Source organism: Equus przewalskii, chromosome 23, assembly GCF_037783145.1.
Source record: "Equus przewalskii isolate Varuska chromosome 23, EquPr2, whole genome shotgun sequence".
Lineage (NCBI taxonomy): Eukaryota > Metazoa > Chordata > Mammalia > Perissodactyla > Equidae > Equus > Equus przewalskii.
The window spans coordinates 940,859-993,997 of NC_091853.1; the positions used below are offsets into that span (position 1 = coordinate 940,859).

The 53,139-nt window shown below is 57.9% G+C and overlaps 1 protein-coding gene across 9 annotated transcripts; it reads left to right on the plus strand.

Moving 5' to 3' along the window:
• Positions 1-17,826: 17,826 nt before the first annotated feature.
• CDK18 (cyclin dependent kinase 18) lies at positions 17,827-43,606 on the plus strand. Of its 9 annotated transcripts, XM_070591786.1 has the most exons (17): positions 17,852-18,131; positions 19,098-19,285; positions 34,248-34,398; positions 34,634-34,710; positions 35,284-35,409; positions 36,213-36,269; positions 37,080-37,194; positions 37,383-37,477; positions 37,719-37,781; positions 38,248-38,371; positions 38,475-38,595; positions 39,583-39,680; positions 39,864-39,969; positions 40,084-40,126; positions 40,782-40,872; positions 41,236-41,313; positions 41,978-43,606. In XM_070591786.1, the coding sequence occupies exons 3-17, from the start codon at positions 34,275-34,277 to the stop codon at positions 42,010-42,012; spliced, it is 1,353 nt and encodes a 450-aa protein (XP_070447887.1). In that variant the 5' UTR covers positions 17,852-18,131; positions 19,098-19,285; positions 34,248-34,274; the 3' UTR covers positions 42,013-43,606. The 9 variants fall into 9 exon arrangements, with proteins under 9 accessions (XP_070447882.1, XP_070447883.1, XP_070447886.1 ...); XM_070591781.1 differs by lacking the exon at positions 19,098-19,285 and having other exon boundaries at positions 17,827-18,131; positions 34,571-34,710; positions 37,065-37,194; XM_070591782.1 differs by lacking the exon at positions 19,098-19,285 and having other exon boundaries at positions 17,827-18,131; positions 34,571-34,710.
• The last annotated feature ends 9,533 nt before the right edge of the window (positions 43,607-53,139 follow it).

Consider the following 53,139-nt stretch of genomic DNA (forward strand, 5'->3'; position numbering starts at 1 on the left):
GAGGGTGGGCGGGTCAGACACCAGGAGGAGTGTCCAGTGTTGGGGTGGTTGAAAAAGCAGCAACAGGGTCTCACTTTATCTAAAGAGCTTGAAAAATATGAGAGATTTTCTTGCCTGAGGCAGAAGAGAGATGAGTGGAGGTTTGGCATCAGGGGAGGGAGAAGGCCCCTAAGACTCTAGAACTTTCTAGAAAGGAGTTGAGCAGGGGCTGGGGGGACTACACCAAAGGATGGGTGAGGAAGACCCCCAGGGATAGCCCCCCAAGACACAGCTGCCCTTTCCCCCTTGAGGGAATGAATTTCACTGTGAATCCTGGGTCCTAGTGGTGGGTCTGACTATAGGAACCTCTCTGACCCACTGTTTCCTCTTCTTTTCTTTTCTTTTCTTTTTTTTTTTTTTTGAGGAAGATTAGCCCTGAGCTGACATCTGCCACCAATCCTCCTCTTTTTGCTGAGGAAGACTGACCCTGAGCTAAAATCCATGCCCATCTTCCTCTACCTTATATGTGGGACGCCTACCACAGCATGGCTTTTGCCAAGCAGTGCCACGTCTGCACTCGGGATCGAAGTAGAACGTGCAAACTTAACCGCTGCGCCACTGGGCCCCTCTTTTCTACGTCTTGAGCCCTGACTCTCTCCCAGTATCGCCCCCGCCCCGTATCTCGATGTTTGCACACAACATTTCTACCTGATATCCTCAAATTCACCCTCACAGAGAAAGAATTAATCGCCTTTCCCCACCACATCCCTGCTCACACGTACCCACGCTGCCGGACTCTCTGGTTAGCCCCAATTTGTCCTCCTTCGCCCTCCCGTGTCGCGTTAGGCTTGACACCCAGAACCCATCCCCTCTCCGTGGTGTCTACAGTCACCGTAAGCCTGGACCTTAGAAACATTCTCCCCTGCTTCCTTCGCAATGAGCCCAGTCTCCTCATCAGTTTCACGTCAGCCTTCCTGAAACACCACTGTCTCCTGTCACACCCTCCCACAACAGCCTTCTATGTCTCCCCATTGCCCCCGTGATCAAATCCACCTCCCTTAGCCTCATATTCGAGGCTCCTTGCAAGGTGGCCTCCCCTAGCTTCACGGGCTCCCGTTTTGCCCTCCTCTCTGCCGTCTGCTACAGACTCGTCTGGTCCACTGCACGCTCTGAAAGATCAGGGGCGTCCCTGCCTCCTCACTCTCCTCCTGCAGCTCCCCCAAGGCCCTCCTCCCGGCAGCTTCCCTGACCACCCCCAGCCCCACACAACCTCTCCGTCATTGTCCGCCGCCAAGCCTCACATCTGTGTGTGAATGTGTCCATCGGCCCGTGTGTTCCCAACTGCAGCAAAAGCCCCTGGACAGAGCAGTCGCTGCCCTCACATCCCTGGGCAGCCTGCTCTCGGTGGAAGTTGGGCTGGGGCGGGGGCAGGGGCGGGGGGGGGGGTGGTATTTCACCAACCAGGAGGGCAGAGGCGGGAACTGCAGCAGGTGGAGCCTCAGGGGGAGTATGGTCATTACAGCGCCTGCTGACCGGGAGAGAGCCAGCCCTGCCAGCCCAGCCACCCTGCTAACGAGCTGTGGGAACCTGGGCATGTCTCAACCTCTCTGAGCTTAGGTCCCTTGCTGGGACCAGGGGCGTTTTCCCACCTGCTCTGCCTGCGTCCACGGTCTTTGGAGGATGACATGCAAATAGACTGGAGAAGGAGCATTGACTCAGTGACCTGGCCTCAGTTCTGGGGACACAGAAAGGGCAAGCAGGAAGTCTGGCCCGCCCCTGGCGGGAGGCTCTGTACCAGTCTGTCCCTCAGCAGGCTGCGGGGAGAACAGGAGCTGATCAAAGGCCAGGGCTGTGAACAGCGGGGCCGGCACCTCTCCCCAGGCGGGGAGCCTGCAGACGGCTCCATCTGACACCCTCCCAGCCGCCAGCAGGGCCTTCCTGCCCTCTGGTGGACGCGTCAGGCGGTGCGCCCACCTCCTTAGCCAAGCGGCAGGCAGAGCGCCTGCTCTCACCAACAACAGGGTCTGTGGATCTCAGGATGCCACTGAGCACAAGATCTGTGCCATGAACTTTGCCTTACAGAATTCTCAACAGTCCTGCAGGGTCTGCGTCATCATCCCATTTTCCAGATGGAGATCCTAAGGCTTGGAGGTACTGGAATTGCTCAAGCCCACACAGGCCATAATGGTGGGGCTGGGGTCTCAGGCCAGAGGGGACGTGGCAGAGTCTGCATCCCTTTAGATACCCCCCGGGGAGCCGGCTAGGGGCTGGGAAGATGCAGGGTCATTGTTGGGGGGTTCTGTTGTGGGGAAATCAATGCAGGTGCTCAGGCCAAGGCCTCCCAAGGCCCACCCTGTCCCGCTCCTTTGTCACCCTTGTCCCCACGTCTGCAGTCTGAACGTCCCCCACAGGCTGCCTCCCCTCCAACCCGGGACAGGTCCTGTGGCCCAGGGCCCTTTCCTCTAAGCTAGGGGTCCCCAAACGTTCCTGTGAAGGACCAGATAGTAAATATGTTAAGCTCTGTGGGCGTGTGGTCTCTGTGGCCACTGCTGGCCTCGGCCGTTGCAGCACAGAGCCAAGAGCAGGAGGAGGAGGCAGTCCCAGACAATGCACAGTCGACGCGTGGCTGGGTCCCCACAAAGCTTTATCTGCAGACACTGAGACTCGGATTTCATATAATTTTCAGAGGTCATGAAATATTCTTCTTTTGAATTTTTCAACCATTTAAAAACGTAAAAACCCTTCTTAGTTTGCAGGCGGTACAAAAGCAGGCGGGCGGTGGGCTGTAATTTCCAGCCCCTGCGCCAAGACGCGGGAATCTGTCTGCGCTTCGACTCCTTGATCCGACTGCTTGCTCCTTCTTTGTCCCTTGTTCTGGTTCTTCTTCCGGTCCCCTCAGTGAAGCCAGAACGCAAGGTCCACCCTCAGCCCTCTGTTCTCGTCACCTTCTCTGCCCGCGGCACTCGTTCTTTCCGTGTCCTTAGTCTGGGGCAGGGAGCCCCGTATCCAGCACCTTCCGCATCCTCAGCCACAAAGCCTTTGCCCAGACACCCCAGCCGGCTCGCCAGCCCTTCAGCTTGGGTAACACTTCCTCATTCCCTTCTCCAAACCCCCAGGAGGGGCAGGCCTGTCCTAGGAAGCACACTGGTGTTGCTGCCTCTCTGGCTGGGGTCTGAATCCTGACTCTGGCGCCCGCCAGCATGGAGTCCCTCTCTTGTCCTCCTCCGGGTACTGGTTTTTTCCCTGTCCTGTGCCGCATTCTGAGAACTGAGTCAGGAGCCAGGATGCCAGGGTCTGGGCCCAGCTCTGCACCGAGGGGAGTTGCAGGCACTGCGGTGTCAGAGCCATTTGCATCGAGACACACAGACCTGGGGCTCAGAAGAGATCAAGATTTGGGCGGAGAGTAGATCTTAAATATTCTCACCACAAAAGAAAGAACAAGGTAACTTCATGAGGTGAGGAATGTTAACTAAACTTCCTGTGGTAATCACTTCAAATCACCGCGTCGTACGGCTTAAACTCACGCAGCATCATGTGTGGATTATATCACAACAAGGCGAGGAGAGAAACCTGGAGTAACAAGAAATATATACATCTGGGAGTCAACAGCATGTGGATGATCACCCAGCCCTGGGAGAGGACGACATCCCTGAAAGAGAGAATGGAGAGAAGGAGGGACCCTGAAACATCCATAGAGCCGGCCTTGGCCCTCAGTGGCCAGGAGGTGGCAGCATAGGCCATTCAGGGGTGTTCTCAGGGGAAGGAAAGAAGGGCCAGGAGAGAGAGCTGGGCCCCCTAAACTTTCCATTTACCTCCTGGTTGGGCAACAGTGCCCAGCACGCAGGCACGGGAGGGGCGGGGAACTGTATCAGAGGGGATATATATGGGAAGAAATAGATAGCTTTTTCCAACTAAAAACTGGGTGAGGATCAAGCAGGTGTTATTGACAAGACCACAGAGCTAGGAGCCCAAAGGGGTGGCACTCATTTGGGAAGGAGTGGAGGAGCACAGCCTACACACTCCCAGGCTGCCTAGGTTGATGACCCAGCTCTATTGTTTACTAGCTGTGTGACCTTGGGCAAGTTACTTAACCTCTCTGTGTTTCAGTTCCTTTAACTATTAAATAGGGACAATGATAGTGTCTATCTCCATAGGGCTATGTATTAGATGAGTTGATACATAAAAAGCTTTTAGGGGCCAGCCCAGTGGTACAGCAGTTAAGTTCACACGTTTGGCTTCTGTGGCCCAGGGTTTGCCGGTTCGGATCCCGGGTGTGGACATGGCACCACTTGTCAAGCCACGCTGTGGCAGGCATCCCACATATAAAGTAGAGGAAGATGGGCACGGATGTTAGCTCAGAGCCAGTCTTCCTCAGCAAAAAGAGGAGGATTGGCAGATGTTAGCTCAGGGCTAATCTTCCTCAATCAATCAATCAATCAATAAATAAAAGCTCTTAGAACAGTGGTTGGTGCATAGAAAGTGCTTAATAAATCTTAGCAAGTAATGTTATCTTTAAGATCCCACACTGAAGGTGAAACCCTCCGGGTCCCTCTCCCCGCGAGGAGGCCCAGGATCTCAGGTGGAACTCAAGAAGGCAGGAGGAGGTCAGGCCCTGGGAGAGAATCCTGACAGAAGCATGTGCATCCTGCCACCCCAAGAGCCTCTGGCTTCAGAGGCCATGCCGATGGGGGTCAGAGGGCACATCCCTTGTCCCCTGCTGCCCTTTTTGCCGGGGTCTGGCACCTCCCTTCACCAGTCTCCAGGAGGAGTCAGAGCCAGAATAGGGCCAAATGTGCGTGCGTCCATACAGAAGCAGGTGTGTCGGGGGAGGAGACCGTCTCGCTTTCCCTCACCACCCCACTATCCCAGTTTGTCTCTGATCTTCAAGGCAAATGAGGAGATGCAAAGACCTCTGGGCTGAGCATTAGGTAACCCAGGTTCCAGTCCTGGCTGTGTGACTTTGGGTGACTTACTTTCCCTCTCTGACCTCGGTTTCTCAAAGGCCCTTCTGGCTCTGATATTCCATGGGCTTTTGGGGGGCTTATCATTCCTCTCCCCTAGTCCTGCGGTTCCACCGCAGACTCCGCTTCCGCTGTCGGCTCCCTCATCCTCCCACACCCTACTCCAGCATCTTGTAAAAGGCTGCTAACCTGCAGTTGGGTTAAGTCTGGGCGCAAAGGAGAGAAGACAGCCAGGCTCCCGCCTATCAGTCTCCACTTCCGCCGCAGCGCTGCTTCTCAGGGTGGACCCAGGCTGCGTGTGTCGCAAATAGCTGGGCCCCTGGGAACGGGAGGCTAAAAACAGCTACAGGGCAGACACTGGGAGGTCAGATGCCTCAGAGCAGTCTGCACTGGAGGGGGCCTTCGGTTGGCCTTGGGTTCCAGTTCTGGGCCTCTGGAGCGCCTGCCCTGGCTGTCATTTCCTGACCTCATTGCTCAGAGCTCTGTTTCGGCTCAGACTCTGGGGGGTGGGGTGAGGGTCGCGACACTGCTGGGTCCCAAGGGAGGAAGCGAGGTGGGGGAGTTGGAGGCACCCAACCTTGGGGGCATTTAATATCTGATGGGGCTGCTGACATCATGGAGACAGCCCTCAACTGCCAGGAGCCAGGGCTCCTGGTTCCCCCAAAGTCCCTCTCCCCAGAACCAGGAGGCACTGGAAGCCGAAGGGGAGCCGTCTTTCTGTCTGGCTCTCTCTGATTTCTCATAAGCAACAGCAAGAGGTGTGGAGGATGGGCAGAAACATTTCCGGGCATGGAAAATCGTGGAAAGATAAAATGCGGCCTATCTGAGGGTGGGGCACAGTTAGTCCTTCTGGATTCAGGGACAGGAACCCACACTATCAAGCATCATGGGCTAGGTAATCTGCGGGACCCAACGCAAAGAGAAAAGGCAGGCTCCTTGTTCACAGAGGATTAAGGATTTCAAGAAGACAACAGCAGAGCAAGTGTTAAACCAAACCTGGGCCTCCTGGTGTGGGGCCCTTCTGAACACAGGGCCCTGTGCGACCACATGACCGCGTGCCCATGAAGCCAGCCCTGCCAAGAATGATTGTGTATTAAGCGCCTGCTGTGTACCAGACACTTTACACGCATTATCTCATTTAATCCTCGAACAGCTCTATGAAGTAGACATGATAAGGTTCTCTTTAGGGAGGAGCAAACTCAGAGAAGTTAAGCAGCTTGCCCAAGGTCACATATGCTAGTGAGTGGCCTCTGAATCCAGATTCCCAGCAGCCAGAAAGTGTGTTCTTCTGTTGCGTGGTGCTGCCTGTGCCCCGCAGTCTCTGGGGGCTGCGGGGATCAGGCATGTGAGCTCAGGCACTCTGTGGGCGTGGCAGAGACCCCCTGTCCCAGTGTGACCTGCCCAGTGGTGGGCACTGGGCTGCGGGCTTCCAGAGGGCTGGGAGCCCCACTCGCTCAAGCACCGGGGCATTGCAGGAAAGACCTGTGCTCTGGGCTCAGGCAGGCCCGCGTGTGTCCATCCACTCTGCCTCTCATGAAGTGACTGGGAAAGTCGCTTAACCCCCACGAGCTTCAGCTTCCTCATCGGTACAACGGGAGAGCAATATCTGCTTCCCGTTGTCGTGGGGATTGACGGTGCTCTGTCTGAAGGGCTGGCACATCACAGGGCCCGGGAAAGTCAATTCTCATCGGGAAAACACACCGGCTGCCACCACCCACCCCACCCCTTTTCTCTCTCTTCAGCAAGCCCCACTCTCCACCTGCTCTCTGCCCTTCTTCTTTTGTTTTTTTATTTTACTATTATTATTTTTTAAATTTTTCCTTCTCCCCAAAGCCTCCTAGAACATACTTGTGTATTTTAGTTGTGGGTCCTTCTAGTTGTGGCATGTGGGACACTGCCTCAGCATGGCCTGATGAGCGGTGCTAGGTCCACGCCCAGGATCCCAACCAGGAAACTGGGCCGTCCAAGTGGAGTGCAGGAACTTAACCACTTGGCCACAGGGCTGGCCCCTCTGCCCTTCTTTAAGAAGCCCAGATTTGCTCCATCCCAGGGCTTCTTCTCCAGGCCAGCCCGTGAGGGACAGCCGTCCACTGCTTCTCCCTTAACTGACCTACAGGGTACATAGAGTTTCAAGGTTTGTTGCTAATCATGCCAGGGAGAATTAAAATGCCAAATGTGGGGAAATTACCAGGTTTCTGGGTTCTTACAGAGTCGCGGTGGGTCCGCGTCCTTCCTGAGGTGGCAGCCACTGGACCTAATGCCCATGCACTGCTTGCTTCCATGCCTTAGTGGGGTCTCAGCCCCTTTCCTCCCTGGCCCTTTTCAGGGAAGAGGAGGCTGACCCCTTCCTGAGGAAGGCCTCCTCCCCCTGGAAGCCTCCCGCTGGGGCACCTGGGCATGGCTTGGCTGCTTTCTTGTCTCAAGGGAGGGGTTTGGGATGCTGACAACTCCTGGCTGAGGTCCCTCATCTGCTCGACTTTCAGTCCTTTCAGGAACACTTCCCTGGGGACAAAGTCCCCTACCAGTCCTCCCGGCCCATCCAGGAAGAGGAGGTAGATGGTTGGGTCGTGGGATACCTGAGGTCTGAGAAATCTTCTAGCACCTGAGAAAAGAGAGCAAATTCTCCCTTCCTCTCCTCTCCCCCCGTCCGGAACCCAGCCAACGGCAGCTTCAGGCTGCCTGGGCGACGCCTGCCCCTCGCCCTCTCTCCAGGAGTAAATATTGGATCAGGTTCAGTCACCAGCTGTTTACCAAGAGCGAAGTCGTGGGTTCATGAATGCCGGGGATCCTGGGGAAGAAATGCTGAGCGGTATTAATGCCCTGGAGGGACCGTGGACAAGCTCTCATGTCTGGAGCAAGTCCCCCTGAGTCTGGCCCTGGGGGGTCCAGACTGTTCACAAATCTCTTTCTTTCCCTGGCTGCACCAGGCCCTGCCAGATGCGGACCTGTGAAGCTGGCTGGACACCTGGTGTAGCTGGGCCCTGCAGTGGGTTTTTCTTGCAGTCCATTTGGCGCTCTGGTCTGACTTGGGGCAGCCTGGTGTATTCAGGTATGGTACCTGGTCACACCAGTTCACTCTGGTAGACTTACCCCCAGTGCCTGGCCGCTCAGGTGCATTTTCACCTGGTCGTACCTGACACATTTGGATATATTTTGATTGGACACACCTGTTTAGTGGGGTGTAGGGTCCCTGGACCTAGCTGATCCTGCAGGTGTGTCCCAAGCTGAGCAGGCCCAGTATCTGCTCCATCACCTAGACAGGTGTGTCCCTGGGAGGCCCTGGTAGTCCACACCACTCTGGTCACAGGCTTACCTCAGAGAAAAAGGGATTGTGAGTATAGCCTCTACCTCTTCCTCACTCCTCCAGATAGGCCCCCCACCCTGGCCCTGTCCAGAGTGCTCCTGGTTCCTGACCCCTGTCCTGACCCCTCCCATCTGCCAGGCACCATTCCCATCCCACAGGCCACACCTGGCTGCTCGGGGGCCCCAGCCCCTCCTAGGCTGCAGGAAAAGGGGAAGCTGGTAAGGGAGGAGCCCCCAGGGAAATCAGCTGTGACTCCAGGGAACAATGGTCCCAGGGCTAGGTTCATAAGGTGTGGTGACCAAGGGCGCCCTGCTGGTCCCAGCAGGCCACAGGTTGGGCTGGGAAATCGGTTCCTCCAGGCTGAGGTGGGAGTGGGACAGCTGTTCCCTCTGCCCTGGGCACATGCCTCAAGCCTGACCAAGGGCTCCTGAAGAGCTGAGCTTTTGAGAGAGGGTGAGAGGAGCACAGCCTGCCCAGGCGTTTCTCTGGGCTGTGCGACCTCAGAGGCCAGCACTGTGAGTCACCACCCCAAGGCTGGCCTCACCCTCCTTCCCTCCACCAGATTGGGGGAGGCAGGGTGGGTGGCAGGGTTGGCCTGGGGCCAGTCAGAGCAGGATAAGCACCAGGGGAGAGGGGGCAGGGCCAGGGGCGTTTTCTGCACTTTTCTGACCCTGTCAGCAGAGGTGGTTCCCTGGGCTGTAGCTGGGCACTGGCCGCCAATCCAGCCGCTTGGTTTTAATATAAAATGCCTTGCAAATGTCTGCCAAGCAGCATCCACATCTTTTGTCCACGCCCGGGTTTCAGAGGCTCTGGCCTCTGGGTCTCCCTGTCTCTGTCCCCAGTGAACTCGCCTCTTGCCTGTGCAGAACGATTTTCTCTGTGACTGTCCTTCTCCACCAGGATCCAACTGCTGGAGCTGGAGCTTGGAGCTTAGGGCATCGCATCAGCCAGGCCCAAGTCACTCAGGCAGAGGGCCCGGCGCACTCCGGAGGAGTGTGGGTGCTCCCTCCCCAGGCCCCAGGCCGCTGCCTTCTCTCCCGTCGCCTCTCTCCTCCTGCTCCGTCCTCACGTCCTCACGCTGGGCCCTGGGCAGCTGCAGTGGGGTAGGATACAGAAGCCCTGGGGTCTTCTCTACCCTCCAGCTAGTGGTCATGGTTGGCTGGAGACACGTGAGCGTCCAGGGCAGGCCCATCACTTGGCACCTCCTCATCAGGATATCTTTTCAATATTTGTGCAAAGTGGATTTAGAAGAGCAGCCAAGGGCTTGGTGGGGGTGGGCAGAGAACTGCTGGGCCAGCCTCAGCCCCTCTTGCCTCTCAACTGGTTTAAGTTCCCCACTGAGTAAAGCAAAAGCTCTGCTGGTTAGCCAACCCCACCGTCTGGTTGCACCAGTCTTGACCATGAGGGCAACTTGCTCCTACCCTAAGAGGCTTGTCAAATGATTTCTGCTACACACACCTCGGTACATTTCCAGGGCTGTCCCGTGCACCTGCCAGCTAGCCCACTCCATACTCCAATTCTGGTGACAAAGACCTCTGAGGCCATCTTGTACAGCTTCCTGACTGCTCCCCCTGCCCCGTGCCCAGTGACCGTCAGCCCCCATCTGGTTGCAAACCAACGGAGTGTGTGTGTGCGGGGGGTGCTTAGATATTCTCAGACAAACCTGGAGCAAAGACTTCATGCCCCGCCTCTTTCTAGGACCTGACCTCCTAAAGTCCCACTCAGAACCTCCCGTAGAAGCCAGTGCAGCTCACTGCTCTGGGTAGGTGGGTGCTGGGCGGCCAGGGAGGCAGAAGGCGGGCCCCCCTCTCATTCGAAGCCGTTTCACTTCCTCTCCCTGAGGACTTCCCAAATCTCCTCCCAAGGTCATGGGAGGGGCCCGGGGCTCCCCACTCACAACACACCCCTCTATTTCCCTCCCCGAGCAGGGCCTGGGGCAAGGCCTCACCCACACTCCGCCCTCCCCACTGCCTCCCTGTCCCCCAGCAGGGCTGGCGGGTGTCTGGAAGAGACAGAGACGGGGCTTTTGTGTTTAATTATGGAGCCGGCGCTCGGCAGTGAGGCGGCTCCCGCAGGGCGGGCAGCGTGCTCCGCACCCTGGCTAATGAGCCGGTGCCAGCGGCCGACAGAGGCGGGCTCTGTAATTTACGGGCCCTAATTGCTGTGGAGGCTATTGCTTTTTAATGCGATCAAGAGCAAAGGCCTTCTTTTTTTAATCCGTCCAACGGGGAGAAATGGAGTTCTGGTCTCTCCTGACTTGTCGTTCCAACCTGGCCGCGCTTCTCAGTGCCGCCAGGGGCCCATTCAAATGTCTTTCCTCGTGAGCGACTGTTCGGAGCCGGGTCCTGAGGAGGAGCAGACAGGAACTCAAGGTGTCCCGACCACATCTCAGACCCGTTCCCCTTCAGCCCCCATCAGCCAGCACATAGTTGTCCCGCCACAGCCCGCAGGCCCCTAGGCCTTCCTGGATCATAGAACCATTGAGAGGCTCACAGAAGCTCCTCTCCCGGCGAATAGCGGCTAACATCAATCGTCCTCTCGCTACGTCCCACGCACTGTGCAGAGTCACTCACCTCTGTGTCCCATCCACGCCTCACCAGGCCCTGTGAGAGAGGTGCTCTATCCCCATTCTGCAGACTAGGAAACGGAGGCACCAAGTGGGGAACCCTTTGCCCAGATCACACAGACAGGACTTGAATCAGCATCTTGACTCCACTTGACCATGGTCATCTGTAGCGACTCTCTCTCTAGAAACATGGCGTCTCTGTCTACACACACACACACACACACACACACACGCAGAGTCAGTCTTGGCACATGACGTTATGGGTTTTCACAGACTCGCTGAAGCCCTGCATGGACTCCCACCCGCTGCTCAGGGGTGTAAATTCCTCACATTTGGGAGGCCTGAACCCAGACGGGCAATACCTGAGGGCGGGGACTCTGTCCCCTGGAGGAGCAGGACTTAATTAGTGTTTGCTGGAGGAGGGAAAGGGGGACGCGAGGGAAGCCGGGAGGGAGGGCGCGAACCCTGCCTTCAACAAGCGCGGAACCTCATTAGTTGGACAAGATACACAAACTAAAAGGAGACTTTTAAATAACAGCTCAAAAGAAGAGAGGAGCCGCCAGCAGGCCAAGGATCCATGGTGCCTCCTGGACAAAATACCCAGACGCAGGGGCCAGAGGGCCGCCGGCACTCGGCGATGAGTGTCGGGGAGGACCAGTCAGCGACAGAGGCGACAGGCCCAGAGCCTTTCAGGAAGAAGTTGCCAAGGTGGACAGGGTGTTCCTCACACCAGCCTTGTTTACTCTCCAGGGCGGCGGGGGCAGGACAGATGGCCTGGGAGCTGCTGGGATCCTCAGGTCCTGCCTGCTCTCCCTCCTCCTGGCACAGCCACTAGTACCCCCAGTCTCCCTTTCCCACCTTCCACTCATCCCTCAGCCCCCCATATTCAGGCTTCTGTCCCACCTCCCACTTCCAGAACTGCCCTTGTTAAGGTCAGCAGTCCAGGGGGACTGCTCATCTGCATTTGCCCAGGATGCTCAATTCTAGAACTGGGAGAGTCCCGGGCAAACTGGGACAGTTGGTCCCCCTACCAATGGCTTCCTCGTCGCCAGACGCCATGATGCCTCTCAGTCCTTAACCATCTTGACCCCCAGGCTCCTCCTGATGCCTCTTTCCTTCTTGTCACCGTCTCCTCTCCTGGCGCCTGTCCTAACTTCCAGCCTGCTCGTTCTCGTCTTCCTCTATCAGCTCCGTTTCCTCTGCTAGTTTGGTTCTGCCATTTTGCTCTCCAGCCCTATTTTATGCTAGGTACTGAGGATCCAAAACCTAAAGATGTGGTCTCTGGCCTCAGGAAACTCACAGCCCAGGAAAGAAGACAGACACGGAGCCCCCGTGTATCAGGAGACCTGCAACGAGAGAAGTAGCAGACAGAACAGAAGTGCTGCAGACTGCGGAGTGATCACAGCTGCCTGGACAGCAGTGAGGACCCTGTCAAGGAGGTGGTGACTCCTGAACTGGGCTTTAAGAACGAATAAGCATTCAGTAGGTAACAGGTGAAGGGGGAAGCCTCTCTCGTGGAGGGAACAACACATGCTAAGTCATTGAAGCCGTGAAATACAGTGGTGTGTGCAAGGGAAGACAATGTAGCTTGATGTGCCCAGCCATGTACGAGTGGGGGGCAGGCAGAGGCCAGGTGACGAGGGGCCTCATTTGCCATGGCTCCCCGAGCAGGTCCATGGATGAGCTGAAAGAGGCCCGTTGCTCCCCAAATGGATGGAACACGCTGCACATGTGTGTTTTCGATTCTAGAAAGGGAGCTCCTTAGCTTTCCTCAGGATCTGAAGGAGACTCACAGGCCCACTGGTGGGGAGCACGAGAAGTAGCCGGGCCGAGGAGCCTGTTGGTAGATTTTTGTTGTTAGTGAAGATCTCTCTGGTAGCTGACCGAAGGGAGGACAATGACCTATGGAAGCTGGAAGCCAGGCTACCAGTAGGGCCCTTAGGGTCTGAGCCTCAGCCCTCTTTCTTGGCCCTGAGCAGACTGCCATCCCTACGGCACCTGCCTCGAGCCCCACCCACAGGTCTCCTGGACGCCGACACGTCTGCCCGCCCACAGCTGAAGTCAGCGTCTGTGCCTGGCACACATCAGGAAACATTTTCCAGTTGAATCAAGGTCCAACTCTACAATGAACTCATGAGCTCGATTTTAGGGTGGGATTTTAGGTCTTTCTGGGGCTCGATCAGCTTTTACCCAGAAGTCTCAAAATTCTTAAGGTTTTCTGAAAAAGAATCTATAGTTCCTATGCTTATTTATTAGTTGAAAAGTAATTGCATGCTCTGAGCACATATAAGCAAACTGAGGCTCAGGGCTAAAAAATGGACCCAGAAAGCCCAGGTGAACCAGTTCCCTCTCTTCCCTCCCACCCAGCATGGGGCCCTTGCAGTGACCTGACCTCAGCAACGATGCCTGCATCCCCACCCCAGTGACTGCTCCAGTCTGTTCTCACGGGTGGGCCACTTCCCATTTTCTCTGCTCTGTGGTGGTTTTGTTGCTGTGGCAATGCAGCAACCTGAAGGTTGTGTGTGTGTGTGTGCATGTGTGTGCGTGTGTGTGTTTATGTGTGTGTGCTGGCGTGTGTGTGTGTGTGCATGTGTGTGCGTGTGTGTGTTTATGTGTGTGTGTGTGCATGTGTGTGCGTGTGTGTTTATGTGTGTGTGTGTGTGCGTGTGTGTTTATGTGTGTGCTGGCGTGTGTGTGCATGTGTGCGCGTGTGTGTGTTTGTGTGTGTGTGCATGTGTGTGCGTGTGTGTGTTTATGTGTGTGTGCTGGCGTGTGTGTGTGTGCATGTGTGTGCGTGTGTGTGTGTGTTTATGTGTGTGTGTGTGTGTGCATGTGTGTGCGTGTGTGTGTTTATGTGTGTGTGTGTGTGTGTGTGTGGTGTTTGGGAGGCACTGCTGGATGCAGGGGTGGGGTTCTAATTGGTTTGATGGTTGCCAGGGTCAACAGGGCTGTGATTGGCTGACTCTGTTTCTGTGCCCTCTCTGTCCTAGAAGCCTCTGGGGATGCAGCTGTTGCCCCAACTGAAGTCTGGAGTGGTCGTGCATAGTGTGTATGTGTGTGTGCACGCATCTGCGTGCACACACACACGCACAAGTGCACGCACGCCTGTACAGTGAGCACAGTGAGGAGAGGATGCGATGCCTGGTGTAGTGATAAAGCGGAAACTCCTGTCTTTCTCCTGGAATCGCGCTGGAACCAGGTAAATGACATTTGTCTCACAATCATCCCCACTCTTCATGAATCACTGGGTGTATTCAGAGGAGGAGTAAGAACTGGCTGAGTCCAGCCAAGTCCTCGGTTCCCACTGACCAGTATACTTCCTCTTTTTTTTTTTTTTTTTTTTTTGAGGAAGATTAGCCCTGAGCTAACTACTGCCAGTCCTCCTCTTTTTTTGCTGAGGAAGCCTGGCTCTGAGCTAACATCCATGCCCATCTTCCTCCACTTTGTATGTGGGACGCCTACCACAGCATGGCGTGCCAAGCGGTACCATGTCCACACCCTGGATCCGAACTGGTGAACCCCAGGCCGCCGAGAAGTGGAACATGCGCACTTAACTGCTGCACCACCGGGCCGTCCCCAAGACTGGCACACTTCTAAGGAGCTAGGCCACAGGCGGTCAGTCCCTGGGCTCAGGTCTCTGCTGCCATTCTCCCTCTTCCCTGCCAAGGACACACAGGCTCTTGGGGAGAGCTCCTCTCTGTTCTTAGTTTCCCATTTCTCCTGTCTCCACTTGTCTCCCAGAACCCTAAGAAGGGCCCTCTGGCCCAACCCCAATGATCTCATGCACAAACAGGTCTCTGTGCAGTTCACCAAGCAATTTCACATCACACTCGTTGAATCCTCCTGGGAGGCAGGCATTCACATTATGCCCATTCTGCAGAGGAGGAAAATTGAGGCCTGGATGAACAAAATGCCTCCTGCACCTTGGGGGCAGAGTCAGGCCTCCGGGCCTCCCAGGTGTCCCCGCAGTGCTTTCGGAGACTGTGCCTGCGTGAGTGGCTGCATGAGGGCCAGAAGGGAGGAGAGCCTGTGGCAGTGTGCAGAAAGGAGATTCTCTGTTGGCTGAACTCTCCCTGTCTGGATGCTGCGCCTCCCAGGGGAAAGTGGGGCGGGCTTGAACTTTGGTTTTTCAGAAGCTATTTGAATGCACTGCCCACACAGTCTGTGAGGGAGAGCTGTTTCCAGCCTCCCCACTCAGCCCTCAGGCGCCCAGGGATGGCTGTCCTATCTGCAGAGCAGTGGCGTGTCCCCAGCAGCAGGGAGGAGAGACAGGATCAGAGTGGAGAGTGGGCTGGGTTGCTGCTGGGGACCACCATTGTCATGCTGCCCTGGCCTGCCCGCATGCAGTGCTAGGGCCACCAGGGCCTCCCAGGAATGCCACAGACCCTGTAGGCTACAGAGGGGAGGGGCCTGCAGGGCCTACAGAGGAGGGACCCAAGGAACGGGGTGCCAGGGGAAACCCCTCCGCCAAGAGCCTCTTGTCTGACCCCCTGCAAGGAGACAGTTACTGGCTGCAGAGAAGGAAACAAGCATTGACTGGGGGCCACGTGCACATCTCACTGAAAGCTCGCAACAGCCCCATGAGGGAGGGACCATTACTATCTCCACATTACAGACGGGAAAACCAGAGATGTGACAACTGCCCAAGGTCACACAGTCTAGGTGGCTTTAAAGCTCAAGGTCTTGCTTGGTGGGGCAGCAGGGCAGGAGCTCCTCCTTCGGGGAGGGCCCAGGTAGTGCTGCTTCTACTAAGCTGGGCTTGTCGAGAGATGTATGGAAAGCAAATTGGCCTGGGAGAAGGGCAGGCACAACAGAGAGTTTGGAGGGAATTTTCAGAAAGGGCAGACAGGGAGCAGAAAAATTAGGATGGTCGAAAAAGCGCACACACGCGGGCTCCCTATGCAGCTAGTAAGCTCTGCCCACGTGCCCAGGTCTCTTCCCTAGCTCCCCCTTCTACCTGGCCCTCTGCTCATGCCCTTCCCTGGAGCTGCCCAGGTGCCACCTGCCATTCTATGGGCGCCATACAGAAGCTCATCTGCGGCCCATTCCTTTCCCCCACCCCCGAGGAGGAAGGCATTGCCTTCAAAACTGAAGATTTCAAAGATTCTGAAATGTAGTCCCATGTCAGTGGGCTAGGGGTGATGGGAGAGTCTCTGACCAGAGGGCTGATCTTACATCATTTAAGCTGTCACCTCTTCTCTGTGAGTTGTCCCTGATTCTCTTGGGCACAGTTAAGGGATTCCTCCTCTGCCCCGGACATGTTGCCTTGCCATGTAACTGCTCTTCTGCACATCTCTCTCCCATGGATGGTGACCTGCGTGAGCACAGGCACTGAGACTTAAATCCCAAGGATCCAGTACTGTGCCTGGCATATAGCAGGTGCTCAATAAATGTTTATTGACTGGATAAACAATGGTTATTATATCTACTATTTATTGACTTCCTGTTATGAGCCAAGCCCTCTGCACAAACAGCACACAAGATCGATTTTCGTATTTTTGCTTTCCAGATTGCAAAACAAGGCTCCGAAAGTTGAAATCACTTGTCCCAGGTCACACCGCCAATATAAGAAGGTTCTGGGGATCAAGGCATCTCTAAGGAGCTTCCAGCTTGGCCTGTCACACGGTGGTTCCAACCTCGGCACTTCACTCTCTTCTTATCTTCTGGACTCAAACAGCCGCAAAGTTCCTGATCCCGTCTCCTCACTGTCTCTCAAGTAAGCCCCTCCTCTCCTCCGTGCTGCCCCTGCTCTTGTCTAAGCCTGCATCATTTTTCACCAGGATTGGCCTCCAAACTGGGCTTCCCATCTCCAGATTTGCCCCACCATCCATCCTCCGCTTGACTGCCAGCGGGATGGTCCTAAATCACACACCTGGTGGTATCTCTTTCCTCCAAAATGCTCCACATTGCCCCGTATTTTCAGGATGGGGTCCTGGCTGGTGAGCCACGGCACATGTGGAAGGGTTTTCAGAACCCGGCAACTGCCTCCCTTTACCACGTCGCCTCCAGCCCCACCGACTCTGAGCTCCGGCCTACAGAATGGGCGGCCATATTCTCTCAACCTTGCACTTTGCACATGATGTTATCCCTTCTGGAAAAACAGAAAAACCCATCCTCCCCGCCCTGTCCTTTCATCCAGATTGCAGAGGCCAGGCCCACTGGCAAGGCGGAGGACACAGACCTCCATCTTTGGGGCCCATCAGATCCAAGGAGCGCCCTCAGGGGGGAGGGCTGGGAGGGGCCCAGGTGTGGCCATGGTGCCCTTCACCCCAACTCAGGTTTCTTTTGATCCCTGAAGTCAGATGGTGTGGGTGAAGTGGCCATTGGCCTGGAGCCTAATTGCAGCTTGCCACTAATTCCTTGTGGGCCTTTGGGTTGGTCCAATGTCCTTTGTGGGCCTCAGTCTCCCCTTCAGTAAAATGAAAGCTGGACTAGCACTAGCTATTCTGAAAGGCTTCTTGGATGATTCTCAGTCGGCCTGAGGGGTTTAACTCCAAAAGGATGAACTGAATTACCCTTCAGGGTAGGGAGTGGGGGTGATAGCCAGTAGTGAGGCTTCATTCAGGCCCTGGAGAGGGGGGGCCAACCAGGTAGGAGCTTTGTCCCTAAAGGTAAGTGACAGGTCCCACTGCACAGGGCAGAAGAAGAGCCCCAGGGCTATGGCTGTCAAGAACTCTAAAGGCGAAAATGACCAAGAGGACCTGTCTGTGCACATTAGCTCCTGGGGTGCCAGGTGCTGGGATCCAGGATCAGACTCAGAAGGTCGGAGGGCTACATTCAGAGAGAGGATCTCTCAACAAAGCACCCGGGGCCCTGGCCCCAGTCCTGGGGGGCCCCAGACCAGAGGATCAACCCCCTTGGTTAAGGCTCTCAGGACCAACCCCAGAGGGCCGGCAGAGGCCAGGCCTAGGAACGAAACCGGAAGAAGCGCTTGGACCCTGGTTCCCAGAGTGGGAGAAAGGGGTGGGCACCGGGCAGAGGGAGCCCTGGGGATTGGCAGCCGCGGTGGGCAGGGCAGGAGGGACGGGGAGGAGTCAATTTGTACACGTGAAAAACTCTGGCGGGGGCCGGGCTCTTCCCTTCCTCCTCCTCCTCCCCCTCTCTCCTCTTCCCCACCTTCCTCCTCCCGGTCCCTTCCCCTCCCCTCCTCCTCCTCCTCCTCCTCCTCCTCCTCCAGCTCAGGTTGCAGCTCCTCTGGGGAGCCGCTCACCTTTCCGGAGCGGGGGAAGCAGCCCCGAGCCGGGCAGGGACCCCAGCAGGGCGCAGGGCGCGCGCCCAGCCCCGCCGCCTCGGCCGTCGCGGTGCCCCCAGGACGCGCGCGGTGAGTCCCGCGGGCGACGCGCCGTGTCCGGCCGGCTGGGGGCCGGCGCGCGGCGGAGGGAGGGGAGGGCAGGGCGGAGGGGGCACCGCGGCGCCGGGAAACGGAGCAAAGGTAGCGGAGCGGCCCTTAAAGGCGCCGTTCTGCTTTTGCCCTGGGGCCAGAGGCTGGGGGGACCTGCCGGAGCGCCGGGGGAGGTCGGCGGTCCCGAGGCGTCCGGGCCTGTGTGTCGGGGCGGGTGACCCCCTGCACGGCCGCTCCCAAGTTCCAGGTGCGCAGGAGGGAGGGCTCTTCTGCATTCCCAGATCCCCCACCCCGCGGGGACTCCCCAGCGGGGCTCGCTTGGCCCCGGGCTCCGCTCTGAACCCTGGGAAGCAAAGTTTTCCACCCCGTCTTGAACTAGACACTCTCTAATCGCCCTTCTTTCTGGGAAGGGCAAGGGTCAGGAGTCTTCGGTGACGAGAGAGCCCGCGAGTGTGGGGCTTCCTGGGCTCTGTGAACTTTCCCGAGCGGCAGGCCGGGGGTGGGAGGCCGGAGCCCTGGGGCGCACAGGGAAGGACACGCGAAGCGCTGCGGGTCCGGCGCTGGGGGGGAGAGGGTGTTGACGGGGGCCTCTGAGGGTCGCTGCTGCTTCTCTCTCTGCCCCCCGGAAGCCCACAGGGGCAGTGGTCCCCACCCCGCGGCAGCAGCATCGGGCAAAGGGTTAATGCGACGGCGGGAAAGGGTGGGTGGCCTGTTGGGCTAAGGGGATGTGGCTTGAGGATTCTGGGGGTTGGGGGGAGATGATCAGGAATCGGGTATGGGCTGCAGCCCCTCTTCGCTCCCCGTGGGGGGCGGGGCTCCCCGGAGCTGTCTGCAGCCTTGTGTTGGGAGTCAGTCCAGAGACAGACGGGTTTTCTGTGCTGTGGGGTCAGCACCCTCCTAGGCACCAGGGCTCTTTCTAATTCTCTCTGAATCCTTTTCTGACAGCAGGGAGAGGACCGTTGGGGCTGTGAGGAGTGGGGTTCAGCTCCGCAAAACCTCATCCCCACCCGTAGCCCAGCCCTCACCAGTTCCCCAGCCGCGGCCTGGGCCCTCTGACTCACTGCCAGTACTGGCTTGCGCCTCCTGTGTCAGCACCCTGAGATTTGGCATGTCCGTGTGGCGTTTTCCACTGGGTATGGGCACACCGCACATTCCTGGACACTGGCCTGAGGGAGCAGAATCCTCGAGGACGCCTGGCATGTCTGGCTGACGGGCACGTCCTCAGAGGTCCCCTGCCTTTCTTCTGGCCTTGGGAGGGGCTGGGACAATGCTGCTTGGTGTTGGGGGAAGACGAGGATGGGCCCAGACAACACTGGCTATGGGTTTGGGGCTGCATCCTGAAAGCGGTCTGGAGAGAGGGTCACCTTGCCACAGCAAAGCTTGTGTCTTGGCTTACCCTGCCCCAGTCCCCCCCCCCCCATGCAGCCAGTGAGCCTGGGAGGCTGACCTCCCCCCACCCCTGGAGCCTCACTGCCTGTTAGGTGCCTGGGACTCTTCCCGCTGCCGCCCCTCCAGGAGAATGGAGCCTTCGTTCTTCCCAAACTTAGTGGAGTTTCCAGAGCCAGAGTAGCCTTCAGTAAGTTACATCCAGTTTCTGAATGCCTTAGTGGCTGTCATTTGCTGAAAATCTACCAGGTGCCAAGCAGTGTGTCACACAGCTGTATGAAGTATCATTGTCCCTGTTTCACAGGTGAGGAGACAGACTCAGACCAGCTTTCCCAAAGTCCCACATAGGTGGGATCCAGCCCACTTCCCTCTGAGCCCAGGCCCCGTGCTCTCGGCCGTGCCTGGTTGAGGGAGAGCCCAGGCTGCTCTGGAGTTCTCTGCTGCTAATCAGGCCTCAGGAGAAGGAAGGATGGGGAGGGGGTGCTCCGGAGCGAGGCTCCCGCTGGTCCTGTGCCAGGCAGAGCCAGGCTTCTCCATGGTTGCAGCAGAGAGGGCACTGCATCTGAGGAACAAGTGGGCTCCTGGTCTGAGATCTCAGGGGATCCAGCTGCCTGCCTCAGAAGCCGCCCCTGGGGCCTGGAGAGCGTGGAGCTGCCTTTATGGATGCCTTTTTCTCCACAGACCCAGACTCCGGCCTCTGCAAGCCTCCCTGTGCCCAAGCTGTAGTGCAGAGCCTGCCTTGACTCCTCCTAGCTCCTCCCCCAACCTGGGGTCACCCGTTTTGGATGTTTGTCCAGCATCTCTCCCTCTCCTGCTTCCTTCTTTCCTTCCTTAACTGAGTTTGAGACCTAAGGGGGGCAAACCCAGGGCCTTGCTGGAATCCAGCTCCAGCACGTTGTACTAACTATGTGATCTGCAAACTCCTGGGCTTCTCCCAGCCTTAGTTTCCTCATCTGTGAAATAGGGATCATAATAGGGAAGATTGTTGTATGAATTAAATGAAATAACACATAGTGCCTGGCACGTAGCAGATGCTGAATGGCTGGTGGCTGTGCTGTCGGTGGCTATTTGGAAAGGGAATTCCATAGTTATCACATGGTGCCTGGCTCTGGGGTACAGACCAAGGCAGGCTTAGCTAATCCCATAAGGTCAAGCCCTTGGACAGGGTCTTTCCTCCTCTTCCAGGTTGGGGAGGACGGCTCTGTATAAGAGAATTGGGGGGTGGGGGTGCGGGTTGGATGGAAACCTGCCAGGAGGGGACCAGGAATCTGTGCTATGGGCACTCTACCCTCTGGTTTCCAGGATGAGTGAGGTACGCACTGGGAGCTGGAAAACCAACTGCCTCCCGCTCCAAGGGCCTCTGGCAGGGCTTCCTTTCCCTGGGGTGAGAAGACCGTCCCTGGACTTAATTAATTGCTGTCCCTGTTCTGCTCTGTTGTCCATGAGGGAGTGGCTGGCCTGGATCCAGACTCATCTGATTAGCTTCACCCTTTTGGGGACAAGTCACATTTCTCTTCCCCAGCCCTGTGTCCCGCCATAACCCCTTCTCTCGCCCACCCCGGACCCTTTGCCCTCGCCCTCCTGGCATGAGCTGCTGAGTGAGTGCTTTCCCATCTCCAGTGGGTGGGAGCACACCAAGGTTCGTCCTGGCTTGTCCTGATCCTCACAGCTGCGTACACGCACAGAAGCCAGCTCTGAGGCTGGGCTCCGGGCAGCTCAGGCAGAGGCTCTGGGTCCCAGGATCGCACAGAGCTGGTGGCTGGGCCTGGCAGGAGCAGGCCAGAGGCTCGGCAGCAGATCGGAAGGAGGGAAGGCTGTAGGCACAGCTCAGCCAGACCTCCTTCTGAAGGAGTGCCCATCTGGCCTGAAACCTCCACGGTTCCGCCTGCAGAGGAGGAGGGACAGGGAGGCAAGTGTGAGGTTTGGCTTTGAACCAAAAAGGGTCTTGACGCTCCCTGACAGCAGGAGTGACGCTGGTGAGACAGGCACCCTGTTCTCGGGGACCTTGGCCAGAACTTTTGAAGGGACCGTGGTGAGACCCTGTTTCTTGGAACTCTGGACAATGATCTCACCCTGTGCTCCTACCCGACCCTGCTGACATTAAATGGTCTTCCGTGGAAATGGGGGCGGGGTGGGGAGAGACAAGAAGACTTTATAGTGGCTGGCTGATGCATTCGCTCTCGCTGAGCGAGCGTCTTCATCCCTGGCGGGTGGGGGCAGCTTATGGCCCTGGGCTCGGTTCAGTCCTGCCTCTACCCTTCGGGAGGGAACTTGCTCACCCAAGTTTCAGTTTCCTGAACTAGGAAATGGGGAGAGTCATGGTATTCCTTCCTGTGGATGCCAGGATCCCAATGAGGTAATGTCCTCGATACTCCTGGCTTTTTGCCGTACCTGGTGGCCTTATCGAGGGGTGGTGACAAGCGGAGTTAGGGGCCACATTTGGCAGTTCTCAGTGCCCTGGCCTCTGCTTAGTCCCTGTAGGAACCAGGCTCAGGCCCCAGGCGGGGAAGGGAACTCTGCTCTTCAAACGTTCCTTCCCTCCCTCACCGCAGCACCCTCTGCCTTTTAGTGTGATCGTGGGAAGTTCTGACAAAGCTCCAGATGATTTCTGTCCTCATCTTACTTGCCTAGAGAAGGCATCCCCTTCCTCCCTTTGGGGTCCCCTCAGGAACAGGACCGCTTCTCTCCTCTGGCCCCAGCCATCCAGCAAAGGAGACCCTGACTGGGTGACCAGGCCCAAGAGGGGACATGGCTGTCCTTCCCCACCTCCTGGCAGGACCCAGTGCCTGGAAGCAGGGAGGCGGTAGGCCCTGTGCTGGAGGGCGTCACTCATGACATTAGCAGTGCGGAGTCTCCAGACCACCTCTGCCAGCAGGGCATGGGATGAGGCCAGGAAAGGGGTCCCAGAGCCCTCCCTGTTCCTGGCATGGTGCCCAGCTGGCAGCACCCCCTGCTGTGGCTGGGCTGGGTGCCACTTTCTGGGCTGATGCCAGATCTGACGTGGCTCCTTCCCTGTGCAAGGCAGCCCTTGAGTGGGCTCTGATCGCCCTGGAGACGTTGCCCTGGAGGGAATGCCGTCTCTGGGCAGGTCCTTGCAGTCCCCTCCAACTCTGGCGGAGCAGCAAGGGCACTGAACTCAAGCTCACCAGGCCTCTGTTCTAGTCTCAGCTCTGGCCCATCAAATGACTGGCCTTGGGCAGGTCACTCCCCTTTCTGAGTCTTGCCTTCTTCACCTGAAAAATGAGGGCACAGATCAGGGGGTTTCTGAAGCCCCATCCAAGAATGATTGATGGTTTGTGGTTCCAGCTTTGGCCAATCCTGCTGACAAGGTGAGCTGTGCTCTCAGACCCCAGGTGGTACTCCACCTTCTGTTCCTTCAAACTCTGGAGCACAGGGCTTCGCCCAGCTGAGGCCCGGGTAGCCGGTCCCTGCCTCGGCTCCGATGGACAAGGAAGCCCTGGAAGGCTCCCTGCTGTCAGAGGGGAGGACAAAAAGGAGGAGTGGACTCTGGATTCACACGCCACACGGGCACTGGATGCTCAAGAGTCAGGTTGACGAACCACGTGTGCGAAGAACGGTCTTTCCAGTTTTAAGTGGTTGGGGAAATTCAAAAGAAGAAAACAACATTTTGTGACACTTGAAAATTATATAAAATTCAGATTTTAGCTTCTATGAGTAAAGGTTTGCTGGAACACAGCCGCACTCGTTCGTTTACCTCTTGTCTGTGGGTACTTCCTGGAAGGGTAGAATTGTGTGATCGTACAGGGACCGAATGGCACACAAGGCCCACGATCTTGAGTGTCTGGCCTTTTACAGAAGTTTGCCAAGCCTGCTCGGGAGAATTGTGGTTCTCCCAAGGCTCGTACTAAACGGTCTGGAATCTCAATCTAAAAATACTTTGTTTTCATTTAAAAAGAAGTGCGACTTCTTCTTTTAGCATAAGCAATGAATGTTCATTGTGGAGATATTAGAAGATGCAAATACGCAAAAAGAAGACATTGAAACCACCCGCGATTCTGCCAGCCAGAGATGATGCTGTTGGCATTTCACTTGCATCTTTCTAGATTATATATGGTGTTTGTATTTATATGTTTACATGTATGACGTGTGTATCAAGCAGACATACAGCTTTTACGAGTCGTGTACATCTGCGTTTTTCACTTAAAAACACGTCTCAAACGACTTGCTATCTCTGTACTGTCCTAGGCCCAGGGGCTAGTCTCATATCTCAGACCCTTGGGGGACGTCCAGGCAGAGGTGCCTGGTGGGCAGTGCGTATGGACCTGTGAGTGTGAGGCTCAGGGCTGAGGGGGCCAGAGCCGTGCTCTGGGAGTCCTCGGCACGTGGGTGGTGGTTTCCACAGCAGGAGAGCATGAGGTCAGCAGGAAGACGGTGTGGAGGAAGAAGAGAGGGCCAAAGAGGGAACTCTGGCGGTGCCAGCATCAGGGACAGGTGGAAGAAGTGCCTCCTCCAGCCTGGGAGGAGAAAGAAGCAGGAGAAACCTAGGACAGTGCCTGGCGCCGAGCAGTTACTTGTGAAATGAGGGAAGGGCCAGGAGAAACCAGCGCCTCCCCTCCAGGAGCCTGAGCTCTGGGGGTGGGGGCCTCTTAGGGGCATTTAGAGAACAGCTGAACAACTTGAGATGTTCAGAGCCTTCCCAGAGGGGGCCTTGGAGACAGGGAGGAGCGGAGGCCTCCTGGGGGGGGGGAGGCCGTACTGAGTGGGAGGAGGCCAGCTTGTCCTAAAGGTTGGAGGATGTTGGCCAGGGGGTCTTATGGAATGTGGGCATGGGGTCATTGGGCCAGACCAGCAGGGTGGGGATTGGGAGAGGAGTATAAATAGGAACGTGGTCTAGAGATGCTGGGAAAGCCTCCCCTCCTGCCTTCGCAGCTCGTGAGACAGAGGTCCCTGGATGCCAGCGCTTGAAGGCCCCTGCGTTCTGTTGCTAAAGTTGGGCGTGGCGAGAAAGCCAAAGAGATGTTAACAAAGATCCCATGACAGGTCCCCACATCTGGAGGAGGGAAAGCTAGAAGGCGGGTGAACCTGATGCTCTTTATTTCTCCTCCACTTTGTCGTGGAGAAGATGGCGGCATCAGCATCTTTCAGCAAACAGAGAAAAGAGATGTGAGCTGTTTTCTTTGGGATGGAAGGAAGCTCTAAGAAAAGCTCCAGACTTTGGAATTTTGAAAACACTGGGTGGTCAGTGAGGGACCTTCCTTGAAGGTCTTTAGTGGGGGCTGCTGAAAGGAGTAGGAAGGGGTCTCCTCTGCTGGGAGGTGAGGGGCTTGTCTGGAAGCAGAAAGATGTGGGAGACAGAGGTCTTGCCTGCACTGGCCCCTGGCTCCAGCCTCCGGTCTGGGATGTTCTGCTCAGCCAGGACCAGTGCTGACGAAAGGGCACTTTGTCCCATCTCATCACTGGGAAATCTAGAGCCTGCCCAAAGGTCGCAGGCTGCTCTAGTTGGGCCTCCAAAGAAGGTCCAAGAAGATGGCCAAAGATGGTATGTGTGCCTCCAGTCCTTGAGCTCAGGAAGCCAGAGAGAGCAGCAGAGCGAGCATCAGCAGGGCTGATGTGGGGCCTACACAGAGGGGCTAGAAGTGGGGCAGTCAGCAGCTAGGAGGGGTCATCTGTAGGGGTCATGGCCAAGGTCTGAGCCTGGGTAGATCCCCTGACCTGTGAGGCTCTGGGAATCTGCCCCTGAGGGCTATGAGCCCATGAGGAGGGCCCCAGGGCCCTGCCAGCCCCCTCCCCACGAGCCCCGGAGGCCCCAACTTCATGCCTGTTCAGGTGGAAGCTCTCACAAGGACTTTTCCCACCCCCAGGCCACCCCTCACTGTGGTGTGGCACCTGCCCACCTCCTCAGACCTCACTTAGGGAGTTGCTGCTGGGCAGGAAGCTGCCCCCTCCGCCCCAGCTCACCAGCCCCCCGTTGTCATCAGGGCCAGGAGCTGACTGGAGAAGGAGGGTTAGGGTGTAGCTGGGGCTTTCAGTCCAGTGGGCAACTGACAGTTTTCTGGCAGTCCCCTTGCCTGCAAAACGCTCCTGGAACTAGGAAGTCACTCACTCGCTCATCTCTTGAGAGTTCGCTCGGTGCCTGGCCGTGTGTCCGGCTCTGGGGTATAATGAGGCGGCAGACCAGTCCTTGTGCTTAACAAGCTCACAGGCAAACTTGGGAGATAGACAAGAGTTACAGCACTGGGAGCCGAGTGCTGTGCTGGGGGACGTCCAGAGTGCTGTGGGAGCACAGGGCAGGGGCCCCACGGGCTTGGTCCAGCGGAGGAGACCGGGTAGAGGACATGTGGCAGGCAGCAGAGAAGGGTCTAGGGAGAGCTCGCTCCTGGCTTGAGCCTTGGGGTTGTGAGCCCTCTGCTGGCTTCCCCTAGTCCCTGGCCCACCAATGCCTGTGTTCCAGTTCCCACTCAAGTCCTACCTCCCAAGAGTGGGGCCGCCTGAGGAGTAGAAGATAAACCTAGAACAGGTCCCTGGCCTGGCTAGGGGAGAACCAACATTTACTGCACACAGACAGAGTGTCCTGGAGATTCAAGGGGCCGGATGCTTGTCTGTCTGCAGAGGAAGAGGCTCAGGCCAGGCATTATGCTACAGTGGCCGTGGTCTGATGCAGCCGTTCGTTCATTCATTCTGCACACGCTGCCTGAGCCCCGGCAGGCTCCTTACACTGCGCAGCGCTGGGGAAGTGAAGCTGTGTGAGACCCTGCTCTTGCCCTGAAGGACATGACAGGCCAGTCGTGGGCGGGCACGGGCTGCTCAAAGCACAAGGAGGAAGCATCTTGCTATACCTGCAGGAAGGAGGTGTGGTCCTGTGCGGCCTTGCAGGGGAAACGACGCTTGAGTTGAGTTTGGAGGTGGTTTTACGGAGGGAAAAATGAGGAAGGGCATTCCAGGCCAGCTGAACGGCATGTGCAGAGCTGTGGGGTGTGAGCTTGATGTGCTCTGGGAACGCGAAGTATGTTCCATAAAACTGGACCCTCCAGGGAGGGGCCGTGGCTGAGACAAGAAGGAGACGGATTGAAACACAAGAGGCCTCGGCGCAGGGCCCTGGAGTTTGGACTTTTTCCCGAGGGCAGTGTTATAGTGAAGGATTTTAAACAGGGGAGTGACTTCATCAGAAAGCAGCTGAGAAAGTTAATTCTCACAGCCTGGTGGCAATTGGATTAGAGGTTAGGGATTATCCCCATTTAACTGACAGGGAACTGAGGCACGCTCTCTCCCAGGGCACAGTGCTAGTAAGTGGGAGAGCTGGGATTTCTTCCAGGCCTGAAAACTGCAGAGAATTTTGGAGAGCAGGCCTGGACAGCATGTGGCCCTCCCTGCAGGACATTTCCCTCAGAGTGGGTGCTGCAGGGACCAGTGGTGACTTTGTCCAGAGCAGGGGCGACCCCAGCCCCAGACACTTCGCCTCCTGACCAGGCCTCCTGCAGGTTAGCCCAGCTTGCCCCGGAAGGCTCTCCCCGCCTGCTGCCTGCATTCCAAACGGAGGCTGTGGGAGTCTTCTCTGAGCTCTGTCACGGTGTCCAGAGCATCTGTTCGTTGGCAGGGTGACTGCGGGCTATCTGTCCTCCTCGATCCTGGCCACCCAGAAGGCCCTGGGCTCGCCGCCTCTCATCCAGGCCGGAGCTGGGGCGGGGCGAGGTCAGTGACTAGGACTCCAGGGCTTCTGCAGTGGCTTCGGCTGCCCAGCTCCAGGCGGCCATGGGTGACTGGCTTCCCCTGAGGTTTGTCGCAAGCCAGGGAAACTAAAGCCTCAAGCTGTGCCGGACAGGGTCAGTTAGAGGATGCAGGAAGAGATGCTATCTGTCTGCAGGCTCCCTGCAGGCACGGTTCTGTTCTCGCTGGGAGGAGGGAGTCTCTGAAGTCTGGCTCGTGATGTCTGCAGACTGAAACCCCCCCAGAGTTGGCTGATGATGGGGTGCAGCAGAGAGTGGGCAGCAGAGGTGTCATAAGGATCCCGGGTGGTGGTCCGCTTTTGGGACTGAGGGTCAGATCCTCTGGGCTTCAGCAAGTGGGCAATTGGATATCCTTCAACCCCTGCACCTGGCCCCACAGAGACTCAGATCTGCAAGAAAATAAAACAAACAAAACGAGGACTTAGAGAAGCATCTGACAGGTACCTGGAATACAGTAGAGCTCACCACGTGCTATGCAGCAGACAGCCATGCTGGCCGTGTGTCCCCAGCACTGGGCATAAGGATCTAAGTGTCCTGGCGAGGGGGCACGGGAGAAGTCCTCACTGTGGTCCTGTGAGGTCATGCCCATCAGAGGGGCGCCTGGTGGCCCTGGGAGGGTTGAGGAAGCTTCTGAAGACCTGACACTTGAACTGCATGCAGGGTTGTGGCCTGGAGCAGACCAAGAGTGATGGGGAGAGCAAGGCCAGAGAGGAAGGGGGCCGGGTCTTGAAGGGCCTTGGGTGCAGGCTGCCAACTGGGGCTTTACCTGGGAGGGAGGCAAAGGGGTTTCTCAGAATGGTTTGCTGAGGTTCTCAAAGCTGGGCTCCATGGAGGGTAAGAAGGACAGCTGACTCTGCGCCCTCTGCATCTGTCCGCAGCCAAACTTCCGTGAGGTGGGGGCTGCTGTCCACCTTCCGCAGATGCTCTGCTGGCCTCCTTGTCTGCCTCCGTGGTCTCCGGTCAGGGTCTCCCAGGCCACCTAGCCCCAGGGCAGGGATTAGGTCTGGGGCCTTGCCGAGGTCTGGGGCAGCAGGCTGTCTGGACGACCTGGGCGATGAGCCCCTGGACCAGCCTGGCCTGCTCTGTGGAGCTTCCTCCCCTCTGAGGACAGGAGGATGAGCGCTGTCAGCCAGCAGGCTGGGGTCTCCTGCCCTGCATGGCCCTGCCAAGCTGTGTCAGTCTAAGTGGCGACCCTGCCTTCGGGGCCTTTCTCTGGGTCTGGTGGTTCAGGCCTGCCTGTAGCTGACTACGCTCCCTGCTTCTCCCCGCTCTTCCATCCGGGGGTCTCAAAGTACCTTGTGGGCTGTAATGAAGTCTGGGAGGGATGTGTGGTGACCTTTAGATGACCTCTTTTCTGGTGCGTCTCTCCATCTGGTGCATCTCTCCATCTGAGCGGGAGCCTGAGAGAAGAGAGCTAAGGTGTTCCGCGGGTCTTCCTTGTACTGGCGCTGTGTCACCTTATCGCACTCTGCACCCCCATTCAGGGGTCCATGGCACATCAAATGCTTGCCCAAAGCCCCACTCCTGGTCTTCCCACCCAGACCTCCACGCCCAGCATTCCTCGTCTCCACAAATGGCCACCTGCAGTCCTGGGCTTTATGAGAAATATGTATTTGGTCTTGGTCCACAGTTCCTGGCTCACAGCTCCCAAAACCCTTGGAATTTCCCAAGTGTTGAGAGTGATAAAGGTGGCTTTTGTTATGTGAATGAGGTGACTTTTGGACCCCACCCAAGGGTGGGGCTGGTTGCCAGGAGAACCAGCCGTGTGATCCAGGATTGGAGCTTTTAGTCCCAGCCCCTGATTTCGGGGGAGGGGAGGGGGCTTGAGGCTGAATCAGTTGCCGATGGCCAATGACTTAATTAATCGTGACTATGTAGGGAGGCCTCCGGAAAAACCCAAAAGGACAGCTCTTCGGCCCTTTTTCAGAGAGCTTCCATGTGGGAAACCAGCATACTTCCATGGGCCGCCATGCGGGCTCCAGCTCCATGAGGACAGCAGCTCCTTTGTTCAGGACCTCAGCCCGCCTATCTCCCCATCTGACTGTTGATTCGTATCCTTACCATCCTTTGTAGTAAATCAGTAATTTAGTGAGTAAATGGGTTTTCTGGAGTCCTGGGAGCCGTTCTAGCAAAGTAAGCGAACCTGAGGAGGGGGTCGCTGGAACCTCTGGTGGGTAGCTGGTCGGTCGGAGGACAGGTCACAGCCTGGGGAGGGGCTCACCTCTGCAGTCAGGGCAGTTGCGTGGGACTGAGCCTTCCCTGTGGGAGCCCACCTACTCCTGGCCAAGAGTGTCAGGGTTGAGCTGCATTCGCGGACCCCCTGCTGGTGTCCGAGAACTGCTCTTGGTGTGGGGAAGGGCCCCAGCCCCCCACGTTGGAACTGGGTCTAGGAACCCTTTCACTTGCTCAGGCCAAAACCATTCAGAGTCGTACTTGACTCCTTTCTCGCACCCCACATATAATCTGTCTGCAGATCTCTTTGGCTCCACCTACAAAATATATCCAGAGGCTCCCCACTTCTCCCCACCTCTACTGCTCTCACCCTGGTCTCAGACACCTCTATCTCTCACCTGGATCTCTACAGTAGCCCCTGATTAGGCTCCCTCCTTCCTTCCTTGTCCACACGATGTGTTCTCAACACAGCGGCCAGAGGGAGCCTGTTAAAATCCAAGGGGGATTGCATCACCCATCTGCTCAAACCCTCTCGTTCCCACAAGGCCTAACATGGTCTGCTCATCTTCCCCTCTGGCCTCCTCGCCAGGCACACTGCTGTTCCTAGACCAGAACAAACTCACTTCTGCCTCAGGACCTTTGCACCTACTGTTCTTTTGCTGATGCGCCTCCTCCAGATTCCGTATGACTAGCTCCCTTGCCTACACGTACTTGGAATTTTTCCTGAGATGTCATCTTCTCAGAGGGACCTTCCTGACCATGCTATTTAAAACACCCCACCTCTCACACCCTCTTTCTTGCTTTATTTTCCTCCATTATCCTAGTCACCATCTAACATACTGTGTTTTTTACTGTCTGTGCTGCCCCTCCCCACCCCCATTAGAGTGTAAGTACCATGAGGGCAGGATTAATGTCTGTTTTGTTCACAAATAGATTCTCAGGGTCAACAACAGTGCCTGGCATGTGATAGCTGTTCAATAAACGATTGTCAAATGAATGACCAGAGCCAAAGCTAAGAGAGATCATATAACTCAATTGCCATCATACAGCCTGCTAGTGGTAGCACCAGAATTTAAAGCGGGGTTTGTCTGGCTTTCAGTTCAGGGTGGGGGTGGAGGAGAAACAGCACTTATAGCCTAGGCCACGGGGAGGGGTTGGGGTGGCGGCAGATCCAATCAGCAGGAGAAAGGAGCCGTGTGGTCACAGAATTTGTGCACTTGGCCACAGCCAGGAAATTGCTGCACGAATTTCAGCAAGTCCGTTCCCCTCTCGGAGCCTCGGCCTCGGCGTCCTCCAGGGGCCGGCGGGGGGTTGGAAAGGTGCGTCTGAAGGTGCCTCTCCCGCTCACGTGCCGGCACTCCAGCCCTTGCTCACTGGGCACACGGTGGCCTCTGGGCGCACATCAGTTTCCCTGGCCCCCGCCCCTCTGGCACCAGCAGGAAGCCCTGGGCTGGCTGGTGTGTGCCCAGGAGAAAGTGACAAGAGGCAGGCTGAGAACCTTACAGACTTACCTGGCATGGTAAGTCCCTAGGAAGGGGCAAGACCTGGCTGGGGGGTCTGCCTGCCCATCCCTGCAGCTCCCAAGGGGGACTCTGCTCCTTCCACGTCCCCCGACCCCATCCCGGCCAGCATCCCTGGACGCCCGTCTCCCTCTTCCCCTGGCACCAATTGCCCGGGGACAGCCCCAGATGGCTCCCTGGCCCGGGGACAAAGGCCATACTGTGCCCGGCCCTGGGCTGGCCTCAGGCTGGGTCACACGGAGCCCTTCTGTCCCCAGATGGGGGTGAGGGGCAGACAGCACCAAGGTGACAGCCCTTTTCCTGTCTCCCTTCCCCCTCGACCCCCAAATCTGAGGAGCTGACGCTCCCAAGAGAAAAGTGACAGAGCATCTTGTGTCTTGAGCTTGGGAACAACAAACCATTCACTGCCCAGTCTGCCCTGTCACACCCAAGGCCCTGCCGGGTTCAATGCCCCGATTGTCCCCAGCAGAGAGAGAGGCGTCCACTCTCTGCTGTGGTCACCACCCCTGCTGCCTGCTCCCCTGTCACCATCAGGAAGTTCATCCCTACATCTGACCTCCAGTGCTCCTGCTACAGTGACAGCCGCTTCCTCTTGGTCTCTTCTCAGGCTGGGTGGAGAACAGCTGGTCCCCAGCCCTCTGCATCACTTGGCCCCACATTCCTGCTTCAGCCAGCTGTCCCCAGTTTCACCCTCCCTCTGGCTCCCTGTCCCACCTTCCATCCCGCCCCAGGCTCAAGCTGGCGGCTCCTTGCTCCTAACTGACCTGCGGGGAGAGCAGGTGCAGTTCAGGGCTGGTTTCCCTTTGTCTTGGAGAAATGGGGGGGGGGGCCTTCCTCCCAGAAGGCTTTAATGAGCTCCTCTCCCCCGCCCCCACAGGCAGGAGCAAGGGCGTGAGATTTATGGCGGCTACTGGGAGATTCCTGAGCCACAAACCCAACGCGCCATCCCATAAATCCCAGACTGCAGGACGGCTTTATGGGGGAGCCCTGTTTTTAGAAGGGGGTGTGGCTTGCCCCTCTTGGCAGAGCTCAGACCTCAGGCAGACAAGCGCCTGCGCCCCCCAGGACTGGGGCATGCGTTTGTGCAGGGCAGACGTTTCCTCCCCTTTTCCCGCATGTCCTGCTCACTCAGCAAGCCCTCTGCCTCCTGCGCCCGCCCCACCAGCTCTGAAGGTTCCCCATCTCAGCTCAGTAGGGCAGTCTGGAAACCTGTGGAATGTCCACATCACTGGGAATGCATTTTCCCAGGCATCATGCTCAGAGCCTCAGTTGCAGGATCTGAGGGTGAGACCCAGGAATCTGAATTTTTTACAGTACTCCCTGGTAATGCGGATGTTCAGCCAACTTTGTAAGCAATTGATGTCTATAGTGGGGACATCTCCACTCTCCTGTCATGCCGGGAAATATGAGTCAACAGCTAGGACGTGTCTAGGTCCTCCTGTCGCTGTAACCCTTATGGGCTACCATCATGAAGCCTCCGTTATGGGTCCCCCAAGGCTGGCTGCACACAGGAGTGCCAGGCTGCCCCCTGGGAGCTTCCTGTCTTTGAGAATCCTGCAGACAGCAGGTCTAAGACATTGCACAGAGCCACAGAGGAGCGGCTGAGGTTGGGTGGCAGGAGTGAGCCATGGGACAGCATCGGGGAAGTCCAAGGCCCGTGGGCTTTGCCAAGGAGGCTTTCGGCTGCCTGTTCATTGAAGGAAGCTGCACCAGCCCCTGAGTTCCTTGACAGTAGGGACCACGCTTTACTCACACTGCAGTCCCCGGGCCTAGTGCACAGCCTGGCACGTGGCAGGGACTCAGTCCTCGTTTGTCGAGCTGACCCGAGTGGGACTTTGGGGCCCACTGACAGAGGCTTAGCTGGCAGGACAGACCCGAGGCCTCTGAGAGGTGCCAGCCTGAGGAAGGAGGGCCTGGCCATACCCGGTCTCTGGGTTCAGGGGAGGTGGAGGGCCACAGCTTAGCTTCATTTGGGGGCAGCCAGGAGCCTGCAGGCCCAGGGAAAGGACCCTTTTCAGGCTGGCTGAGGACTGAAGGATGTGATCATTAAGCAAAGCAAACATGTTACTGACCCATAATCCCTTAAACCAGGAGGATCCAGGAGGGGCCTGGTTGCCTTGGCAACTGGGTACCGACCGGCCAGTGACAGGGCTGAGAGCATCCTCTGGGAATGGGTGGTGCCTGGTGCATGGTAAAAGCTAGGGGAGGGTGCAGGCTGGCCCCTGATGCCTTTCTGGCAGGTGTGAGTGGGGGCTGTTGCGAGGCCTCTTGGTCCTGGCCCCACCGCACTGCCGCTGAGGGAGATGCTGGGCAGAGCAGGATGAGGGGGCGGCCACACTGGGAGCTTACGAAACCGTGGAGGAGAGACAGACAGACTCACTCGGGGTCTGGGGCAGGACAGAGAAGAAAGGCCTGCGAGAAGAAGCCGTTGCACGAGGCTCACTGGGAGGCCGGCAGCAATTCTCCTGACTCAGGGCCGCAGGGCTCAGGAGCCCATGGAGGGAGCTCCTGCTGGCTGGGGAAGGGGCTGAGGAAGAGTGGAGCAGCCTGCCCCTCTCCCTGCAGCGTTCTCCACAGTGGACGCCCTGCCGTCTGGGGTTCCTGTGGGCGGCCCAGCAGAGCTCAGCCTCCCCTCCCCAGGGGGCCTCTCTGTTTCCCGCCAACTTGTGTTTCCCATGAGACCTTCAGCTGCTCCTAACCTCCCAATTTCAGCTAGAGAGATGGGGCTGGGCCAGCTCAGATGCAAACATCCCCTCCCTCATCCTTTCCTCTTTTCCTGTCTCCTGGGGGCCCAGGACAAGCCAGACAGGGACCTTCCGGTGTCGGTATCAGGATGAAATGGGGTTTAAACCAGACTGTGTCGCAAGGCCAGGCTGATGCTCAGCTTACGGGCATCAATCACAAGGTCTCTGGCTGTTGATGTATTCAAGCGCTGACACACAAGTTGGTGAAGAGCTGCTGGCCCAAGGGCCCCACCAGCCCTCCTTCCAGAACTCTCTAGACCTCTGACAGCTAAAAGTTCACCGTCTGGCCCTGCGGAGGCCCCCAGGATCCATTGGCCCATCATACCACTGTTATATGGGGTACTTTGCTGTTCTGACTGAACACATCGTGAATATCTCCCCAGGGGCAGGGAATCCTGGGGGATGAGAGCCACAGGGAGGAGAAGGGTTAGGACCACCGTCCAGGAGCTCCAGCTTTGGTGGAGAAGTGACCTTCGCTCCCAGTGCAGGGTAACAGAGCTCGACGGGAAGACGGAGAGCAAGACCCGGATTCACATTGGTGTCGACTGGACCCTGTGCCTTGTTCTCACCACTCTCCTCCCGCCTCAGGACCTGGCCACCTGGTCCCTGCCGATCATGAACAAGATGAAGAACTTTAGGCGCCGCTTTTCCCTGTCAGTGCCCCGCACTGAGACCATCGAGGAGTCCTTGGCGGAGTTCACAGAGCAGCTGAACCAGCTCCACAACCGGCGCAATGAGGGTGAGGAAGCCAGCTCTGGCCCCAGTGTCCCGCCAAAGCCCATCCCTGCCTCCCTGACCACACTGTCACCGCGGGCCTTGGGGGGAAGGACAGAGGTGGGGAGTAGACTCCCCTCTCCTCCCCTCGCTCAGCGCCGAGGGCAGGGAGGGGAGCTGATGTCTCTGCCTCTCAGACCTGCAGCTCAGTCCTCTTGGCAGAGACCCCCAGCCAGAGCCCAGCACCTTCTCCCCCCCAGATGGTGGAGAGGACCCCAGGCAGCCGTCCCCTGGCACGCGGTACCGGCGCCAGAACCAGCGCCGCTTCTCCATGGAGGTAAGGGGCGCAGGGCTCTACCCTTTAGCCTGGCAGGATGCACCCACAAATGCATGCCCAGGAGGCTGGTTGCCTTGGAGCCAGACTTCGTGGGTTCAGATTCCAGCTCTGCCATCGATTATCTATGTGACCTTGAGCAAGTTTCTCAGCCTCTGTGTACCACAGCCTCCTTGTGTTACAATGGTCATCGTGAAGATTAAATGAGTTAATATATGCCAAGTGCTTAGAACATTCCTGGCACTAGACAATTTGACTGTTGTTCTTATGACCCATATGCATGTGCCCAAGTATAAGAAAAATGTGCTTACAGAACGGCAGAGTCTGCAGGAATCTCATTCTGCAGATGATGATAGTGCAGCCCAGAGGTGGGGGGACCTCCTAAGGTCACACAGCAACCGCTGGGGTTCACAGCTGTCTCTGAGCACGTCTGTGAAGCCGCTGTGAGCCTGGGTCACAGCCGTCGTTTGGCCCTGCTGGGGATGCCCCAGGGGAAGCCAGGCCCAGGGGAGAGGCAAGGGTCCCACAGCGCTAGGAGCAAACCCTAGTGCCCCGGTCTCATCTCGGCCACTGTAGGACATCAGTAAGAGGCTCTCCCTGCCCACGGACATCCGTCTGCCCCAGGAATTCCTGCAGAAGCTACAGCTGGAAAGCCCAGACCTGCCCAAACCGCTAAGCCGCGTGTCCCGCCGTGCCTCCCTGGTGAGTCCCTAGAGGGTCAGAGGTCACCCTCTCCCTAGGAGGCACACGTCACTCCTGGTTTGCAGGTTCCCGCCAAGGCCTGTGGCGGTTTCCAGGGAGGTTCCCAAGCCTCTGGCGCCACCTGCTGGCCACAGCGGATTTATATAGCTGGACCTCCTTGGTCAACATCCACTCCCTGGGTGGGTCCCCACAGGGCCAGAGCTGGGCTCCAGGCCCCCTCTGGGCCCCAGGGTCTCTTCCAGATGAGATCAGTAGACTGGCTGGCACATGCTTCTCGTCCTAGCTGCTTATCAGATTTGCTTGGGACCATCTGACAAAACACGGACTCTGGGCCCCCCTCCAGATACCTACAGAATCAGACTCTGGGGGGCGGGGCCCAGGAATCTGTACTTTTGAGGGTTGGGCACCACTGAGCTAGAGGCAGTGTGCTGATGAGAGCAGCTGTCGGGGTGGTGGGCTCTGAGCTGGCGCTCGAGGTACAGTGGAGAAAAGGACAGGCCCGCCCTCTAGGAGCTGGCAGTCTGAGCGGCAGAGAGGCAGAGACAGGCAGGTGAGAAGGGGGCGCAGCAGCTGCAGGCCCGGCCCTGCACCCCCACTTGGAAGGGCTCCTGCCCATCACAGGGACAGAGGGAAGACGCGAAGAGGAAGGATTTGTAGCTGTCCTCACCGCAGCTAGCCTCAGTTGTTTCCTCTCCCTGACGGGAGTCTCATTTCCTTGCCACCTGCAGGCTGCGTTGGGGGGGTAGTGTCTGTGGGGCTCCTGGGCCTTCAAGCTCACAGGACCCCATGTCTCTCCCTCTCAGTCAGACATCGGCTTTGGGAAATTGGAAACGTATGTGAAACTGGACAAACTGGGGGAGGTAAGAGGCTGGGCCTGGTCCTCTTGGGGCACCGGGCATCCTAACTGTCCTAGCCCTCAGGTCTCCCCTGCTTCTCTGCTCTGCCCCCGCCCTGCCCCTGCCCCAGAGGTGCGCACGATCTTGGCCTTTGGTGGGCTCAGGTCGTGCAGGAGGGCAGGAGGCTGGAGTTGCCCATGGGCTCTGGGCAGAATCTACTCCTTTTTCTGTGAGTGTTTCTTGTCTGGGTTCAAATCCCACCTCCACTTATTAGCTCTGTGGCCTCGGGCGAGTTATGTGACCGCTCTCTGTGCCTCAGTGTCTTCCTGTGTTGAATGGAGAGCGTAACTGTCCTGCCTCATAGGCTGTCACGGGGAGGGAAGAGCTTCCTGCTGAGAGCTTTCTGCAGTGCGGACAAGGCCAGGCACACAGCAAGTGCTGTGGAACCATGAGCTCTTTCCGCTGTGTCTGCGCCAGGCTTTGTGTTCCGGGCTGGGGGAGGGCAAAGGTTTGCAGGAGACACAGCCCTCATTCCGGGAGCCAAAAGGAGACCCGCATGTCAACCTCAACAGAGTACGAGGAAGGGCCAGGAAGGGCCGAACTGGAGTCAGAGCAGAGAGCACTGGCCTGCTGGGGGCTTAGAAAGCAATAGCCACTCTGACTGGGAGGCGTTAGGGACAGCTTCGCAATAAGTGGGTCTGGAGGAAACAACTTCAGTGAAGGGAGAAGGGGAGCCTCTGGCCATGTCCCAGCCAGGCAGAGGCACCAAGGGGAGGGCTTGGACAGAGGAGGGCACGGCCTGAAAGGCCAGTCTGCCAGCGGTCTTGTTCCCAGGGTACCTATGCCACCGTCTTCAAAGGGCGCAGCAAACTGACAGAGAACCTCGTGGCCCTGAAGGAGATCCGGCTGGAGCATGAGGAGGGGGCGCCCTGCACTGCCATCCGAGAGGGTACAGCCTCCTAGGGTCCTGCGCTCCTGGGGCCTTCCCGGAGGAAGGGCTTATTGACCCGAGCTACCGTGGGAACCTGGGGGTGGAGGGTCATTCCTGGAGTGAGGACTTCTGAGGCTGATGCCAGGAAGCGAGAGTCTGAGGGGCACATGGGGCCCCAGAGACCCAGGCGGGCTGTCTCCCCACAGTGTCTCTCCTGAAGAACCTGAAGCATGCCAATATTGTGACCCTGCACGACCTCATCCATACGGAGCGGTCTCTCACCCTGGTGTTTGAGTACCTGGTGAGCTGGGCTGGGGCGGGCAGCTTGTCCTCCTGTGGGAGGGGAGGGAAGCAGGTGGGGAAGGGGGTGGGGGTGGCCCAGGCCTTGTTCTGGAATCAGGTTCTCAGATGCTCTCATGCAGGCTTAGAGGCAGCTCGGAGCCCAGGGCCCTTTCCTACTCCTGGGCTTGGGCCCGGCCCAGGGAGGGGCTTCTGGCCTGAGGTCAAGACAGGGCAGGGTTGAGCGAAGCTCTGTGTCCCAGGACAGTGACCTGAAGCAGTATCTGGACCACTGTGGAAACCTCATGAGCATGCACAACGTCAAGGTGAGACCCTCCATAGCTGGGACTCCACCCTCGGCGTTGGTATACAACCACCCCCAACTCTGAGCGTCAGTTTCCCCATCTGTCAAATGGGAGCATGAGTTACCTGCCAGGAGGAAGGGGGGCTTCCAGGGGAGCTCGGAGGGATGCAGGACCTCTTCTGTGCACACTCGTCCCAACACAGGTGGGCTTCCTGGCCCTTCATGGCCCCCCAGCTCCCAGGCCTGAGAACTCTGGCCTTCACCCTACTGCTCCTCCACACGCCTGGTGCCCTCTCCGCTGGATGGGTTCCTTGGGGTGATGGGGCCTGGGGCGGGGCTGCAGTGTGGGCAGGAGAACCAGGTAGCTCTCCAGGTACACCCACCACCCATCCCGATCCCCATCCCAGCCGTGGGGTGGAGGCACAGGGTCTCCCCGCTGGGACACGCTCCCACCTTCTACTGCTCACCTTCCTCTTCCCCTCTCCCAGATTTTCATGTTCCAACTGCTCAGGGGCCTTGCCTACTGCCACCGCCGCAAGATCCTGCACCGGGACCTGAAACCCCAGAACCTGCTCATCAACGAGAGGGGGGAGCTGAAGCTGGCCGACTTTGGTGAGGGCTGGAGTCCGTGGGGCTGGGGTGGGGGGTCTGACACAGTCTCCTTCAGACGCAGGTCCCCCGAGGGAGGGAGGCTCAGTGACGTGTCTGTCCCTAGGACTGGCCCGGGCCAAGTCCGTGCCCACAAAGACCTACTCCAATGAGGTGGTGACCCTGTGGTACAGGCCCCCGGATGTGCTGCTGGGGTCCACAGAGTACTCCACCCCCATCGATATGTGGTGAGTGATCACCGTGGGACCCAGGGGAGGAGGGCGTCTTCCACACCTCCAGACTCCCTTCTGCTGCCCCACGGGCCTCCGCGAAGACCTCTCTAACCTCCTTTAACTAAAAGCCATGTGGCATCCCGCTGAACTGGATTTTAAAGAATTAAGTCTGAGGGGCTGCCTGGTGGTGCAGTGGTTAAGTTCGTGCCCTCTGCTTCGGCGGGCCAGGGTTTGTGGGCTCGGATCCCAGGCATGGACCTACACACTGCTCATCAAGCCATGCTGTGGCGGCCTCCCACATACAAAACAGAGGAACATGGGCACAGATGTTAGCCCCGGGCGAATCTTCCTCACACACAAAAAAGAATGAAGTCTGAACTACATTGGGGTTTCCCTGACTGTAGGTAGCCTCTCCAAGCCCATGCTTCTGAAATGTTTCCCCAGGGGCATGTAGGGGGTTACCAGAGGGTACAAGAAAGCTCCACAGTAAATATGATGACTCGTCCCCCACCATCAGGTTTACTGAAAATTGTGGAAACGATATATTATTTTTATGTTAAAATTAACAGGCATGTGATTTGGCGTGGAATGAAAACTCAGCCCAATTTCAAAGCTAAATCAAAGGTTTCCAATAAATGGCCAGTGTGTCCTGTGCCCAGGGTCCCCTAGGAGAACGGATATATGGACTTCTCTCTTGGATGGGGCACACGTGGAAAGGGTTTGAGACAACACTGCATAAGTACTGCCACATGCGTGCTGGCCATGCAGACCCAAACCCTACAGAGTGAAAAGGGAGAGGTCAAAGCGTTCTAGACCCCGGAGAAGCCCCAGAGAGGCTGTGGTGGGGCCTGGGCGGTGCCAGGAGACTCGCTGCCCTGGGCCACCCACCCCAGACCGTGACCCATCCAAGGCGCGGAGGTAGGGCGTCGCGGTGCAGCAGCCCTCGGAAGGGCGGCCGAGGAGGCCCAGCCTGATGCCGCCCCTGCGCATTGCTCCCCGCAGGGGCGTGGGCTGCATCCACTACGAGATGGCCACCGGGAGGCCCCTCTTCCCCGGCTCCGCCGTCAAGGAGGAGCTGCACCTCATCTTCCGGCTCCTCGGTCAGTCTCCTGCGCACCCGCCTCTCGCCACCAGGAGGCGCCGGGACTCCGTGCAGCCCCGGGCGCCGGGCTAACAGCCCGCCCGCTCGCCACCTCCCGACCCGCGGCCCCTGCGGCTACCCCGCCCCCGACGTCGCGCCCCTTCACGCCCCTCACCGCCCCCACCCCCTCTCGTCTCCCCAGGGACCCCTACAGAAGAGACGTGGCCTGGCGTGACGGCCCTGTCGGAGTTCCGAGCCTACAACTTCCCCCGGTACCTCCCGCAGCCGCTCATCAGCCACGCCCCCAGGTAGCCCTGCCCCCCACGCCTCTCCTACTCGCGGGCCTGGCTGTCCCTCCTGGGGGCGGCCACACACACCTCCCCCCACCCCGCCGCACCCAGTGCCAGCTCCTTCTCCTGCAGGTTGGACCCTGAAGGCATCAACCTCCTGACCAGCCTCCTCCTGGTGAGTGCTCCGCGGGGCCCAGGGACGGGCAGGCAGAGAGCTGATGCCCGAGACCCCAACCCCGCCCCCTGTGTAACTAGTCGGAATGTCCCTGTGCCCCGTACTCCACTCTGAGGCCCCGGAGGAGCGCTGGCTTTCTTCCACACCGACTTCCCTACTCAAACCCCAGTTCAAACCCACTTACTAGCTGTGTAGCTTTGGGCAAGTTACAGAACATTTCTGTGCTTCAGTTTCCTCCAATGCAAATTGGAATTAATAATTCACATTTCGTAAGATGGTGGTGAGGGTAAACTGAGATTATGGAACACACTTAGTGTGGTGCCTGTCTGGAATAAGCACACGACAAAGGGCAGTTGTTAGGGTTACCTGTTAATATTCCTATCGTTGATGGCATGGTCATGGTTGCTTTAGCACCTGCATTTCCATCCCAAGGAGCCGTCACTCTCCAGAAGTTCCATTTTTGGCTTTCTCTTGGTGGCCAGAGACCTGGGAGCCCGAGGCCTGAGGCTTCCTTGGGTTGGGTTAGAGGTGGGGCCTGGCAGCCGACCCCAGGGCTTCTCAAGTTAGATGCAGGCCCCTCCCATCCTGGCCGTCTAACTTAGCATAGGAGTAGCACAGCCAGAGGGCTCCCAGTAGCCTGCCATGTGCCTTTCAGTATGAATCCAAGAGCCGCATGTCCGCAGAGGCTGCCCTGAGCCACCCCTACTTCCGGTCTCTGGGCGAGCGCGTGCACCAGCTGGAAGACAGTGAGTGTCTGGGGGAGGCGAGGGGAGGGGAGGGGTGGGGAGGCCCCAGAACCAAGGGAAGGGGCAGCATGTATGGGCAGAAGAGCCAGAGCAAAGAGGCCCGAGGCCCCGGGTCCGGCTGAGCAGCCTTGGGCACATGGCTTCCCCTCCTTGGGTTCTCATGGGTCCCCAAGGGGCCAAACTCTGGATCTGAGATGCTGCCTGAAAGGCCCAGTCAGGTGCTCCTGGGTGAGTCCTAACTGAAGTGGTCCCCCAGCCGGGGGTGCTCCCAGCTCGGTAGTCTCAATGGGAATGGGGGCTGCAACTCCAGGAGCAGGCCCGCCTCCACCCAGCTGTCCCTGCCGTTCTCCTCTCTCACCCCAGCTGCCTCCATCTTCTCCCTGAAGGAGATCCAACTTCAGAAGGACCCAGGCTACCGGGGCCTGGCCTTTCAGCAGCCAGGTAGGGATTCGTGCCTCCCTTCCCCTTCCAGGAGACCAGGGCAGGCTGCTCCTCCCTCTCAAGGAACAGAGACGGTGCCTGGCAGCTCCTCCCATGACGGAGAGTCAGCGTGGCCTCCCTGACATTGGCCTTCCTTCCGGGGGCCCGTGGGGAGCAGGAAAGGGGCCAGTTTCCCTATCTTCTGCCCAGGCTTCCTCCTCCAGTGTCTCCCTCCTCAAACCCCACCCCAGAGAGAACTCAGCTTCTGACAGTAGCCCGACAAAGGCGGGGCGCTCTCTGGTGCGTTCTCTCTGCAGACTCTGAGCTCTCCATCTTGCTTCCATTCTGGGAGAACTGTACCTTGTCTGTAGGACAGCTGATGGCCTCGGACGTGACGTGTTCATGCGTTATCTCATTTAATCCTAAAGCACCCCTCGAAGGTGGTAGTATTAATGCTCCCCGTCTCGCAATCAGTGAAACTGAGGCTCGGGAAGGTGAAGTTGCAATTTCACGTAGCTAGTGAGTAGCAGAGACGGGATTTGAACCCGGGACTGACTGGCCCCTGAGCACATGCTCTTGCCGGCTCTGTTGGAGTAGGTCTGTAGCACACCCGTCCCTCCTGTGGCTGGCACCCTCCCGCCCAGCCTCCTCCCTGCAGTCCATCCTCTTACCCTCTGTTCTCCAGGACGAGGGAAGAACCGGCGACAGAGCATCTTCTGAGCTGTGCACACCCTGCTGTGGCATGAGGGACAGAAAGTCACACGGCACCACTGGGGGCAGGTCGGGGCCTGCGTGCCCTTGGAAGACTGAGGAGCGGGGGCTAGCGGCCAGCCCAGAAGACCTTTCAGCAGCCCTGCTGGCCACGGCTGTTTCCTCCCGCTGCCTCCTGCACGCCTCCCCAGGGGCCTTGGTCTGGACGTCAAGCCCTCTGTCACCTGCCCTGGGGCTGGGCGTGAGCTGCTTCCCTGGGAGGAGGTAAGGGGCAGGGAGCGACCTCAGACACTTTCCACCCTGAAGTGCTCAGGCACTGGCATGGGACCCACAGGAGAATCCAGGTGCCGGGTGGAGCGCTGTGCCCTGGACACGGGCACCACTTGGCCTCTCCCCGGGGCCTGCGTGCCTCAGCAGTTTGGTAGAGCCCCTTACAGACCCCTTGGAGCCTGCACGCCTTTCACCTTTTTTTCCTCTGAGAGCAGGAAGCAATATGGCATCTTGTCTGGCACCCTGGAATCCAGGTACCAATGCTTGTGCCAAAGCCCACCCCCCACTTGAGGGGAGGGTATCCCCTGAGGGACAGAGGGAATCGTAGCCCATCCCCTCTTCTCATCACCCCACCCTATTCCCCTTCCCCCCTCCTTGCCTGAGGCCCCATAAGCCACTTGATGCCCGGCTGAGTCCAGAGGTGGCCTGGTACCGCCAGCTGCACTCCTGCCACCTCTGCCAACCACACCCGTCTCCCCAGTCTGAATGGGACTGCCTTACGTTGGCAGGTGGGAGAGCACTCACTGCCCTTGGAGCTCTGAGCCGGGCTCCTCCCTGTCCACCCTTTCCTGGGAGCACCTCCTGCTTATCAGGCCTGAGCACTGATAAGCAGCCCTGGGCCAGCGTCCTGGGGACAGCACCCAGGTATGCAGGGTCGCCCTGACGCTGGTGCCAGGCCAACTGCGGCTCCTTGGGGCTGGTACAGCCTCCGCCATCCCTCCTTCCCAGCCCCTGTAGCCCTGTCTTTGCTCCACCTGGTATCCTGGCACCAGCTTCCCCAGAGGGTGGTCACAAGAGTAAGGGTGTAAATGCCACAGTCTGAGGTGGAGGAAGGTGGAACAGGACAGGACAGGCTTTGATCCTGAGAGCCCTGCCCCAGGGGGCTGGGAGTATGAGGGGTGAGGGCCGCTGAAGAAGGGCCCCTCACCATCCCTCTGGAGCACCCCCATTGTATTCCCAAGGCCTCCACAGCACTTGGCTGAATCTTGAATGGCAGGGCCAAGGGGAGGCCAGGCCCAGCCTTCCTACACAAGCCCCCTGCCTAGTCCAAGCCCCTCAGCCTGAGGAGCAGCCCTGAGGGTCTTGGCCCCCCACAAGTCCCCCCATTCCTCCCCCACCATACTGTGAATGTCCCATGACTCAGCACAAAGACGGATAATATATTTAATTCATGTTGTACAGAAAGGAGGGAGCAGTCTCCTGCAGAAAAGCTGGTTTTGACAGATTGGTGCCAAAGAGGAAAGACGAAGGCCCTTCTGTGGGCCTCATGAGTGTGGGCGGGGCTTGCTTGTGTGTGTGTGTATATATACAAGAATGAAGTGGAGAGAGAGTTTGGTTTGTGTGCATCTCTGAACCCACCCTGGGCTGTGGGAGGCGTGCCCTGCACCCTCCCTGCTGCGTTCAGGGCGGGCAGTCAACTCTGGGTGTTGTGGGTGGCATGGACGGGGCCTGGGACCCTACACTCTGTATCCCAGCCTTGGCCGAGGTTGGTGCCTGAGGGGTGGGGGCAGCTAGGAGAGCCAGGAAGGAGCTGGGGAGAGGTCTGGGGTTCTGGCTACTGTAGCTGATCCCTGTGCTTCCTGACTTCTTGGAAGAGAGGGTGGGAGGGCAGTTCAGGAGAGGGTTGGCATGGGGGGTGACTGAGGCCAGGGCAGCAGGACAAGGGTACGAGCCTCACTGACTCTGGCCCAGCCTGACGGCTGAGAAGCTTGACGACTCCTTCTGCTGCCCAGGCCACGTCTTGCCTGGGGTCTGCACGCAGCCTCCTTTTGCACGGTCTCGGGAGTTCTCCATCCTGATCTGTTTCCCAATTCAGCGTCCAGGTGTTCTCCCCAGACTGCACCTCCTGACCCCCCCATCCGGCGGCCTCACGTCTGGCCGTGAGAACTCCAATTCGCTGGCATCCGCAAGGGGCGGCTGCTTTCCGGAGGAGGAAGCTAGTGTCGAGAGGTTGGGTGATGTCTCCCCAGGCCGTGGAAGTGAGGGGGGACCAAGCATGATTCTGCACCCAGCACCAATGCCACCAGCCTGACCCTCCTCACCTCTTTGTAGGCAGCCAGACACCGAAGTGTAGGACAGTCAGTGCTCAGGGGGAGGCCAGAGCCGGAAACGCACGGGCGGGAACCAGAGTTGGGCCTTTGCAGCCAAGTTTGGAAGGAGACCAGAAGGGACCTGACTGATTAAGCTCCCGCCATGTAGCAGGCACTACAGAAGGTCTCACAGAATCCCACAACAGCCCCGTTTCTCCCCTCTCTGCAGAGGGGGACAGTGAGGTTCCTAGGGGTTAAATGACTTGCCCAGTCACAAAGCAAATGAGAGTCCCGGGTCTCTCTGCCACCCCAGCCCTTGGTCTTCAAGGAGGGGAAGGAGTGAGAAGAGGAAGAGTGTGGACAGCGTGGGCCCCAGGAGCCAGGGAAACCAACGCGATGAAGGCCCCAGGGCCGACGCTGCTTTGCGGGAGTACCTTGATGACTGATGTGTCCCTGGCAGCTGCAGCCCCCACCTCACAGGCTCCTGCCCCTTGGAGAGTCTTCCTGAGGCAGCTGTCCTTGCTCCTGCAGCTGGGGTCCTATCGTGGAGGCTCTCGTGGGTGGGGGCCCTTCCAAGGTCCCTGTTGGAGGCAAGGCACTCTGAGCTTCTGCCCTGGAAGGCTGGGGGGCGGCGCTGGACAGGCTCACACCAGGCCTTGTGTGTTACAGGCTTTCAGTGGGAAAAAGGATTGTTCTGGAGAAGGAAACTGGAGGGGCTGCGCGACTCTAGTTCTGAGCTGCTGGGGCAGGAGTGCAAGGGCTGCCGCCAGGCTCTCCAGGGCCCAGACAGCCACAACACAGGGCCGGTGTCCTGGAGCCCTGTTCCTGGGCCCCCCACCATCATGTCCTTACCCCAAATGGCTCTCACAAACGGGCCTGCCCCATTCCGCTGGAGTCCCTGGGCAAAAGCACCCTCAAACAAGTCATCTCCCCCTCCAGCCTCGATTTTTCATCTGTTCCTGGGATGGGGGATGCCTCAGGAATGCCCGCGCCCCACCGGCCTTTCCCTTCCCTCTGCTCCTTTGGCAGGCACATTTGTAGTTTGCAGCAACCCTGCAGCTGCCTCACAGAGGTCCTATTTGATGGTGGCTGCAAGGGTGGGGGGGTGACACCGACTCCCCTGATGGGCCCTGCCCCACCCTGGTGGGACCTGGGGCTGGCTCTCCGCTGCCCCACTCTTGCCTTCCTGTGGGCTCCCGATGGTCCCGGTCCAGTGGTCAGGGCTGATGCCCAACAGGTGACCTTTCCCTTTGCCCTGCTGGCTGCCTGGGCCAGCCAAGTGTTGGACACTGTTGCCAGTCCTCCTTTTCTTCCTCCTTGAAGCAGCTCAGCGGCTGTCAGCCCATCTTTCCGCCTCCACCTTTGTTCTCTCTCCTGCTTCCAGTGCTGACGCTCCACAGCACCCTTGAGTCCCGCTGTCTCCAGAGCAAACCATCGGCACCACAAATTGGCCACAACCTGGCCCTGTGCTGGGCGCCAGGATGCCCAGATGCGTGCCTCTCTGCCCTCGCCTTCCCAGAGCTCTCACCTGCCAGCTGAGATGGCCTTTCCTTCCGCAGATTCTTGCCGGGCACCCACTGTGTGCCAGGCATGTGCAGGGCACGGTGGACGGGCCGTTGAACAAGACCGCCACGTCCTGCTCACAGAGCTTAGAAAGACCTCACACAGATGAACCCACCGCACATCAGGGGTCAAGTGCGATGAAGTAGAGTCAGGCAGAGTATGCCGGGGTTGGGGGGAGGTGCGGATGTGACATCCACCTGTCAGGGCCTCTAATGAGACCTTGTAAGGGGGAGCCATGTGGACCCCAGGGGCAGTATTCCAGCAAAGGCCCTGAAGGGAGCCTGCTTGAGGATGAGCAAGGAGGCGGTGGGCTGGAGCGCCATGCCGGCCGGCTCTCACCAGCTCTGCACGGCCAGCATTTAGGAGGAACTGATGCTCTGCTCCAGCTCGGATGGATTCACTCAGACTTTCTGGCTGTGGGACCAGCCATCTGTAGTGTTTTAAAAGCTCCTCAGATGACCCTACTGTGTAGCCAGGGTTGAGAACCACTCATGTAGGGTCTTGTGGGGCGTGGGAGGGACTCTGTTTCACTCTGAGATGGGAAGCCAGTGACCTGTTTTTAAAGGCTCAGAGAGGCCAACAGGAGACGCCAGGCCCCCAAGGAGGGTGCTGTGGGAGGAGTAGGGAAGGGCATCGATGGACCCCACAGGCACTGGGGGGCTTTGGCCAGGAGCAAAGCAAGGAGGAAGCAGCCCCCTCCATGCATGGTGCCCAAGATGGGGCTGTCGTCCATTTACAGGTGAGGCTCTGGGGTCGGGTCACTGCCTGGCCACACAGAGAGTAAGGGGATTGTCAGAGTTGGAACCCAGCTCTGCGGAGCTGAGCAGCCCACCACCTGCCTTCCAGGGAGCTGTGGGTGGCGGGCATAGGAGGCGCCACCTCACCTGCGTGCTGGCCACACCTTTGCATCTGGTCACCCACAAGCATGACTGACAGGAGCCAGTAGGCATGAGTTAGCCAAACAGCACTGTGCCCCACCTCCCCCATGTGCCCCCCACCATCCCCCAGGCCCTCCTCTGGACCCCCCACCCTCCACCAACTCAAAGGGCAGCTTTGGGCACTGGGAGCCCTGGTTCCTGCTCCAACTCTGTGGCCGGCTCCGGTAAGAGTGTACCAACTCTCCTCAGCCGGGATGGATGGGGCAGGGCGCAGCTCGGACGGGGTCACAGATGCCGCTGGGCCACTGCCTTCGTGCCCGTCGACGTTTTCTCCCCTCCCTCCCTCCCTCTCTCCCTTCGTCTCTCTCTTTCTACCTTTCTCTCCCCCTTTTCCCTTTACTACCCGCTCTTTCTGCCCCTCCCCTCATTCCTCTTCCTGGGGTGGCCCTTAGTAACTCTTAAACCCAGAGAGCAATCATCCGGCCTGGCCTCTTCCCTAAGGAATAAGACTTTGCAGCCTCTCCTTGCTGTCCACCCCAAGCCTCAAATCACTAAGGAGTTCTTTTTCTGCCAAGCGTCATCTCTTTATCCTGCACCCTCGTCCATTTCCTAGCGACGTCAGGACAGGGCACGAGGTGCTGTGCTGCGGGCATGGGCCTGGGGGGTCGGCCAGAGCGTGGCCAGTGTGGATGCAACAGCGCTCCTCCTGCTCGAGGCTTCCAGCCCAGTTCCTGTCCTCCTTCTGAGCTCCTCCCTGCCTCGTCCACTCATGATTCCTACAAACCTGCCCCGCACGTAGACGCTACCTGCAGGAGCTCAGCACCACAGAGCCGGTCAGGACGCGGTCATTGCTTCCTCTCACAAGGTCTCCCTCAGTTACCTGGGGGAGAGGAAGCTGTCTGTGAGTCATTCTTTTAAAATTTCCCAAGTCTTTTTTTTTAATTTCAGACACAAACAAAACCTTTTTATGCCATCCATGTTTTCCCTGGAGGAGGCCTTGGCTGGGTCCTGGGTTCCTGGGGAGGAGTCTCGCACATCCATGGACACAACACACTGGCTCCAAAGTACATGGACCTGGATCAAAATCCCAGCTCTGCTGCTTGCAGGCTGTGTCACTTTGGACATGTTCTTAACCTCTCTGTGCCTCAGCTCCCTTCTCTGTAAAATGGCCGTAGTAACAATGCCTTTTTCGCAGAGTTACAAGGATTCATGAGAGAATTCCCACAAGGGGCCTGGCACAGTGTGCTCAGTGAGCAGGAGCACCAGCACCACTCTGCACATGCCCAGCCCGTCCCCACGAGCAGGAAGCCCAGCTCCCTCCCTCCCCCAGGGATCCTGGTCTTGGCATTAAAGTTGGATATACTCGTTTCTTCTTGCATTCTTAACCCTTGATAAGATCTTACTCTGAAAGAATGTATTAAGCATATTGTACCTAAAAGATTTTGCAAAACTTTTAGAAGATGACCTTAGCCCAGAGTTTTGTCTCCACAGAGCTTTAAATGTAGCAGGGGAAGAAAGCATGGAAAAAGCTTACAATAAAAAGCATTGGGTCACAGGTGTCACTCCCAGTGGATAAGCTGCCTTCTGAAGTAGTGAGCATGCTCTTCCTCGAAGCTTCTAAGCAGAGGCTGGGAGATCTCTTGCTGGGAGTTCCAGGGGCATGCTCTGCCTCTGGGAGGTCTTAGCAGGTTGCAGAGGAAGGGGCCACCTTCGGTCGGCCAGATCTGCACCTGGTCTGACCATATTCCTTGGGTCACTACTCTGCCAAGCAGGGCAGCAAGGTAGGGCCCACAGGTAAGAAGTGTTCTTCAGAGAAGCTGAGAGGAACGAACGTGGCAAACCGTGATTCTGAGCTTGCAAACACCGTCCCTCTGGATCCCGGGCTGCCCGGGGCATCCTCCCAGTCAGGCCACTTGCTTCGAGGCCCAACTGCCTTGGCTTTTCGAGACCCGGGACTGACTCTGGGGTGTTGGAATGAACTAACCTGGGATTCTTAAAGCTGGAGCTGATGAGGGTGGGAGGGCTGCCTCGGGAAGAGAACGTGGGCCCAGGGCCTGGGGCCCAGTACTGTTTCCTGCCTTGTACAGATGTCTTGAAAGGTCACCCTCTGCCTTCTGTGACTCTTCACCTCCGGCCAAGGGCTCCACTTGGTGATGGAATGGGCTGCCCAGCTGCAGGGTGCAGAGGAGGGGCAGGATTGGGGCTCAGAGGCAATAGCGGCAGTGCGGCATGCAGGGAGCTCGGGTGCCAGGCTGCCTCGGTCTGGACCCCAGCTCCACCACTTCCCAGTTGTGGGACCACATAACATGGCTTCTCCATGCCTCAATTTTCCCATCTGTAAAATGGCATGATTTTTGGGTTAATGTGGAGACTAAATGAGTTAATAAGTGGAAAGCACTCAGAATTTATTGGCCACATAGAAAGCGCCAGGTAAGTGTTGGCTGTTGTCACCTGTCCCCTAGGGCAGGAGCATGATCCCTAGACGGGGGAAGGGCTGTATGGGGCACAGGAGTGAATAAAGCCCCTCTGTCCCTGGGGAGCCACCCATCCCCCCAAACTGCCACCAGAGTTTGAATTCTGATGTCCCTTATCCTAACAGATGGCAAAGGACTGGGAGCTTAACATCTAAACTAATTTTTTTTTTTTTAATTTAACAGACATTTATTAAAAATCTCCTTGGCCCAAACCACTCTGGAACACTAGGATCCAGAAATAAGTAAACATGCTCTCTCCTCCAGGGACTTGCAGCCTGGTCGGGGAGAGAGAGAAGCTAATTGCAGAAATCAGGACAATAAAGGCTCCGAGGGGAGGAGGGGGCTCTGTTATCTGCATTTCACAGATGCTTTCGTGAGAGCCCGACTAGAGCAGCCCGCCCAGGGGACTTGCGACTTTGTGCCTCCCTCCGTCCTCTTCCTCACCCTCAGCTGCTAGATACCTATCAGTCCGGGAAGCCTGGAGAGGCAGCGGGACCCCACCCTCTAGGCTCAGGTCATAGTTGTGAGTCAACATGAAGAGGAAAGATCTGATCTCAGAACCTCCTGGCCCCCCTTCCCCAGCCCCTCCCCCCTCTTCCCTGCTGCAGTGAGCCCCCAGCTGCCTCTGCCTGACTCCCTCCCGCCTCGTGTGTGCCCATCGACAGTCACATGGTAAAGCTGGTCACATTTTAGGTGTTTCCAAACGTTACTCCCCCACCCCCCCCATCCCCACCCCCAGGATACTCAGAAGAACTGTGGCCCAGGGCTGCAGAGGGACTGTCCCCCTAAGGGGATTGTGGTTCCTCCCAGTCGTCTCTAAGGGCTGTGCCGGTCCCCAGCAAGGGGCCAAGCCCTGTGTGCCCCAGCCCCACACTCTTGCTACTAGATCAAGGAGCTGCCTTTTCCTAAAGGCGCCTCCTCCCTCAAGCCTTTGGACTTCCAGAGTCTGTCTGCATCCCCTCTGCCTGGACAGCCCCTTCCACCTCTCTCAGCGGCTCCAGCTCATTCAGACTCACTGGGCCTTAGGCAGATGCCTTCTCTTTGCTGGGACTCAGTGCCTCTGTCCCTACAATGAAGGGGGCTGCAGATGCCCTCATGGTGTCCTTCCTGCTCCCAATTTTACCTCAACCTGTCTGTTCCCACTTTAGTGTTTTGTATGAGCCATTTCCCTCTCTTCTCCTTTCAAGGGTGCCTCAAACTCTCCTCCTCCAGGAAGCCTTCCTTGATCAACCCCATGAACACTCTTTATGTGCTCAGTTCTGTTGGTACCAAGTAGGCCTACACCAAAGCTGATGCAAGGGGCTCATGGGGGGCCTTAGCCCCTCATAACCTCCATCACCCAAAGGCCACTCAAATATACACAACCTAAGTGAAAACAGAGAGCTTAGTCTGGCAATGTGACTTCTAGGTAAATCCACCAACACCCCCCACTCCAATCTAGAACTTCTAACAGCCTCAGTCTGCGCTCAGGTCTCTAACGTCTGTTAGGCTGTGGGCTGCTGGGGTTGAAGAGGCCGTTCCCTCCCGGGTGTGGTGCCCCCAGGCTGCCATTGCACTCCCCAGTCGCTTTGTTAGGGTAATGACACCAGCTGTGACCAAGGGATTCCATCATAATTAGTGAGATGCTTTCATGCCCTGCAGCCCATTTTGCTCTGACCACACCCTGTGAGGTAGACAGGGCATGTACCCTTCTCCACGCACAAGGAAACTGAAGTCCACGAGGTGCGACACCTTGCACACGGTTCACTAAGGGACAAAGCAGGCCTCCCACCAAGCAGGGCTCGGGCCTCGCCCACTCTAAACTGCTCTGTCTGCCAGCTGAGGTTTAATCCTACCTGCCGGGGGAGCCAGAATAAGCAAATTCAATTCTAATCTGACTCGCCCAGCTGGTTCAGAATGCAGCCAAGCTGGAGAAATTTGGTCAAGCTCTCACTGCACCTCCCCTCTGCCACAGCGGCCCCTCTTGTTACCCCTCCCTGCCCCCCCCCCAGCCCTGGGAGCGTGGGGTCGGGGGAGTGGGGCCCCGGAGGATGTGAGCCTGTGGACGGGTGGGATGCTTTTCCTCCCCGGCATTGTTCTGCCCGTGCCCATTGTGTGGACGGAGGGCAGGACGTCACCAAGTCGCCTGGCAAGCTTTCAGCAGAGCTGGGGAACGTTTCCGGAGGGAACTGACTCGTCCTGAATGACCGAAGCCTTTCACGAGGCCCGGGGGAGCCTCAGAAAGGAAGGACTTGGAGCTCCTGGCTCCTGTCAGCCACCCGCAAGGCTGAGGCCCAGAGACCTTGGCAGACCTGTGGCTTGCCAGGAGTGTCTTGTCACAGGGCGTGAGGGGTTTGGGAATGTAAAGTGGAGGGGACTGGGGGGCGCTGGTGGCTGGGGGGCTTGGCTGAGGGTGTCGAGCGAGCCAAAAGGAAACAGTACTGTATTTCGTTTACGACACCTGACCCTAACCTGGGGAGGCTCACACCTGAGGCGGGAAGGGCCTGAGTCCCCATGAGAAGCCCCGCTGAGCTCACCCAGAGGAAACGCAAGGGCTCAGTGTTTGCTGGGGGCGAGTCACAAGCCTCGAGTTCCCCTGCGGGGCGGGGATTTCCTCGGTCCCTCTCCACCGCAGCCCCTGGGGCCGGGCGCTGTGCACCAATTTCCTGATGGCTCCCTTTAATCTTCACAGCGGGACCAATAGGCGAGTGTAGCACACCATCTCTCACAGACCAGGAGGCTGAGTCTCACCGGGCTTAGGGATTAGCTCCAGACCATGCAGCTACTTCGTGCCAGAGCTGGGATTTGAGCCCAGGACTGGGACACGCCAAAGTCCGTCATCTACAGCAGGAATTCTCAAACTTTCCTGTGCATAAGAACTGACTGGGGCACTGGCTAAGAATGCTGATTTCTGGGCCCTGTCCCCTCTCCCGCATTCTAATTCAATAAATCAGGGTGGGGCAGGAATCTGCATTTTCGCCCAAAAACCCAGATGATTCTGAAGTCGGCCACAGGGTGAGCCCGGCTGCCTTGGGGCTGGGCTCCACCTTAGGACTTCAGCCAAGCGAGCAGCAACTTTGTCTAAAAACACAGGAGCAGCCCCAGGCCCCTGCCGAGACCTCAAGAGAGGTGGTCCTCTCTCCTCTTGCTGTGGAGCAAACCCAGGGGAAGCAGCCTGGAGCCTCGGAAGGCAAAGGACACCCGCCTGCAGCCTGGAAAAGTCTCCCATCCCCTCGTCACATTTAAACCTGCAAGACAGGAAGCAGAGCAACGCCATCCGGGACAAGGGACCTCACTCGGCCCGCAGATGTTTGTGGGCCTCCTGTCACGGGAAAGGGCTCGGAATAGACACCTCCGAGACTCTGAGGTGGCGAGTAGAGCGGGTTCCTCAGAGCTGGTGCATCGGAACCTCTGCTTCCGAATTACCTGCACCTTTGCTGAGAATGCAGAGTCCTGGGCCCCACCCCAGACCTCTGTAGTCAGAATCTCTGTGGGGCAAACTCTGCGAATCTGTATTTTAAATATGCTCCCCAGCCAACTCTGAAGCAAATAGAGGTTTAGAACTGGTGCCTAGACAGGGCTGGCCTGTGCCACACTGGTTAAGCTTGCACGCTCCATTTCGGCAGCCTAGGGTTCACAGGTTCAGATTCCAGGCGCAGACCTACACACCGCTCATCAAGCCATGTTGTGGTGGCAACCCACATACGAAATAGAGGAAAAATGGCACAGATGTTAGCTCAGGGCCAGTCTTCCTCACCAAAGAAAGAAAGAAAGAAAGAAAAAGAAAGAAAATGGTACAGTGGGGCTTGAAGGGCACAGGTTCTGGAGCCAGAGGGCTCTCATTTCTGCCAGACTATTCACTAGCTGAGCAATCTGGGACCACCTGCTTCACCTCTGTGTGCCTCAGTTTCCTTACATGTAAAACAGAGATATTAACACAGG

Coding starts and splice junctions, on each gene's coding strand:
- CDK18 (XM_070591781.1), top strand. CDS start 34,275: ATGAACAAGATGAAGAACTTTAGGCGCCGCTTTTCCCTGTCAGTGCCC. Junction 39,970..40,083: donor CTCATCAGCCACGCCCCCAG/GTAGCCCTGCCC, acceptor CTTCTCCTGCAG/GTTGGACCCTGAAGGCATCA. Junction 40,873..41,235: donor CGTGCACCAGCTGGAAGACA/GTGAGTGTCTGG, acceptor CTCTCACCCCAG/CTGCCTCCATCTTCTCCCTG.